At 36.8% G+C, this 68,091-nt stretch overlaps 1 protein-coding gene and 1 non-coding gene across 2 annotated transcripts; one reads left to right on the top strand and one right to left on the bottom strand.

The window, feature by feature from the left end:
• The first annotated feature begins 7,794 nt into the window (after positions 1 to 7,794).
• TASL (TLR adaptor interacting with endolysosomal SLC15A4) lies at positions 7,795 to 19,690 on the top strand. Its single transcript, XM_006209419.3, has 2 exons — positions 7,795 to 7,965; positions 18,508 to 19,690. Exon 2 carries the CDS (start codon positions 18,509 to 18,511, stop codon positions 19,409 to 19,411), a length of 903 nt encoding a protein of 300 aa, XP_006209481.1. The 5' UTR covers positions 7,795 to 7,965; position 18,508; the 3' UTR covers positions 19,412 to 19,690.
• Positions 19,691 to 38,378: 18,688 nt separating this feature from the next.
• LOC116278290 (U1 spliceosomal RNA) lies at positions 38,379 to 38,542 on the bottom strand. The gene has a single exon (XR_004187676.1). It is a non-coding gene; the product is annotated as a U1 spliceosomal RNA (small nuclear RNA).
• Between the last annotated feature and the right edge of the window lie 29,549 nt (positions 38,543 to 68,091).

Below are 68,091 nucleotides of genomic sequence, written 5' to 3'. Positions count from 1 at the left end.
GGGTTGGCCATGTGAGTTGCTTTGATTAACAGGCTGTGCTTTGATCAATGGAATGTGAGCACATGTTACACAAGCAGAATTTTGAAAAACATTGAGTCACTGGGGTCTGCCAGTGTGTTCTTGTCACTTGTCTACCTGTTGATGATGAGAGAAAGGGCCTATTTGTCCTCATTGCCCTAGCCAATCACTGAACATGTTAGCAAGGCCACCTGGGGCCAGTCAGCCCCCATCTATTTCTCCAACCAACCACAGACACATGAGCAATCCCAGATGAGATTAGGTCATCATGGCCCAGACCAGTAGAACCCTCTTAGAGAATGGTGAACTAAATAAATGGTGGTTGTTTTAAACCACAAAGTTTCAGTATGGTTTGTTATGCAGTAACTGATACAATCTCTAAACTAGGAATTTTCTGCTGTAGTCAAATAGGTACATTCAATCTCCACGACAAACCATTCATTGCTCATATGCCTTTGTTCACGCCCTTTCCCTAAACAAACTCTGCTCCTTGCCTTCACTCTGTATTCAAGACCTCTTTTCTTTGATGGTATCCTCGAGTCTTCTACCTCTCCACGACCAAGCGCTTCCTTTCCTAAACTCTTGAAACATGTTTTGTATCTCTTAAGCATGCCAATGTTAGTTTTAAAATTCTGTTGGAAATATTTATGTAGTTGAACACAACAGAGGTTAATGAGATTTAATCCGAAGTAATTTTACAGAAATAAGTTGTTTACTTCTTTCTTTCCAATTTTATTACTATTTAACTCAACAGTTACTACTTAACTAAAGTTACTACTTAACTTCTTTGACAGCTGTACAGCACTTAAAAGCACTTATTTACCTTTGTATGTATATGTCCAATTTCTGTCATAATGTTGACTTCTAAAGGGTAGAAATTTTTCCTCCTCTCTTTCTTAAAGTGTTCTGTACAGGACCTAGTATACAATACAAAAAGAACAGTGCTCTGGCTTTGGAGTCAGAAAAACCTGGGTCCAAATCCCTGGCACCTACTAGCTGTGTGTCCTTGGGTAAAAGAATTAACTTCTCTGAAAGCCAAACTTTTCTTATTTAAAAAATAATTATATTTACTTTACAAGGTTATTTTGAGGATTAAATGGCATAAACCTTCTAGCCAGTACTGAACACTTAGTAGGCATGCTGCAAATAAAAACTTTTACTATGTAGATACACATTACTACATATAAAATAGATAAAAAACAAGGACCTTCTGTACAGCACTGGGAATTATATTAAACTTCTTGTAATGAGTTGTAATGGAAAAGAATCTGAAAAAAATGTATATGTAAAAAAACACTTTTGCTATGAAAATAGCTTCATGTTATGATGCCGAGCACAGGTGCCTCAAAACCTGGCTACTCAAAGTGTGCATACGAGCATCACTGTCATCCCCTAGGAGACTGCTACAACTACAGAACGTCAGACCCCACCTCAGACCTTCTGAGTTTGGTTTCAGTAAGATTCCTTGGTGATTCCTATGTATGTCAAAGTATGAGAAGCACTGCCTTAAGAGACCTTAAAGCCAAGAGATCTGTAAATTGATTTGACATGATGTCTGGGCAATTAAGCACTTAAATCCATTGGGTGAGATTTTCATCTAATCTCATTATTTGATGGGAATTTCTGATCCTGAGCCCCCAAAAGAAAGCTTGCATCAGCATATGCATCATTAGTAATTCCTCCAAGAGAACTGATAAAAAGGATTTCCTTCTTCTCTAAACTTCAAAACTGATTGATTTCTACTAAATGTGAATGCAGAGGGACTTGAAGGTTTAAAATTTATTTTGAAACATTTTTCATTAGCCTCAAACATCTTTCTTTTCAAACCTAGGAATTAAAGAGCAAGGGAAAGAGCTACAAAGAATACTATTTGTTGTTGTAAATGGTACCTGTAAATAGAAGTTGCTTAAACAAACTTAGTTCTTGAATCTATAGTCCAATATACACACTGCTTGAATTTTACTCTATATGAACAGGAACCAAAGGACGGTTTGATGCAGCCAGTAGGAGACAGAGATGGAAAATTTCTACCCCAGAAGACTTTCCACTAAGGGAGGAAATCTGGAGACTCAAGGGCTCAACGGCACTATTTTCACTTCCCTGTTGCTTTGTGAAATAATGTTATTTGGACTGAGGTTCTAGTTTCTCCTCCATAGCCCTCATGTGTCCCTGGCTGCCTTTATAAACATGAGTCAGTATAATGACATGACAAAAATAGAATCAAGGGGAAAAGAAAAACTAAGAAAAAGCATTCCAAAGAGAATGTCATTTTAAAAAAATCTGTAACCTTCTCTGGGTGCTAGGAACTTCTACTTGCCATCAGAGTGTATAGCCCCTTTTCCTTCAGAAATCTACCCATATTACACAATCTGGTGGAGTGAGAGCTCACAAACATTATGCAGGTTTAATTTTTCTAGGTTCTTTTACCTTTGGGCCAGGATCTTAGAGTCATTCAGTTGGCTCTACGAAAGACTTCTATGGACTTCTAATAACAGCTTGGTGACAGAAACTAACATTTTCATTAGAAGCGTGGGTGTAGGGCAATATTCAAACTGCTTGGGACCTTTGCCTTCCAGAGCCACTGTCCTAAATCAGTCAGGCTGGGGGAGAAAGATACATTTGGCAAGTCCAAAATTTCTTCAGATTTAAAGTTTTACTATGTTAATTCTTTGTATTAGGGTTCAGATTACCTAAAAAATGTAGAGACAAGGATGATAGTGAGAATGGAATTCATATCCTACAAAAAATCCAATTTTAACCTATTGGTTTAATAAATCCTTATCATCTAATTCAATCCTTTAGGGAGCCATGAATAAGAGGAAGGAATTCTAACAGATTCAACTTTCCCTTTTCTTTCATTCTTTTAAATATCTTAATGGCAGATACAAAAGGATTATGAGACAGACTTGGGTTTAGGATAAAAATTGATGCATGAAAATTGAGATGCTCCACAAATTTGGTTGAATCTTTTGGCCTCCTGGCCTTAACACAAATAAATTATTAGAAGACTAAAGCAGAGTTTATGACAATACTCATTTGTGTGATCTGCAAAGAATAAACAAACAACATCAGTAAAATGGAAATTCTCAGTTGCTCAACTAAGAAGCAGTATGTTTTTCTCTTCAAGACCGATTTATAGTAGAGGAAGTAAAGCATTATCTTGACTTGAGGAGAAAGTGTCTCTATGTCCCAAGACCTGGATATCATATTGGGAGGAGAGGTACGAAGTAAACAGAGAAAAACCATAGTAACTAGGAAAGAGAGGCATAAGTGTATAAAGACGGGCAGAAAGAAGCAAGAACGTGTAGCAAAATTCTGTCAAGTGTTTCCAGGGATGATTTATTTTAGAGATAATGATAGAAATTTCAGTTTTGGTGTTAGAGATTTCTGTTGGATCTTTAAGGCACAGAATGTCAAGTAATAGCAAAGACTGACAATTAGAAAACAGAAACTAAAATATTTCATGGCATTGCTAATTCGTTAATCATTCAGGTACTTGCCTTGCTACCTCTGATTAATGCCAACTACCAGCTAACAGCCGACAAGGATACACTATTCTATATACTACACATGGCCTTAAAATGAAACATATGGGATTAAATTCAATTTGCCCCTTTAATTTATATCATATTTCAACTTGGAATCATTTTCAACTGAATGAATTTCAAAATGCTTCAGAAACTTTACAAATGCAGTAATCATATTATTTGATACTGAAATGAAAATCTCTCTGAGGTGGAAAATGGGAGTTATTCAAGAGCAAACAGCATCCATTACAATCAATTATATTCTAAATAACAAAATCTCCAGTGCGCAACAAGCCATTACAGTTTCATAGGAATTTAGAATGTTGTACTTAATAAAGCAATTATAATCTGTCATCCTGTCCTCAAAATCAGCAGTACTGCCCCAGAGCTTACCTTATGGATTTCTTTGGTATTAATTAGACCCACTGAAGTATAACCAGGAATTTCTAAATGTCATGTTAATTTGACTCTGTGGAATATATAATATGTTCCTATACTCTAATATGTTCATGTTAATTTTTATAGAATAGCAATTAAAATTAATCTTCTACAGGGGAAATTCATTAAAACTTTATATGTAATTCTGTAATTGCCTCTGCAGGAAATAGTGATTATAAAAGTGCCTAAGGTAAAATGTGAAAAATAAATATAAAAAAATAGAATCACATTTTTAGAGATGTTATAAGTTATACCTTATTATGAAAAAGTTTATTTTTATACCATTATGTACTATCATAATAGCAAGAGGGTTTTTGTTCACTTTTCCTAGAGACATAGACTAAATTCAGTTGTAAATTACTCTGGTATATTGAGTTGCCTTGGCAGGCATTGGTGACTAATTGTAGAGATGGAACAAAGTGGAATTAGAGAGGACTTTGAGGTATTGAGCTTGGGTAATGCAATAAAGATAAGTAAGGATATAGATTTTGGGGTCAAAAGATTAAAACTTTGGCCTTATTTATATGAAGCAAAGATTCACAAATGAAAATCTGGAGGTCATAGGAGAAAGACATCTGGAGGACTGAAGATACAGATTCCCAGGTCATCCAAAGAAGATAATGAAAGCTGTGGCAAGTGAGGAGTTTACCAAGATAGGATACTTAGGAAAAAAAAAAGTAGAAAACCAGTTCTAGGAAATAAATGGTTGATAGGCAACCCATGAAAGAGCTTAGAAAGGAGAAAGTTGGGGGGTAGAATTACTAGTAATACGCAGTAACACCAAATCCACTGGGTGGTAGTAGGGAGACCTTCCCAAAAGAGGGGTGGCATCAATAAAGAACCGAGTAAAAATATTATTATTGGAACAGTCAAGCATTGAAAGTCTATGTAGTTTTTTAAAAGGATGAAGTCAATCTGCATGTACTGACACTGAAAAATTTAAACAAAAAAGATAAGGGACAAAATAGCATACAAAATATCCTATCATTTGTACACAAAAGAGGACATAAGGGATCACTGGACTGATACACAAGAAACTGATGATCATAATTGCCTCTGGGGAGGCTCCTGAGAGCTGGAGATCAGAAGGGGAGAGAGGTTTAATTTTCACTATACATTTTTTGTACCATTTATACTTTTTATCACATGTATTAATTTTTAAAAACTATTTAAAAAGATTATTGAACAGTGTCAAATATTGTAGAAATGTCAAAGAGGATATAGACTGAGATAAGTTCATTAGACTTGATGACTAAGGGATGTTGGGAATTTTGAGAAGGTAGGTTCAGTTGAGTCAATTTGGTATTGAGAGAAAACTGTATTTTAAATGGCTAGAGAGCACACACACTTCAGGAAGACAAAGAATTTACCTTGAAATAATTGAGGTTTGATGGAATAAATTTATGAACTGATAAGTTGTGTGTATGTGCATATATACATACACATATATATTTAACACATATAGATTTCTCTAGTTATGGGAAAGGCAATAATGGGTTTTATCTGGAACTGGCAATTGGCAAGTGAGATGTGACAGAAAGACAAACTGTTGAGGAATTTGAGAGTGCTGGTAAGGGCACTTGGGAAGTGAGTATAGGGTGGACTGGGTAGGGGAAATCGTGAGGATTCAGGGTAAGCTAAGTATGGATGACATTACCATGGAAATAGATTGGAGGAAGTTTTGACACCAGGAGGGTAACTGAATGATAGGAATAATATCCATTTAGAGGCATAAACCATCCATCCAGCAGATTGATACAAAACCGTATTATAAGATTTCAGCTACAAAGGATTATTACAGTCAGCAAAGGGAAAGCAGTTTAAAGCCAATTTCATAAGTTCAGGTCTTATCAAAAGAGCAAACTTGACATAGTGCCAACTTCTTGATTACAGAAAATATTTGCTGCAAAGGATGATTTCCATAAAACGAGTACTTTAAGAGACAAAAATCGAGAGTGAATATAATAAAAATTCTGCATATTGTATTTGAATAAAATAATCAATGTGACTTAATCCAACCTAGAGCAGATGGAATCCCCCCATAGTGGTTATTGTATGGCACTACAGGTGAGCTCTTGGGGACCCCATCAGAAAGTGTTTCTGGAGGTTGGTAAGATCTACACTAGGATCCCTACAACCAGCATATAGCTGGTTGTGGTTGAACTAGAATGGGATAAAACACTATTTGGCCCTGAAATTGCTATGATCTCTTTCTCACAGCTAAGTTCTACAAAAGCGTGGACACATTCCTGGGCCTGATTTTATAGGATTACACTGCATATCAACCTGCCCCTGAGGCAACGAGTTTGGTCCTCCTAGTGGAAGCAGGGCAAGACAGACTTGAGACTAATTGAGAAACTGTCTGTTATGGCTCAAATGTGGGAACCTGCCTTTTCAACTGGATCTAAGTAATGTTCCATGAAATAATGCAGAAAATTAAGAGACTGTAACAGAAATCAAAATGTCATTACACTTTTAAAGATAAAACTTTGGAAGATTAGTCATAGATAAGAAGTGAACATAACAAACTCATTAAGTGGAAATGCTCACAAACTCAGTCTGGAGCTTAGCTTTGCTCAGAATCAGGTAGAAAAAGACAACAGAAGTAGGTATTACTTGGGGCAGGATTATTCTTTGTTGGTTTAATTGAAGCAGTCAGGGTAAACTAGTTATTTTGAGAACTCTAAACATTTTTCTGCTTTTGGGCAAGAATAATTGACTCATTTGTAGACAGACTTCTCTGTCCTCCAGGGAAGATACAGATTATAATTTGTTTGGACTGTAAAATCAAATAAAATTAAGTATGACTTAAAATAATACTTTTAAAAAGAAAAAGTGATACATATACACAGTAAAAATTTCAAAAGGGTATAGTGTGAAAATTCAGACTCACTCTCGAAAGGCAATTGCTTGTTTCTAGTTTCTTGCATATCCCTATAGAAATATTCTACGCATAGGCAAAAAAATAAATTTCTTTAAAAATACAAATTGGAGCATACTATATGTTTTATGTTTTTGCTAAACAATGTTTCCTGGAGCTCTTTTCCTATTATTAGACGTAAAATTACCTCACTCTAACAACTACATAGTTTTCTACAGTAAGGATATACAGACTCTCAGTTTTTTAGTCAGTATTCTATTTATGAATATTTTTTCCTAGTTGTTTCTCAAGCAATGCTGGAACAATTATCTTTTTACCCATCTTCGTACACAGGAGCAAATATATTCTATGAATAAACTTCAGAAATGGAATTATTGGGTCCAAGGATATGAATATTTAAAATTTTGAGGAAAAAACTTTGACAGATACATACTTTTTAAAATGTTTATCATCTCACCAATAGTGTATGAGAGTGCCTGTTTCTTCACAATCTTACCCACTCAAGTGTATTATCACACTTTTTACCTTGGTTAATTTGAGAGAGAAAACTGTTTTCATTTGCATTTTTTAAAGTTATGAGTACAATGGAGAAATAATACTTCTTAAAAATGACAGGTTAATGATACAACTGGAAATTTGCTAAATCATATCTGACTCTGGCTCCCTTTTGGGAGAGGGGCCCCAGAGAATTTGTTGTTATTGGAGTAAATGTATGTTAATAAGTTTCTTACATAATGTGTAGCAATAAACTATTTTAACAAGAGGCAGTTTCATAGATAGGTTTCATTTTTTGAAAAAGGGGAAGAAACAGCATTCTGTGGCTCGCTGTGGGTTTGTCAGTTATTGCCTCCCCCCTTCCTGGGACTTCCCACTGCTCTTTAGCACAAATCAGACTCGAGCACAAACAACTCTTTTTCCATAGGATCAGTTATAAAAAGAATGGCCAGTGCAATGAGCAGCTTACTTTCTTGGTCTCATCAGTGAAAATTAGACTCACCAAAGGCGTGCAACCATTTCTGGAAACAGCACTGGCTGACTCGTTCATCTCTATATGGTCAGTCGTGTTCCTGCAGGACCAAAAGAGCAGACTGGTTAGTGAAGGTAAGGAAAGGAGGCAACAGGCCCTGTGACTGCTAACTTTTTCTGTCATTTCTCTTCTCACACCTTTTTATAGTCTTTTATCATCAGAGCTTCGATCCGATCTCATGACATCTAAAATGCTTCTCTAGTTAACAAATCAGAGGTGAGTGGGCATGTAAGCAAGCATTCAATGGACTTAGACAGTTAAGAGAAATTAAGTCAAACACTCTTCTTATCTCATGTTCACATTTTGGACATTTCCAATTTTTAATTTTTTCCTTAAAATTTGGGGTGGGTCTGATCAAATATCTGTTGCATAATTTATTCAGTCCTCATTCACTAATTGCTACACAGGTTTAGCTTCTGCATTTTTAAAAGAAGGCCTAAAAACCTAAGCAGAGTTTTGCAGGGACAGCACAACTCTTAAATTCGGTTACAGTGAAATAGTTTTTGAAATGAATACAATCATAATAAGTTCCAATTGGATTAGACTTTCAATTATTCATTTGGCGAGCTTGTGGTGAGTGTTTCTGTGCGGCAGGACATACTCAAAGTGAATGTGATCTACAGTGATGATGCTTTTCGAATTGTCATCTGGGTGATTTGGGGAAAGTCTCCCTGTTGGTACTAAAGACAGTACATGCACAGGTGGGCTTTTGTTTGAATTATCTTTAGACCTGCTCAAACATTCTTCTTCTTGTGCATATCTATGTGTGCTTAAATGTAAGACTAGTTTGGCCAGAACATTCATAAGGTTATTTTTAGACCATATCTTGCATAGGTTAATGTAAGAAGATTGTGTTTCTGAGCTTGAGAAGCTTCTAGGAGAATTGGAGAGTATTTGAAATCAGTGTAAAACATTCACATTATAACACTAATTTGTGGGATATATAAATGTAGTGCACTAATTTTATTATCTCAGAGCAAAGTGATGTTTTTGAAAGTTATTTCAAGTTACTGAAACATTTCCAAACACATACCTAACGCTTTTCTTAGATATATAGGATCCTGTCCAAGTTCTTCATAAACAAGGTAGAATGTAAATTTGCCTCTATTAACTAAACATAGTTACTTTCCCCCAATTTTTGTTTTGCAGTTTCAAACCTATATAAAAATGAAAGAACAGAACAATGAACACACGTATTTCCATCATGTAGATGAATCAGTTGCAGCATTTTGCCACATTTATCTTCTCTCTTGCTATGTCTCTCTCTCTCTCTCTCTCTGTATATATATTATTAAACACACATATACACAGGTTTTTTTCCTGAACTGTTGAAAGTATATTGTTGATTTTAAGGCACATTACCTCAAATTCTTGAGCCCCTTTCTCCTAAGAAAAAAGGTAGTCTCCTATATGATTATAATGATAAGGAAATTTAACATTGTTACAACACTATTATCTAATTTACAATTCATATTCAAATTTGTCCAATTCTCTACATGTCCTTTAGAGTGTTTTTATTTCTAAAATTTCAGATGTAATCAAGTATCTTGCATTGCATTTAGTTGATATGCCTACAATTAAGTAAATGTTAATAGGCATAATTAACAATATAATTAAACATGATGAACAATTACAACACCAAGGAATTACGATCAGTCAATACTATTACGATTACTTCTCTTACATTTTTAGTCCTCTCATTTTGGGACAAAATACTTTAAAAGTAATTTGAAAAAGTGATCATAAGTTTAATTTTTCTGTTTGTGAGATATAAAGACAGAGTATGAAGAAAAATCCATATATGAGAAATATATGTTTAATAAGGTATCTGCACCAAAAATTTACATTTTCTGAAATAAGGAAATTCATATCCAGATACAGTCCTTGGAAGTAGCTGTTACCTTTGGTCATAAGGAACTAAGTAGAACTAAACAGAAAATTATTTATTTTATTGCTGATGTTAATGTGGAAAATAGAGGCCTTCTGACTTATGATTATATTATATTAACCATCAAATTAGACTTTGAGAAATTAACTTGGTAAGTAAGAAACACGTTATATTTGAGAGTAGAATTGATAATCCCAAATTATGTGTTTTTTAAAATAAGAACTGAAATATAAACTAAGTGATGTGTCACAGCATCCATCAACAAATGCCACAAAATATGAAATAACAGGGATATAATCCAAGGTATATGATTAAGTAAATGGTTATTTCCAGCTTTAAAGAACATCTACTTTCAAAGATAAGGGTGAGGAAAATGCAGACTTTTTCTATACAGGGATATCCTTTCTAAAGAAACCCCTTGTTTCGGGTAAAGTTCTTGTATCATTCACTGAAAAAAATTTAAAACATGTACTATAAATTTCGTTACATTATCATTATCATAACTAGATTATGAACAAAATAATATTCAAGTTTTTCAATGATAAACTTTCAGTGGTTTATTTACAAGTCCCCAAATAAAGATCTTTAAAAAACAGAGATTGGAATTATGAGATCTAAAATTTAGATTGTAGGAAAAAGAGATGAAAAGAAGAAATAGAGTATTTTGAAGATTGAGAGGGATTAAAAAGAACATTTCTGATGTATCACCTACACATAATCCTGACAAAACAGTTTACTTCACTCTCAAATTTGAGGCAAAAATAAATTTGCTCATCTTATTGGAAAATCAAAAAATAATAATGTGTTGGAAAATGTCAGTGGAAACAGTTAATCTCAGACATGGAGGGTGAGAGACTAAATTGGCCCAAGCTACTTGAAAGGCAATTTGCAATAGATGTGGTCTAGTAATTCGGCTTCTCCCAATCTGGCCTAAGGAGATATTCATGGAGGCATATGCAGTGATTACACATAGTAAGACAGCAAGAAAAACCTCAATGTCTACTATGAGAAATTATTTGCTAATGTAAGATGTGCCTGTAGATGTACCATTTTCTAACTGTTAGAAGGCAGATCTATATAAGCAGACACGCTGACAAGTGGGAACCAAACTGTACCCCAACTAGCTAGGCTTAAGATCTTCTACCAACAGCAGGTCACGTTTTCCTGTTATTATTTCTCTGGGTTACATCTGTGATGCCAAGAGCCAACCCCATCCCACCACCTCCGTTTCTGTGTGGCTGTGGACGTCTTGTTTGCATTGTCTCAACACAGCTTCTCAGAACTCTTGGTTTCATGTGCACGAATTGTCCTTCCAGAGACGGGATCTGTTTTGCTACTTATCACCTCCCCAGTTCCCCACTTCCTACCAATGCTCAATCTTCTTGCTTTTCTTTTGCAATTGCCAGTTACTCCTTCATTTAAAGGATCTTCCCAATGATTTATTTCACCGTTTAACGTAGCAGCTGGATTTTGCTCATGTTCCATGCAATCCTGATACATATACTGGTGTAAGGGAGAGAAGAACTTAGAATTTCTTTCTAATTTAGGGGCAAAGATTCTGAACGGATGGCTGGGGGCTCTGAAATGTTGAGATATGAGACTTGAAGGGTAGGGGTGGTGGCACGGGGGATGGGTAGGGAGACAGGAAGCTCTGAACAGAAGAAAAAAGCAGAAACGCCTGGATGGGCGTGGGGTTTGGGAAAACTGGGAGGAATTCAGCATGGCTGGAGTCCTGGGTTCTGTAGGGAGAGGCAGAGATGAGATGGAGAATGCAGATAAGGACCACATATCATGAGAGCCTAACGTTATCCTGGAGGTAATGGGGAGCTACTGATATTTAAACAGGGCATCTGTAATATAACTCTGTAGTTGTAAGATAAAGGGTGAGATGATACTAGGCTGTAGTACTAGAAATGGTTATGGAAAATGTTCATATGGTTAGATTAAAAGAGCAGAAGATAAATTATTTGTATATCTCTAACACATATGAGCACTGATGCACAATTGGGACGCGTGTGTAGCCCTGTAGGATGGGCACTGGCTGTCTTCTTGGAGCTTTTCTTTCTGTACTTCACTTCCTTCCTTTATTCAGCAAGTGTTGTTTATTAAATGGAGTCAGGGCTGGTACCTGTTTCCTGGAAGGACTAATTGCTTGTCATGACTGTGATATTAACTGCTCTCAACTATGCAGTAGTGTGATATGTTTTAAGAACAGACCATACACTTTGGGGTTAGGAAATTTGGACTTGAATCTTGCCTCTACTGCTTATTTGCTTTGTGACCTAGGGAAGGTCACTTGTCCTATCAATCTTAGCTTTCTCATTTGGATCACCCAGATTATGACAACAAAGAACAGTGCAGTGTTGTCAGAAGATTAGGGGTAATGTCTGGAAAGCACCTGACACAATTGCCTTTATTATTACTATGCCCTATCCAACTTACTGCCTCTGCTTTTTGACTTAGGTCAAGGATGGGCAAGTCATAGCCTATGGGTCAAATTGGCCCTCTGCCTGTTTTTGTAAATAAAGTTTTACTGGAACACAGACATACCCATTTGTTCACATATCGTCTACTATGATGGCAGAGTTGAGTAGTTGTGACAGAAACCTAAAATATTAAATATTTGGTCATTTATAGAAAAAGCCTGCAGATCTCTAACTTAGATTTTTCCAAACATTCCCTTTTATAAAGTTCTTCCCCCTTTAGTTTTTCTCTTTGAATCCATGCTTGTGTTGTTTGCAAATTAAAAGTCTGTCTATGTACAGAGTTATAATAAATTTTCTGAAAAACTATGCCAATGTTAGTGTAGAAGGAAGAATTTATATTACAATTTCTTCGGAAATCCAAGTAAATGATTTAACAAGGTGCTGCACTTTAGCACATATTTCTAAGTTGTGAATTTGCACATAAGGTTAATTTTGGTATTCCCCTGTCTGGTAATGATTAATGTAGGCTATATTTGCCTAGAACATCTCATCTGCAAATGTCCTTGAGAGTCTTTCCCTGCACACTTAATCAGTCATGGAGAATTTCAGATATATCTCTGTCTATATCTCTATCTTCTCTATAATGAGAAACAAAAATTCAAGTGATAACATATCTTTGAACAATTGAAGTAATCCACTGGCTTAAGTTTTATTGTCTCAGATGAAATTTAGCCAAATATGTTAACATTTGTTTGAAGTATATATTTTATAATACTTTTCACAACATTGAGTGATGTCTTGTAAGAATTTTACAGATAATCACAAATTTACTAAGAAAAAATGACAATAATTAATCAAAATAAACCCAAATAACTTTCTCTACCTTAAAGTTTACGACATAATGATATATAGTACTATTTTTATTCTAATCGTACATTAAAGGGTTTTTATAAAGATCAAATGAGTTAATGTATGTATAATTTTTATTTCTCATACAATATTACTCTGCATAGCTTGAGAACAAGCTTTCAAAAGCTGCCTTAGCATGCTCTCTGCTGCCCTCTGCTGCTAATTCCCAGAAACTGATTTTGACTCTAAGCGATGCTCACCTCAATTTCTCTCCTCTTAATATACTCAAAAATCCATGCAATATTAAAGTCTGAGGAGACTCTAAACATAATTTAATCCCACATTCTCAACGTACAGGTACGAATTTGAGTCTCTGAGAAGTTAAGTGACATGTGAGCGTGGGCTGTTTCCTGAATGCCAGCTTTTCAATGCCTGCTGGCTTTGGACACACTAATTTTGACATCTATAAAACGAGCACAACGCCAGTGCCCATACCTTCAAGTCTTTTTGGGGAGCCAATGATTTAGTACATTAAAAGCATGAAGAATCGTGTCTGGGTTGTAGCTAGTACCAATGTTGGCTATTTATAAACTTGCCATTAACTAGGCTAAAACCACAGTTAGTGACAAGGTCAGAACTAGAATTCTGGTTTCTTTACTACCAGTTCAAGAATTTTTTTTTTGCCTTAGTGAGTCTGAATAACAAATTTAACTTCAAATGTAGATTTTTATAACATGACCTGTTCACATGTGAAGCTCTCACTGTCTTGACAAAGCTACTGACACTATAGCTCTTGCAATAGCTCATTCCTCCGTATACTGTTCAAGGCAGGTTCCCCACAGAAATGATAATTAACACTCATGAGCTCAAGCCCCCAAATATAAAATTCTACAGCCCACACTTGGGATATGATTTCACTGTTGACCGTAAGTAACCCCTCAAATGGGTGCCCTGCTTGAATTTCCATGTACAATTAGACACTTCCACTCAGTTTACCTCCTATCAGACTCAAGAGGAACCAAACTAAACCTATCAGCTCTTTTCCTGGCTCCTTCTTCTGATCTCCCCATTTTGGGCAATGCTGGTGCCATATGCCAGCGTGCCCAGACTCAGTTACTTCTGACTTCTCTCTCCTTCACTTCTAAGTCCAGCAGTCTTGGTCTCTCCAGTTCATTCCTTCTCTTCTACCTCCCTCCTGGTTCCTGTCCCAGTCATCTCAGGATGATGAATCCAGCAGCCTCCTAACCTGGGTCCCTAACTCCAGTCTCAGCCTGCTGAAATGCATCTTGTCCTTTACTGGTAGACCACATCATGCCTTAAATGACTTTGGCTGCCTTCCAGAGCTCTGTATTGCCTTTGGGATAAACTGAACATCTTCAGCCTTGCATGTCCCAATTTACCTCTCTGATCGAAATCTTCTCCTTTAGGCACGGGTGTAGCTATCCCTAGACATCAGGACACATTTTCTGCTTTTCCATCATTGGACCTACCACTGTAGTGGTCTACCTTAGGCCCCGCACATCGGAAAGGGAGGGCTCTTACACTACCAGAATTAAAGTATCAACAAAACTCTCAGACCATGATAAATAGGGCAAAGGGCCCATTACTCAAGACAAAATCCCGGACCCGCTTCCTTTACCGTTGTGAAAGAGCAGAGATTACCTGGAGGACCCGTAAATATCATCCACATAAAGTTAAAGATTCCACAAGAAGTTAGAACTTGTTTACTTGATCCCCAACTTTTAAGAAATGTTATGTTATAAATCCTTGAAGTTTAAAATATTTTACTACAGCTGTGTAAAATATTGGCTAAAAAGAACTGATTTTCCCCTTATCTCATGTTGTAAACTAAAAGGATCAATGAAAATTTATCCAATGGGGGGAAAAACCAGTGTTATGCCTTAGTGATCGGTAATGGGAACTACTTCTAGAACATTTTAATAAATTATTTGGAAGGTGGATCAGAGGGCTACCTTAGAGCTTCAGTAAATAGTGGGCTCTACTCAATAGAGAAATATTGGTATTAAAAAAAAGAAAAAATATTCTGAAATTGAATGAGAAAACAGGCAACATATAAGCTGCAAATATACATTTAGGAATAAAACCATAAACGATGCATAAAGAATCCTCTGGGGTGGACCTAAAGGTTATCACACTAAGTTAAGAAAGAGAAAGACAAACATCATATGATAGCACTTACATGTGGAATCTAAAAAAATGGCACAAATGATCTTATTTACACAACAGAAACAGATTCACAGACATAGAAAATAAACTAATGGTTACCGGGGTGTGGGGGATGTGGGGAATGGGGTTAGGGAGAAATAAATTAGGAGTTTAGGATTTGCAGATACAGACTACTATATATAAAATAGAAAAACAACAAGGTTCTATTGTATCTTGTAGTAAACTATAATGAAAAAGAATATACATATATGTGTGTGTATAACTAAGCTACCTTGCTGTATACCAGAGACTAACACAACATTGTAAATCAACTATACTTCAATTTAAAAAAAAGAATCCATTAGGGCTGATAGTTTAATATGAAAAGGAGTATGATAAATAGGAGATCTGCGATATGACTGAATGGGAACAAGGGGTACTCACACGTGATTCTGCATTATCACCTTCACTGTCTTCTAAGTCTGTGCTGCCCAATATCATAGCCATGAGGTATTTTTAAATAATTTAAATTTAAAAAGTTAATTCATTAATTAATACAATTCATTAGCCACATTCCAAATGCTTAAAAGCCACATATGGCTATTTGTTAATATTTTGGACAGCACATATCCAGATCATTCTATCATCCCAGAAAGTTCTGTTGGATCACACTGGTCTAGACTTTTCATTAGCTTCTCTAAGTTATTAACCCCTGGCCTGCTGCTTTCCAGCTTCTAAAACCTAACTGCTCTAGTCTGTGCTCCTGTTCTCCCTTTTCTTGTGTACTATATATTTTTTTAAAAAAAATCACTTACTGTTGTATTAGTGAAGTTGGAGGGAGAAAAAAATACATGTATATACCTAATCTGTTACTTGCCCTGAAAATCTTTGCTGTTTTCTACCTCGGTATGATCTGGCTTTTGAGCTCAGGTTCTGAGGGATCCCTGTCAATCAGGCTTTTCCTCAGTCACTTCAGGGCTTCCTCCTCCTTGGGTTTGCCTCTAAGTTCCAGCTCACTTCCATCAAGCCATACAGTCAGCTGGGGATGGGAGAGGAGAAGTTTTGGCTGTGATCATCTAGTCACATTGGCATCGATGGTAACTTCTCCCCAGTCACCTGGCTCCTGGTTGATAGTCTATAAACATCATGTCTGCAACCTTCCCATCCCAAATTGAGGTGTTCTCCAGATTTTCAGGCTCTCAGCAACATGCTGTGAGCAGACTTCATGGGGCAGCCTGTCCAACCCAGCATTCCACGTGGTTGGCTTTCTTCCTGCTCCCACACCATGCTGGGCAGGAGAGAACTGAGCCTTCCTGCTTCTTCAGGTCCTACTTGGTAGGCAGGGCACAGACCTCTTGTACTCTTGGCTCCCCAAATGTATCTGGAGCCATACTGTTTCCCTCCACACGGAATTCCATCCACTGGGTCTATAGTTGATAAACATTACGCCCTAAGTCATTTAGGGTTCTGGATTCTGACTTTTAAAAGCTCAAGTTATGGTATCTCAAAAGCCATTTCTCTAAAACTATGACTTCTGCCAGAGTTTCTGAAGCCTATTTAGAAACTCGAAAGATGAGAGTTGCATTTTCACTCTGGTTTTTCCACAGTGATATTCTGACGTCTTGAAGGTGGAAGACCCTCACTGCAGCCTGGGTGGGTGGAGTGGGAGGGTTGTGAAGTAACCCCATCACTATTACAACTTTATGATGAGTTTTCTCACTCTATTATCTTCTTATGTATGTAAGATTTGCCTTTTCACCTAGATGTTCACTTTGTTGAGAGAAGAAACATACTTAAGAAGAGTTTTCAGGGAAGAACATTTTCTTATCCTTGTCTGTCCAACATACAAGAATTACTTCATGGATTTGTTGAAGACCTTTAACTTTGTATCTTTATGGTGCATGACTGCCTGGGATATAGTTAGTATTTAAATAATTGGCAAATTTGCTGAACATATCTTGGAATAGTTCCAAAAGAGGAAATAAACATTGACAATACTACCCTTACATAATTAAAACAATTATGCTACTTATATTAACTTTGTACAATAAAATTTTTACTTGGGAAATAATTACATGAATATAAAAAGATGCTAAAATTAAAAAGAAAAGGACCCTTATGATTAATTTTTTTCCCATTTGATTTGCTAATTTCAGGCTCAAGTTGATGGGTCTGTTTTGGAAGCCCAGCCCTTGAGGTCAAAGAGGACCAGTTCTCCTTGCTGTTGTCTGTTGCCTCCTTGCCAGGAACACCAGTGTGTTCCTTTTTTAGAAAATGCAGCTGCTGGTTTCTAGCCTATTCTAGCCACTCCAGAATCCGGTGCTAACTGCTAAGGTGGTGTTGGGTGGGGGATGGGGCTGTTGGAGGAAAACCTCATAGTCAGGAAGGCTCCTTGGTAACTGGGGTAGAGGTAAACACGTCAGTCGGGCACAGAGATATTTCCAGAACGTATTCTAAGTGGGAGGAGAAAGCCATCCTGGGCAGCAAAGGTAGACGAAGATTTCATGGTCCTTAATGATGGGTTGAGAGTCAGTTAAATAATTGACAGCAATGACAAAAATTAATTCAAGTTAAATGTCTTTTGATTGCCTCCTAAGTGCAGACAACTGTGCTAGTTCCCAGGGTTAAAGTTACAAAGATGAGTAAGATACAGCTCTCATTTTCAGCAGAATCTGCCACAAATTTCCTTTTTTCATAACCCACAAGCTGTGCTGCTTCCCCAAATTGCAGCTTCTCCATCACTCTCCATTTCCTCTGGGGCAGAATACAAATGCCTTCGCCCAACTCCCAAGGGCCTTCAGAATCCAATTCCAGCTTATTCCCCCAGTCCTTTCTGCTTACGCTCAGTGTCCTGCACATGCTGAATAGGCCATGCCACCACATCCTCTTGTAACTCTGGGCCTAAGGATGCAACCCCTAGTCTTCAGTTTAACTCAAGTATCATCTCTGTGACTTTCCTCCTGTGACTTCTCCTCCTTTGCCCCAGTTTGTATTAGGGGCTTCACTTCCTTTGTCCCACGGCTATTATAATGTTCAGTAATATTGGAATTGTGTGCAGTTTATTTTCTCCAATAGTAGAAACTTCTTGCAGGAGGGAACTGTGTCCTACTCAGCTTCATACCTCCAGTACATGCCACAGTCCTGGTATATAGCAGGCACAGAATGAAGCATGGCTTGGGGAATGAATGAAATGAACTTACTGCCCGTTACTTTTGATACACCAACTGCCAATTTATAAAATTCCAATCTCCTTCTTCCCTATGGTTACTCACAAATTCTCTTTCCAGAATGCTGTCAGAAGGGTATCTCAGTGGACTTGCCTACCGGAATGAGACCCTCTGGAGTTGTACATCTTATAACGAGCAGGTGGCTGAGGAAAAGGAAGAGGAGACCGAAGCCACAGCTGCACCTGCTCTTTCCTATTCCTCTGTGGATGAAACACAAGTCCAAAGTCTCTATGTGAGCTGCAAATCCTCTGGCAAGTTTATTTCTTCCGTGCGTTCAAGAGAGAGCCAACGCAGTAGAAATCCGAGAATCACAGTGGTGCAGACAAACCCTAATCCTGTCTTTGAAAGCCCAAACTTGGCTGCAGTTGAAATATATAGAGACCCCAGCAGAGAGACCTATTTGGTTCCACCTTCCTGCAAGAGTATTTGCAAGAATTACAATGACTTACATATTGCAGGGGGCCAGGTGATGGCCATTAATTCAGTGACAACAGATTTTCCCTCTGAGAGCAGTTTTGAATGTGGTCCTTTGCTGAAATCGTCTGAGATTCCTTTGCCCATGGAGGATTCCATTTCCACTCAGCCCAGCGACTTTCCACCAAAACCGATCCAGCGGTATTCATCCTACTGGAGAATAACCAGCATCAAAGAGAAAAGCAGTCTGCAAATGCAGAAGCCTATTTCGAATGCAGTGCTGAATGAATACCTGGAGCAGAAGGTGGTGGAGTTATATAACCAATACATCATGGACACTGTGTTTCAGGACAGTTCTCCTACCCAGATTCTGGCATCTGAACTCATCATGACAAGTGTGGACCAAATTAGTATTCAAGTCTCTAGAGAGAAGAACCTGGAGACCTCCAAAGCCAGAGATATAGTCATTAACCGCCTCTTACAGTTGGTGTCAACTGAAATCAGTACTCCTAGTCTCCATATTTCTCAGTATAGCAACGTGAATCCATAGAGAGGATGCTTCTATTCCTCTTTCTCAACTACTCAAATTCTAAGCAACAATTATTCATTTATTCTGAGAATATGTCAGAAAGGGTTATGAAGGGGAGTCAGAGCTCGAGAAATGAAGGTTGGCTGGAGATTCGGTATGGAATAAGAGGAAATCTACTAATATTTCACATGAAGGAATGTGGTAAGAGGAACTACAGTGATTTCAAAGCAAGGGCTATATAGCAACAAAGCAAAACTAAAAATCATCAGAGAAAAGGTATGGTTCATTAAAGGGAATACAGAAATTGAGAAAGACAAGCCAAGTATGAATACACACCACAGCAAAACTAAAAGCCAAAGGTTTCAGGGTATGGAGTTTCGAATAGATTTGTCACCCAAGTAACTTTCTCCAAGTTGTTTCTTCTTGAGGGAAATGTACTGTAGAAGGCTGCTATATTTGGGGAGAAAGACAGGTCCAGTTTTCAAAACATGTTTATTTCTCTTTTCTCTATCCTGTATCTGATCATTTAAAATATATTCTTTATAAATATTAAAACGGTAGCAAATTGCAGTTGTGTTTTTATTTTTAATGATTGCTTAGCTACAACCACAAAACAGCCACTCAGATCTAATTCTGCTTACTGGGGGAGATGAAGAATATGGGGGAATATTCACATAGTGAATATTGTTTTATTTTGCTGTGTTTGGTTTTCTTGGTGGTGCTAAGTGTCAAAAGAAATTTTGAATCTTTTCCCATTTTTTTTCTCTTCCTTTTCTACATGCCCTCTTGACCCTTGTGGAGACAGGAAGGGGTCTTCTGTATCCTCTTACAAGCTCTAGGGTTCCATGATATCAAATTCTGTAGATTCATGCACTAGAACTATAATTTCACGAGAGCCTTACTGCTCTACTCCATTCCTCTAGCTCAGGGATTGGCAAACTAGGGTTCATTGTCCACATCTAGTCTGCCACCTGTTTCTTTTATTGAGATATAATCGACATATAACATGTTAGTTTCACGTGTACATGACTTGCTGTTTGCACATTATGAAACGATCACCATAATAAATCCAATTATATCCTTTTTGAACATCCATGAATTAAGAAATTCGACATCATTCCAGGTGAGTCTTTTCAAATGGTGGATGACAATATCCAGCCTGTGATAAACTCTACTGTCTAGGGTTTCTGCTCACAAACAAGAAGAAATCACAAAACTGAATAGGTCTACTGAAGTTCATGCCACTGCACTTAAGTAGTATATCCTAAATGATTGTTCCCTGGGGGTCTCAAATTCAACATATTTTAAACCTGAACTTTTTCTTGTGTCCTTTTCCACATGTTCTACTTTCTTGGCTTCTAATGTATATTAATGCCACACCATTTTCCCAGGCACACAGACTGCACAGCTAATTCATATCTGTCTATGGGCTAGAGGTGGGTACTTCCCCTCTCCCATGTGGAAGGCTAGAACCAGTTTAAGTTGGGCATTTCACTTTCCCACATCAGTTAAGCTCTAGTAATACCCTAGCAGCTTAGGCTCTGGTTAACCAGTTTGTTTCTACTGAGGGTAGGTCTTGTTAAGACTTAACAAGTGCTCTGGCATATTTCAAAATGGTTCCTTTTCCCTTCCCTCTGCCAGAAGCAGAAGCAGGGTGTGAGTAATTTTTCTCGAATATTTACTGTGTGAACCTGGTCTAGCTCCTGAAGGTAAATCTCACAATTGTGGTGGCCTCCTTATGATTGGGTTCCTCTAGAGTTTTTAACTCTCAGAGTTGCCCACCCTGAGCTTCCATCAGTTCATCAATTTCAGTTCAGGTTTTCCTATCCTGGCACCAGTTTTCAGGGCAGTTTCCACTTGTGAATCTCTGCTCCAATAAGTGTGACTCCCTGAATTCACTTGTCAGTCTCTTCAATCTTGGGGGCAGTGGTTTGACCTGTGTCCTCCTCTCTCTTATTATTCCAAGAATAGTTAATATTTTAGTCTGTTTAGCTTTTCATTTATTGTTAGGATGACTTTCAAGTTCCTTACATGCAGAACTGGAAACTGAAAGTTGTTATGTTTCTTTATATCTTTTAAATTTGGACCCTCCTTTCCATTCCCCTTGTTAGTACCCTGGTCTGAAATTTCATTACTGGGCTATTATCATAGCCATCTTGTTAGTGTCCATCTGAAGTCTCTCTCTCCTTTATTGTAGCCTCACATCACTTCCAAATTAAATGTAACTGATATCATGTAATTTCCCCACTTTGAAGTGTTCTCATTATCTTATAAAATCCAAATTCTTAGCCCTAACACTCAAGGTCACCCATTATTTGTTCTATACTTAGCTTTTCAGACCTTCTCCCACTGCTCTCTCTTCACTCCTAGGAGAACTGGACTCTTTGCCTCTTCTTGAAGACCCCTGGTCCTATGTTTATTCCATCTTCTTTCACTAGAATGCCTTTATATTCCCATTCCCAGTTAGTTCTGAATTTACCCCTTCTTTCCCTGAGCATTGCTGGCAATTCTGACAACTTTCTAAGACAGTTATTGTTCTCTACATTTATATTATTTGTGTACATCTCTTACTGTCCCTGCCAAAATGGCAGTTCTCTGAGGAAAGGGGTTATTTATATTTGTAATCCTCACAAGGGCCTCTTACATTTAGATTATGCTTTTTTAAATGAAAAGTGATTAAATCTTAGGTTTGGATTATTTTGCTTAGGGTGACTGGAAGATCAGAATCGTTGTATGTGTGTTCATTTTGCCCTCTGTTTTGAACCTCTTTCTAAATTCTAACTTAATTTAGGATTGTAGGTAGTTAAGGAATAGGAAAATGTCTGTCTTTGTTCTTTGTGCTATTAAGGCACTGTTGGGAGCTGTTTTTAAAGCATGGAGATAGATAGAAGGCAGAGTTCTCTAATATTTTAAAATTTAGATAGATACAGTATAAATCATTTCTGGAGGTGACATAGTACCCCACTGTAGTACTGTATCTGAGAGGGCTGTTAGGTGAAAGTAATCTTTTCTAAACTCAAACTGACATGGGAACAGTTAAATCTGATTTGTGAGCTACTGAAGTGTCATCTTTTATTCTTCTCAAAGACCTTAACAACTTGAAGGTGAGAACAAAGAGAAGGAAAGAAATGGAGGCTCATTTATTTTTCCTGATGTAGAAACTGATGTTCATCAAAATCTTCTCTTGAATGACTTGCAATGATACAACTGATGGGTCATAAAAGTGTTCACTGAGTTTTGACATATTGGGTCACATTTTAATTTTATTTCTGGTGGATTTTGGAATTCAGCTCTCTTTCTGTGGATGGGATTATGTCCCACTACTTAACAGTGGTCGTATTAATGACCACTAACTTGTACCATGATCTGTCATAATTTCCCAGGTCTTTTTCCCACTTTATTTTATTCTAAGTATATCAATCTAATTCCATATTTATTTATTCATAAAAATATTTTTCTCTACGAAGGGACCAACTCATAGGCTCTTTTAAGAATTGAAACATATTCTTACTTTTAATGGAATTGAATAGTACTCTGAACTGCAGAAAATGAAAATGGGGGGAAAAAAACCTAGAGAATATGACAAGTAAACTATTACGCTTTTTTATTATAACTATATGAGGGAGGTCATTAATATTTCTTGCCATTTCAGAGAATATAATAAGAAAGTCATTTATTTTTTTTAATATCCACTTTTCCTGTTTCTTCATTCATTTATCCATCAAATACTCTCTGAATGCTACTCTATGTCAGGTAGAGTTCTGGGCGCTGGCACTCAGTAGTGGGTTCTTAATTCACAGGGTGACATCCCCACGCCCACTGTTATCTTTATCCACTACATGATACGCAGCACTGATGATGGAGCACTAACATTTAATTTTCTGCCTGTTTAACAGTGTTTTGCATAGTCCACATGTGATAAAGTAATTCTCAGAAATTTATCATGATGTGAAGACATGTAAGCCTGATGCAAATTGAAATTTCTCTTATCCATGCCAGGAGGGCAGCTATTTCAAATAAGCAATTTTTTTTCCATGAAGAATAATACAGAAATTCCGTTTCAATTAAGAATGAGTCGTCCCATAAAAAAACAAACTTACTGTTGCCAAAAGGGAAAGTCAAGGGAGGGATAAATTAGGGATTTGGGATTAACAGATACACATAACAGATACATATAAATAAAGCAGATAAACAACAAGGACCTACCGTATAGCACAAAGAACTATATTCAATACCTTGTAATAACCTATGATGGAAAAGAATCTGAAAAAGAATATATATATATATATATATATGTATATATATGTGTGTGTGTGTGTGTGTGTGTGTGTGTGTGTGTGTGTATACCTGAATCACTTTGCTGAAACATTGTAAATCAACTATACTTCAATAAAAATAAAATAACCAGTTAAAAAAACAATGAGTCTCCCTATGAGAAAACTCATGCTTTGTCCCTAGCAGCTACTTCACTAGTCCTGAGAAAGGAATTCTTGATTAGAGAGAATACTTGTCAGCTTGACAACTATCACGATGCATCTTAGCAACTGGGAAATTTTAGTTTTCTCATCTTTGTGAACAAGTGGTTGTCTTTTATATACCTCTTGTTTGAGTACTGAACTTTCATTATTTCTATCTCCTGAGGTCACCTGGAAGAAATCCGTCCTCTGTCCACAAACTCCACATTTGGTCTTTTAAAATAAATAGCTGTTGACCGATTAACTTTAAGAACCTCAACTAGTTTGTCCCTGCCTGAGTGTTTTTTCAAGAAAGCTGATCTAATCCTGCCTTTCTCCAGCTTTAAGTCTCCAATGGTTTTTCAAGGCCCACCTTAGCTACAGAACCTCCTCTGACCTGCCCTTTTCCCTCCCACTGACAGCCAGAAACTAGATCATTCCTTCCCTGCTTGCTCCCATACCACTCTCTTTATATTTCTAACGTAGCATTTACTACACTATAATATAAGCATTTATATCTTTGTCTTCCTCACTTAGATTTGAGCACGTTGAGGGCAAAGAGAATGTCCTAATTATCTTTGCCTTTCCAGTACCTAGCATGTTCTCTGGCATAAAATAGGCAATAATTAAATTTGCTAAATTGAGTTAAATAAATCCACTGAAAGCTCCCAGTAAAGTCCTGAGGAATTTTCAGGAAACATTAAATTCTTTTTATGTTTTATGAATCTGTACCTTTTCAGCAACCACTTGTTACTTGGTAGTATATTCCTAGTCCAAAGAATAAGTTATCCTATAGCAATTCAACGAGTTCTGCATCTTTTTACTCTTGATGAAGCATAATTGATCATTTACTATATGACAGACTTTACAACATGTAACACAACTATCAGACCCTGCTATGCCCATTTTGTCCTATTTTTCCTTCCCAGCATCTATGAAAAATATGAAATAAATAATTTTGAGGCTACTCTTCCTTGGGCAATTCATTCCAAAAATAATATTGTTTGAAATGGACGTTTTGAGCTCTGGATCAATCAGAATTTTAGCAAATGCCACAATAAGAGTAGAATCCAAAGGAAGTTCACCTACTTGGTTTTCTCCACAGAAGGAGAGGTATAAGTGAACTTATTAAGGGCCCTTTGTTCAGAGAAAATTATCTCCATATGGCTTGCTGGAGCTCACTTTGTGAAAAAGTGTTTCTCAGACAAGGCTTGACTCTGGTTTGAATTCACCTCATCTTTCCACTTCCATCTCCTTTTTTTCCCTGCTCACTTTTTTCAGAGCTTCTTCTTACCCCCTGCACCATGCCCCTTGGACATCTAAGTCTAGCAGCTCTTACCCCACCTGCATGCACTGTTTATAGGCCACTCTCCCCCAACCCTAGTAAAGCTAAGGTATTAATGGGCTGATGGATTATTTATCTAAAGAGATTTTACATTTTTAAAAGGGCTCCTGGACGAGAAAATGCCCTAGACCACAGCAGTGGTGCCTTCAATTGTAGATATTCAGGCACTGTAGCAGACTAAAGGGAAAGAAAATTTCACATCCATCTCAGATCACAACACAGAGGCCCTGGGACCAACACAGCTTTATGCTTTGACAGAGGTTGTGGGAGACTCAGTGTGATTTGAAGATGAGAGGCTATCCCAGACATTTCTAACATAAGAGTTCATGTCATGGGTTTTCAAACTGTTCTTCAGTACCTGAAGATTTTGTGGAAGATCTTCAGAGATCACCAAGGTGATATGAGGGAGAGACCGAGAGAACAAGTGGGACCGAGAGAACAAGTTGAAACTAGCGAACAAGGGAAGAGAGCAAGGCTCTTTCCTGCCCTCCACATGAACTAATAATTGTTGACTATTAATAATTATATTAATGTCATTTGACTAATAATAGGATAATAGTACCACTATCATTTTTTTTCATAATTTGGGTTTTAAATTAAGTTTATTTGAAGATCAAAGAGTTTTATTTCCAAAAAGGGATTTTTCAGCAACTGCTATTTAAGCTCACACACTCTGTGCCCAGGAATCCCCAGTTTAAAATGTAGATGTGTTTAGTAAAAACTTATTCAGCTGTCACTGTTTCAGGGTGTTAGTTATCAGATAGCTAAGCCTTGAAATGCAGCAGGTAGGGTTGAGGGAGAGAGAGTGGGCTACAGGGATAGAACATTTTGTGATGGAGACTGAAGAAATAGATAAGACAGAGTCATGACAGTGGGGATAATGAGAGGTGAGATTAAGGAGTGTCAAAGGCAAATATGCCTGCTTCATGATTTTGCCTATGATGGGCCCTGCCAGTGATGTTAGACTTCAGCTTTTCAGAACTTAGAGATAGATCACCTGTCTTGTTTAATCAAACACATTTGATATTCTTTCAGTACTGAGTGTATCAGAATGATAGCTCATGCCTTGCTTCACTACAAACACATACATCTCAAATTAATTTTTGAAAGATTATAACGCAACAGGAGCCGACTGACACGGTGAGTGGGATATGCTGAATCCTTGTTTTCTATTTTTCACCCTTTCCTGGATCCACACTCTTTGCCACATAACTTTGCGTGTCCTTTTATTGAAAGAGGAATATACTTCCGTGCTCCTTAACTCGGAGCTAGCCACATGACTTACTTTGGTCAGTGGGATGTGGGTGGAAACAACATTGTACCAATTCTGAGTTTAGGCCCCATGAGGCCCCCTGTGTTCTACTTACCCTTTGCACCTCTGTTACCATCATGAGAAGTCCCTGGTCCAGTGAGCCTGTTGATCCAAGGAGATTGAGAGACGCCTGGAGCAGACCTGCATCCAACTTGCAGCTTGGAATCATCTAGTTAAACCCAAATATGCCCAAATAAGATCAGCTGAGCTAGTCCAGCTAATGCACAGACATGTAAGAAATAGTGTTATAGAGTTGTTTGCCATTGAGATACTATGATTGCTTATTATGCAGCAACTGATGGCTGATAACATGGACAAAAACTTGAGTTTTCAGTCAGACAGCTCAGAATTTGGGCAAAAATCCCTAAAGACTCAGTATTCTCATCCATAAAAGGTACATAATTATAATAACATCACAGTACTATAGGCATTAAATAAATAGTATATGCAAAATACTAGGCAGAATGTTTCACTATTAATATTATTGCACTTAAAGATACAATGATACTTTGAGACTCAGAAATGCAAAGAAGCGGGGGACATGCAAGGATTTCAAGCTAGGGATTAGATATGGAAATATGGTGGTTTACAAAAAAAGGCATTTATTTTGAAACTTGGGGCAGATAAATACTTTTTCTTTACTTTAATGACTGTTAAACTTCATAAATTTACTACTTGGGGAGATGAATAATACTTGAAATAGTTTTCTTTTAAAGGGAAATAAAAACATGACTTTACCAACATCACTTGGTGTATAAAGTGCTATTAGTCACATGCTGTAGTTAGTAAGTTTGACTTGTTTGTGACCAAGAATTCAGGTGAGTACATTTGAGATTTATTTTGTAATTTTCAACATGCCAGTATAAAACAGCTTTTTTTTGGCCCCTCCATTGCCATCAGGTCAGAATAAATTGACTCTTGATGCAAAGTTGTAGCCAGGGGTTGAAATTTATGTGTGATTGATGGTCAAAGCAGTGACTAGCTGCAACCCACCCCCTCTTCTTATATATCACGTCCTGGACGGGGACCTGTTTTGTGTAAAATATTGAGATACTCACTGGTCTCTCTGCCCCTCACATGCCCTTGAAAGTGAAGAAAAACACTTGATTAAATTGGTTGTTAAAAAGAACAGAAGACAATTCCTAATGAATAAATATATTTTGTAAAATGTATTTCTACTTCTTGAGTCTTCGAGTATACCTGAATATATTATTTCCCAACCAATTAGTAAGTCAATTGGTTCAGCCAGCTTTTAGCCACCCACTTCCAAGTTTTCTTGCAGGGATTTAGAATGGAAACTAAATTCCTGGAGTAGAGGTGCCCTCCTTCCTTACTGAGGCAGTACCCCTGTGTTGAACTTCCACTCGCACAGAGAGAAAGTTGGCACCGGAGGAGGGTACAGCTCACCCAGTGGCAGAGTGTGTGCCTAGCGTGCACCAGGTCCTGGGTTCAATCCCCAGTATGTGCGTTAAAAAAATAGAAACAAATAAACCTAATTACCTTCCCCACCCTCTCACCAAAAAAAAGTAGAAATTTATGAAAAAAAAAAAAGCTGGCAGGGGAAGGGCAGCAGCCCTGCAAGCAGCTGTGAAAGGCTTTCTGGTTGCAGTAAAACCAAAATGTAGCTAGACTTATGTCTGGTTTTTTTTCATTTTGGTGTTCTGCTAATTAAACAAGTAAAATTGCTTAGGACTCACTCTTTTCCCCTTTGAAACACACGGACATGTGTATGCAGCATGGGTAGATCACTGTATTCGTCTGGATTCCTCCGAAAGCTGTCCCTGAGGCAATGATTTGGATGCATGTCGTTTATTGGATGGTGACCCCTGGAGGCATGGTGAGGAAGTTAGGAAAAGAAAGAAAAGGTACAATCATGAGCAAATTATTGCTGTAGGAAACCGGAGTTCGGTCCTGCTGGGACTCCCACTCCCTGAGAAACCGTGTAGAACACAAGTCAGAATTGTGCCACTGATGGTTCAGAAAGCCCAGGTATTTATTCCTTTGTTCCCTGCCCTCTTGATTGAAAGTAGCTTATGAGGGTGTTAACTTTCAGGCATTTTGAGCCTGTAGGCAGGACTCATTTCTGCAGCCAGAAGTGAATTTCAGTTTGTTTTGTTTTTTTTTAAATTTTTTTAGATTCCACATATAAGTGATATCATATGGTATTTTTCTTTCTCTTTCTCGCTTACTTCACTTAGAATGACATTCTCCAGGTCCATTCATGTTGCTGCAAATGGTATTATTTTTATTCTTTTTTATGGCCTAGTAGTATTCCATTGTATAAACACAACAAACTTATTTACAAAACAAAAACAGACTCACAGACGTAGAAAACAAACTCAAGGTTACCAGGGGGGAAGGGGATGGGAAGGGATAAATTGGGAGTTCAAGATTTGCAGATACTAACTACTATACATAAAATAGATAAACAATAAGTTTATACTGTATAGCACAAGGAACTATATTCAATACCTTGTAACTTATGGTGAAAAAGAATATGAAAACGAATTTATGTATGTTCTTATATGACTGAAGTATTGTGCTGTACACCAGAAATTGACATAACATTGTAAACTGACTATACTTCAATAAAAATATATTAAAAAAAGAAATACATCTTGGGCAGAGAGAAGTGAGGTACTGTATAGCTGTCCACGCAAGCTGCAGGGGACTGCTGATATTAGCATAAGGAACACGGGTGAAATTGCCAAGAGCATCCACTACGGGCACTAAAGGGAAACACTCATTCCCTCTATTTTTATTTAAAGTTGAAAAGAAACAAATCAGAGTTTTTCATGCTACATAAATTTTAAAATGTAAAATATTTTTGTTTTAAACAATGAATTTAAAGAAGGAAATCTTTGCAGTATCCTGGTCTATTTGCCCAAGGGTTTTTTTTTTAACATTTTTTATTGATTTATAATCATTTTACAATGTTGTGTCAAATTCCAGTGTTCAGCACAATTTTTCCAAGGGGTTTTTAATTGTCTAATTTAAACTCTTTTGTCCCTATTGGTATGAGAAATACAGTTATAAGGCAGAAACCCAGAATTTTTTTCTCACAGCCAAAAGTCAAAATGAAAAAAGTTCATTGTATCCTCAAGAAGAAAGATATTTTTCCTTTTACTCATTAAAAAAACTTTCTGGTGTACAACACAATGTTCCAGTCATGCATGTACATACATATATTCATTTTCATATTTTTAAAGGAAGATTTAATAAGGTTTGTTGTTTATTTTTGCCTCTTTCCCCCTCAGTTTACTTGCCTTTCCTGCCTTAACTTTTCCTAACTTTAGAGGTTTTGTTGCTCATTCTTACCACAAGATGTCACTATTTTACCAGTCTTATATCTAAATACGGTCTCTGCAACCATTTAAAACTATCCACTTAGCTGATGTTTCAATAGCTCATTGAAACACATCCACTGAAATTCTCAAAATCTTTCTGGTGCAGAAAGTTAGAACATTTCAACTGAATAAAGATCAAATCACAAACCATCTGGTCATCTCCCACAGAATCTAGACCCTTACAGGGATTTTGAAATAATCACCCCCCTCACCGCCCGCTACTGCAATACATATTAGGCAGATACAATTATCACGGTGAAATAAAACATTTTGCTTTTTCATTATTTGCTTCATTCTATGCTTTTAACATTTATGAAGCCATTTTTATTTTTTAAATACCTTTATTGTGGTGTGGTTCCTGTACAGTAAACTACACATATTTCAGATGCACAATTTGATGAATTTTGGTAGATGTATACACCAATGAAACCACCACCACAATCAAGATAGCTAACATTTTCATCACTCTCCAAGAGGTGCAATTTTTGAACTCCCAATTTATCCCTTCCCACCCTCTTCCCCCCTGGAAACCATAAGTTTGTTCTCTATGTCTGTGAGTTTTTGTTTTGTACATAAGTTCATTTGTGTGCTTTTCTTTACAGTCCACATATAAGTGATATCATATGGCATTTTTCTTTCTTTCTGGCTTATATGAAGCCATCTTTTAATTCAGGACTTCTCAAATATTACAGAATACAACCCCAAATGATGGGTTTCTAGAAAATTCCTTTAGAATTTCAATTTAGCTAGCAAAAGGGGAATTCTTTCTTATCAGCCTAGATGAGGAGCACATCACAAGTTCATTACATAGAAGTTTCATCGAATTACTAAACCTTCAGGCAGAGGCTGGATTCCATCACAAATGAGCAATGACTTCATTGGGGGGAAACTCTTCGGTTTATAATCCATCTCCATGAACTTTTCATGCAGAATCCATTCTTGATAGCTGTTTTGTAACTATATTCCTCATAGCTATACAGACACAGGAGTTTAATTTGGAGTATAAAAGCCCCCTTATGGAAACAGACCAGTGCCTCGCAAACATTTGAACCTCCTGGTTTAGAACAAACACTTTCCCTTTGAAATGCATGTAACGTGGGACACTGATTTGCTTCCTTTTATTTTTGAACAGAGGAAAAAAACTTTTGGGATAAGACATAGTGAAATGTGCCTTGATGGTTCAGATAAGCCAGTATGATCGAGAAGAATGGTCTGGGGGCTTCCAGCCACACTTGGACGCCATGCTTCTCTCTGCTGCTCTCTAGCTATGTACATTTGCCTAGTTATTTTTTTTTAACCAGTCTTTGGGTCTTGTTTTCTTCATTTGATAAGTGTGTATGTGTGTTTAGTAATAATCTTTCCAGAGTAGTTTTGAAATTAGAAATTGTATTAGTATCCTATTGTTGTAATAAATTACCATAAATGTAGTAGCTTAGAACAACACAAATTTATTATCTTACAGTTTTGGAAGCCAGAAGTCCAAAATTGTATTTTCGGGGCTAAGGTCAGAGGGCTGGCAGGCCTGGTTCTTTCTGGAGGTTTGAGGGGAGAACCTGTTCCTTGCCTCTTTCAGCTTCTAGACATGTGCCAGAATTCATCGCTTTCTCTGGTTCATGGATTCTTTCTCCATTTTTGAAGCCCACAGCATAGCATCTTCAAAGCTCTCTCTGATTAAATCTTCACACTGCCTTCTCACAAGGACTCTGGAATTCATTGGACCCATCCAGATAATCCAGGATAATCTCCCCATCTCAGGATCCTAAATTTAATCAAATCTGCAATGTCACCTTTGCCATAAAAGTAGCATTCACAGGTTCCAGGGATTAGGACCTGAGGGAGCCATTATTCAGCCAACCACATAAATGTTGTATGTAAAGGCTCCACCACTGACTAGGTGCTCTAGAAATAGAACTATGTTTATTGTCATTGGACATGAAATGTTAATTTAGCAGTGTGGTGCCTTGTCAGTCAATGACTTAAAGATAAAATGACATTTCTTTCCCCACATTCTGGGCATAGGGAAAGGACACAGGCATTTATTTTTCAATATCCATTCAGGTTAAGAGGTCAATTTATAAGAAAAATAAAGCCATTTAAGGCAGTCTTCAAATACAGCGTATAGAATAAGTTGTGTATTTCCTCTGTTGAATCAGATCATTTTCATTTTGCTATTACAATAGAAGGAAGTCAGTGTATTTTTACAGATCAACATCTAATTTACTGGTCAGCAAAAATATAGTCTTTATAATCTTTACGTGGCCTTTTTAAAACTACTTTCTCTTGTTCTTCAAATCAGGCTGAAAAAATGCTATGCAGGGCAATGGATGTCTATGACATGATTTTGTAAGGAAAAATAGTCTGTGCATCTATGGAGGAAAAATTAGATCATGATATAAAGTTTTAATCTCATTATTTTCATTTCATATTTGTCATATCTTGTTGACAGTTTCTGTGTTATCTAATCTTAAACATACTTTATTTTTTAAATAATGGACAACATTTTGTCAGCACTCCAACTTATGTGGAATAATTATATTGAAGAGACTATCATTTAAATACTTTACTTTTGTACTGAGTTTAAATTACATTTCATCAATATGTAATTAATTGAAGTAGAGACACCTGCAACTAATGTCATCAAATTAAGTGTATAAGTATAATGTACACTTAAGTGAAGTGGCATATCTTCCTACACTCACATATTGTACATTTAAGATGGCAGAAGAATTCAATACTGCTCGATTAAAAACAAGTCATTTAATGGATTGCAGCCTTTGGGAGACACAGGCAACAAAATTTATTCCAGGTGGGTGAGCATGGCCTATTCCTATCTCTTGAATGCCTGCTGCATGTGAATTTGCCAACCACACAGTTCATATTAACTGTGTTTAATAATAACTAGTTGCTCAAACTTCCTAGACCAGCAGTTTTTAATACAGAATTCAGATAAAATGGGATTCAGTGACGACCCATGAATCCCGATTGTGTAAGAAACTGTGTGTGTGCATACACACTTTTTTTGCACTGTGGCTGAACCTACCAATGGATAGGCAATACCCTTTCTCCCTGTTCTTGTTACTATAAATACAGATTTTATTCTGTCTGGAATGTGCTTGGCCAAACAGTGCATGTGTCAATTTTCTCACTTCTTTTCTAGCTAGGATTGTCCAATGAGCATTAAGTGCAAGATCTTGATGCGACTTTAAGTCTCCTTAAGAATGATCAGACAGCAGGCATGTGTTCTTTGTCCTTTTACCTTTCCATCTGTCTTCATTTTCACTACCTGGAATGCAGACGTGATGGTTGGAACTCCAGCAGTCATCTTGGGATTTTTAAAATATCAAGTAATTACATTATTTTTAATATTTTTATACTGAGGTAAAATTTATGTACAATGAAACATTCAGATCTTAAGTATACTGTTCAGTAAGTTTAGGCAAATGCATATCAAGAACCGTAATATTTCCATCACCCCAGAAAGAACCCTCATGCCCTTTCACAGTCTATTCCCACACCCTACTAAGAAACAACCGCTATTTTCTGATTTCTATTTCCATAGGTTAATTTTTATCCATTTAGAATTTCATATAGAGGGATCATATGGTATGTACTCTTTTTTTTTTTGCATCTGGCTTCTTACACTTAGCATATTTTTGACATTCATTCATTTGGCTGCATGTATCAGTAGTTGTCTTAGTCAGTTGAGCTGCTATAACAAAAATATCACAGACTAGGTGGCTTAAACAATGAATATTTCTTTCTCACATATCTGGAGGCTAGGAAGTCCAGTCCAAGATGAAGGTGCCAGCAGATTTGGTATCTGGTGAGAACCCTCTTCCTAGTTTGCAGACGGCTACCTTCTTGCTGTATCTTCACATGGCCAAGAGAGAACATCTCTCTTATGCAACAGAGATCAATAGAGCCTGCCATGTTGAAAGTATTTACTATCTGGCCCTTTACAGAAAATAACTGTCAACCTTTGTACCACTACAACATGGGAGAAGGGGGCCGCAATGAAGTGCTGAGTACTGGATCAATATGGGAGAGAGGTAAGAATTCTGGAGGCTGCATCCACTGGTTCCAAACCCAAGGAAGAACATTTATAGGTTCTGGTTCAGTAGCAAATTATTTGAAGATATATCAAATGATGTGGCCAGGCTATAAGCAGTTATTGAGCTTCTTTTCCTTTTTCTTCTTTCTTTTTGCTACTGTAATTGGCTGTATGCAATAATTTAGATTGACATAGTTCTTACCTCCCTAAGCTAGATGATATTAATGTGAAGAACGTGAGAAAACACATGATCAACAGAATAAGAATGCTAAACAGCTAGTATTGATACCTTTGCAGAGCATCCAAATCCCTTCACTCTGACTTCATGTTAACTAAGCAATTAAAAAATCAATTTCTTGAACTCATTCATGGATCAAAGAGCAAACACAAATGTATGCTCCTTGACTAACTACAGCTCCCTCTACGAAATAAAATAATTGACTTCCTGATTCAGATTGGTTTCATGTGACCTTGGAGGTGTGAGCCTGTTTTCTTTGGGCCTAATCACTCTTAAATAAGCTAAACAGTAAATACTGAAATCTAAGAAAAGCCCTAATGGTTAGCGAAAAGACTATAGCTCTGGGGCCAAATGGGATAGTTTACTGTTTTTGCAATGTTTACTAGTTTTGTGACTTGGAGAAAGAGATTTCACCTCTCTGTGCCTCCCAATGTGGTTTGTTCTTTTAAATGAAATAGTACACTGAAGCCCTTAACCTAAAGCCAGAATAGAATAAGCACTTTATAAACAAAGTTCCCTTCTTTATCTTCTATGTGTAGGGATGAGAGATCAGACTTTGAACAACACTGCTATGGGCTGAAGTGTGTCACCCCCAAATTCATATGCTGGAATCCTTAACCCTAGTGTAATGATACTTATATCTGGGGTCTTTGAGAGGTAATTAGGTTTAGATGAAGTCATGAGTGTGGGGCCCTCATGATGGGATTAGTGCCCTTACAAGAAGAAACACTAGAGAGCTTGTACTCTCTTTCTCAGCAAGCACACAAAGAAGAGGTCATGTGAGCACACAGTGAGACAGCTGCCACGTACAAGTGAAGAGAAGAGATCTCAGAATGAAACCTACCTTGCCAACACCTTGACCTTGGACTCCCCAATCTCCAGAACTGTGAGAAAAATAATGTCTGTTGTTTAAAACACCCAGTCCATGGTTTGTAATGGCAGCCCAAGCTAAGACAAACTAATCGAACGAAGCCCAGTTTTGAAAAACTCTCCCAATTCCCACTTGTGCCCACTCTTAAGGATTTTATGGTAGACATGGTAATTTAAGGAGCAATTTCAATAATTTGTACTTTTATATTGTCTGAAAGAGGGAACACTCACCAGCTATTCATTTTCTTGTCATTCTCTACTGATTCACTGTTTCCTTTATCTTTTGAGCTATTTTAAGCCATTAAGAGATGTTTTAAATTCCAAAGAGTTGAGCTGGGCCTGCTACCTGTGGGTAGTAAGCCTCAAACTGCATTTTATTGGAAGTTCAAATAAAGATGAGAGTGGTGTTTGGGCTAAGGATATAATGGATTGAGAGGGTTATGTGGGCTTTTTAAAAAATAGACTTTATTTTTAGAACAATTTAAGTTCACAGCAGTACTGACGACAAGAGATTTTCCATATACTTTTTGCTGCTGCAAATGCCCGGACTCCTCCATTATCAACATCTTGCACTGCACTGCTACATTTGTTATAATTGATGAATCTACACTGACACATCATTATCACCCAAAGTCCAGAGTTTACATTAAGGTTCCCGCTTGGGGATGTACCTTCTATGAATCTGGACAAATGGATTATGACATGTATCCACCATTATATCACACAGAGTAGTTATACTACCCTAAAAACCATCTGTGCTCTGCCTCTTCATCCGTCTGGGACCTGGTTTTTGGGAAGTTTACAGATTGTGATTCAGAAACAGAATGACAAAATGTCTGATTCAAAAACTCAAAGTCCCTGGTAAAATGTACTGCTGTTTTTCCAATAAATACCATCTTGGTCAGTAGCCAGGTCAAGGCATTTCAGGTATACTTGTTTGAATATGGGCTTTTGAAATTTCAACAGTGTTAGCTGTGAATATTTCTACTTTTGCCATTTAGTGTTTACATTCAATGAAAAAGTTTCATTTAGATCTTTTTGCTCCTTTCCCCCCTTTTAATTGAATCGGGGCTAGACCTAACACTGATGCCTGGTCATGATAGAAGGTGACTGAGATAAGCCTAAAACTTGCCCACAAAACCCTGATTATTTACAGTCAGTGAGTTATGTGGAAACATGTTTTTCCTTCATATCTAAATAATCCACACAAATTATATAGAAGTTTATTCTTGCATTTAAAAAGTTCTATGAGGTACAGGAGGGTTATATGTTACAATGTGGTTTCTCCATTTCGCCCCTACTGTGTACCAAAACAAAATTTTAAATATTTATTTGCTTCTTTAATATAGTGTGTAAAATGTAGTAACACACAGTGGAGGAAAAGGCTGTAAACACTGTCAGTCTCCAGAACTGAAAGTTTCTCTGAAAAATTTGGGAAAGTGATCATAACTCCACTCACTGATTGTAAACTCCACAAAGGCAAGGATTTTGCCCTGTTCTCCTGTTTATGGATCTATCCCAGCGTCTGGAGCAGTGCTTGCAGAGTGGCTACTCAGTAAGTACTTGTAAATGAAGGAAGAGATAATGAAACAAGGCGTATGCATTTGTTTGGAAAGAGACATTTTTTCCTAACATTAAATACAAGAAAAAGTTTTAGGTTTTTTTTTTCTCAAGGAATTAAATGTACAAATTAATGCCTTTCATACAGCAAGAAGGTTCCTTTTGGCCATTTGTCATATAAGCTCTTGCATAACAATAATCCAAGAAAGGATACAACATTAAAATATTTTAATGCATTAAACATAAATCTAGGAAAATGAGCAGGGCTGGCTTCATAGGTATGAGGCTCATACAGCCACACAGAGCCCCCTTTTTCAAAGGGCTTGGTTTAATGCTCTACTGTTGCCATCTTGAAAATGTTAAAAATTTTCGAACAAGAGGTCCAGTACTTTCATTTTGCATTGGGCACTACAAATTATGTAGCTAGTCACAGAACTGAGTTTATATATTACAAGGCCACGACGTGCTAACTTATTTGAAACAGAGTTAGAGGAGCTAAAGAAATGTAAATGAAAATTTTCAATTCTATAATTTGTTAATTAAGACTGTCGTGCCCACATAAGATAGCTCTAGATGGCCTGGAAGTCTCTAGAAATAGGCAAGTTGTTTCACATAATAGGAGAAATGTAACCAAAAAAAAAACGACAAAATTTTGGAAATCATAATATGACATGATGTCTTTCCTGGTGCCAATTTTGCCCTTATTCCCTAACCTTCTTTATTTAGGTTTATAATTTAAAAAATAGAAAAAGTTTTGGGGGGATTTAAAGAGGTACCTCTGATTGTAGATCCTCCTAATGTCTCACAAAAAATATTCTAATGAATATTCACACATTATAACACCTTAAAAACAGCTAAGAATAAAGATGAACAAATATGCTATTGCCAAAATCTGGGAGAAATTTTTCATAATGCTATGACTTATGAAAGTGGATTAAAAAAATTCCTCATCCATGCTTTGGTTCAGTAGGCAGGGCAACCCAGACAGAAGATAGGAAGACATTTTATTCCCCTTCCACTGTAGCCTGAAACCTCAGAGAGTCTACGGTCTATACCAGTAGAAAACTGAGTGGGTATTCATTCATGTACTAAGAGGAAGAAAAAAAGAAATGTAACACATCACTAATGTCCCTTAGACTGAGTTTTTTTTAATAATCAGTTGTCTAAATTGTAAGGCAAGAACAGAAAGTTATCAAGTTTAAAACTGGACTTTGTAAGGAATATGTAAACTTGCTGAATGAAGTTATCAGCTGTGTTAGAAAGTTAACATTCTGCTATGAAAATGAAGGAGCCTGACTTGATTTCTGCCTTAGGTGAAAGGGCCATTTCAGGGTAACTGGGACCACAGCCAGATTCTAAAAAACAAACTGGAGACATGGCAAAAATGGCTTTTTTTGGGGTCACTGTTATCACTGTCATCACCATGATCTCCTTCTCTGTAATATGGGACCACATTTTATGATGGCTTTAGAATTCTGGGCTTCATACAGGCCTTGTGATATATGCCTAATTTCCAGGTTGTCCTGTGTTGGGGGTAAGGCTGCCAGCCCCTGAGACTGAGGTGGGCAACAAACTGTTACCAAGGAGGTCAATGTCTTGTGGAGGGGTGACCTCAATCTCAGCCTCAGTTTCCTCATCTATAAAGTAAGAACAGCAGCACCTGCCACAAATATTTGTTATGAGGATTGTATAAATAAAATATGTATGTAAGTATGTATGTTTGTATCTAAATATTTTTAAGTGAGTAGATGCTCAATAAACACAAATTTCCTTCCCAATCTACCTTTCATTTTTCTTCTTCTTTTTTTTAATAGGGGAAAGTGCGAACGCAGTCCCCCGTTACCAAAAATTTTGCAGTCGAGTTTCCCACACTTGGGAAAATCGCAAGGGTCAGCACATCCAGAGGGCAATGGATAAGCCTCGCCCTGGGAAAACCACCTTCGTGATCATGGTATCTCCCCTGCCAGGTAAGTATCCCAATCTACCTTTTCTAAAGTATAATTTCTCATGGATCTTTTCCCTGCATACCATTATACCTTCCAAATGTATTCTGATAAAATTAAAGCCAATATATTTAATTTTTTCACTTAGCAACTTTATATATTCTGGAAGTTTTAATCAATGTAATTTTCTATTCGAATCACATAACTTTTCCCATGAATCATACTTTTTTTCATTCTTGTATATAAAGTCAATATTGCTCTGTGTTACAAGGATGGGCTCAGGAGTCAGACTTTTTTGGTTCACATCCCAGCCCTACCACTTATTAGTTGTTTGATATTAAGTAAAATCCTGGTGCCAATTCTGACATGTTTTTCCCCCACACCAAGCAGTTCTCTGATACTAGCTGGGTGTCCTACAATTCAACTTAATTCTGACACTATATACCTAGAGATAGCATCGGATCCCACAGGTTAAGGGCTCAGTTCCATAAGACCGCTCTCCCACTCAACTTCAGATGCCAATCGAAAGTCCAGGTTGTCACCTGTGCTTCTGACCTGCCAGCTATAGACTGGAAGTTCCAACAACCCCCTCTCCTTGGTTTTGATTTACTTTCTAGCATGGCTCACAGAACTCAGAGGAAAATTTTACTTAGTAGATTACTGGTTTATTACAAAAGGATATAATTCAGGAACAGTTAGATGGAAGATGCATAGGGCAAGGTATGGGGAAAGGATTCAGAGCTTCCATGCTCTCTCAGCAGTCCACTCTCCCCAACCAGGAAGCTCTCTGAATACCATCCTTTTGGGGTTTCATGGAGGCTTCGTTACATAGGCACAGCTGATTAAATCACTGGCCATTGGCTATTGAACTCAACCTCCAGTTCCTCTCCCCTCTTCGGAGGTCACAGGGCTGGGGTTGAAAGTTCCAACCCTGCAACCACAGGGTTGGTTCCCTTGGCAAACAGTCTCCATTCCTAGGTACTTTCTAAAAGTCACCTCACTTACATTTCCCTGATGGTTAGCAATGTTGAGCATCTTTTCATGTGCCTGTTGGCCACCTCCATTTCCTCTTTGGAAAAATGTCCACTCAGTTATTCTGCCCATTTTTAAATCAGATTATTTGTTTTTCTGATGTTGAGTTGTACGACTTGAGTTTATATATGTTGGATATTAACCCTTTATTAGTCATATCATTTGCAAATATCTTCTCCAATTCAGTAGGATGTCTTTTTGTTTCGCTGATTCTGTGCAAAAGCTTTTAAGTTTAATTAGGTCCCATTTGTTTAGTTTTGCTTTTGTTTGCTTTCGGAGACAGATCCAAAATAATATTGCTGTGATTTATGTCAAAGAGTGTTCTGCCTATGTTTTCCTCTAGGAGTTTTACAGTATTCAGTCTTACATTTAAGTCTTTAATCCATTTTGACTTAATTTTTGTATATGGTGTTAGACAATGTTTTAATTTCATTCTTTTACATGTAACTGTCCAATTTTCCCAGCACCACTTATTGAAGAAACTGTCTTTCTCCATTGAATATTCTTGCTTCCTTTGTCACAGATTAATTGATCATAAGTGCGTGGGTTTATTTTTGGGTTCCCTATTCTGTTTCATTGCTCTATGTGTCTGTTTTTGTGCCAGTATCACAGTGAGGTATCACCTCACACCAGTCATAATGGCTAATATCAAAAAGAACACGTAACAAATGTTGGTGAGCATGTGGAGAAAAGGGAACCCTTGTACACTGCTGGTGGGAATGTAAATTGGTGCAGCCACTGTGAATAACCATATGGAGCTTTCTCAAAAAACTAAAAATAGCACTACCATATGACCCAGCAATTCCACTCCTGGATATATATACCAAAAAACCAAAAACACTAATTCGAAAACATACATTCACCCCAGTGTTCACAGCAGCATTATTTACAACTGCCAAGGCATGGAAACAACCTAAGTGTCCATCAATGGATGAATGGATAAAGAAGAGGTGGTATACATATGATCCAGCAATCCCACTCCTGGGCATATATCTAGAGAAAACTCTAATTTGAAAAGATACATGCACCCCAATGTTCACAGTAGCACTATTTACAATAGCCAAGACATGGAAGCAACATAAATGTCCACTGACAGATGACTGGATAAAGAAATTGTGATACACACACACACACAAACAAATACACAATGGAATACTACTCAGCCATAAAAAAGAATGAAATAATGCCATTTGTAGCAACATGGATGGACCTAGAGATTATCATACTAAGTGAAGTAAGTCAGACAGAGAAAGACAAATATCATATGATATCACTTATATGTGGAATCTAAAAAATGACACAAATGAACTGATTTACAAAACCGAAAAAGACTCACAGACATAGAAAACAAATTTATGGCCACCAAAGGGGAAAGAAGCAGGGAGAGATAAATTAGGAGTTTGGGATTAGCAGATACTAACTACTATATATAAAATAGATAAAGAACAAAGTCCTACTCTTCTTCACAGCAAAGGAAACCAGAAGTAAAAAAAAAAAAGACAATCTACGGAATGGGAGAAAATTTTTGCAAATGAAACCGACAAAGGCTTGATCTCCAGAATACATAAGCAGCTCAAATGACTTAATAAGAAACAACCAAATAACCCAATCCAAAGATGGGCAAAAGACCTAAACAAGCAATTCTCCAAGGAAGACTTACAAATGATCAATAGGCACATGAAAAAATGCTCAGTATCACTAATTATCAGAGAAATGCAAATCAAAACTATGATGAGGTATCACCTCACAACAGTCAGAATGGCCATCGTTCAAAAGTCCACAAATGACAAATGCTGTAGAGGTTGTGGAGAAAAGGGAACCCTCCTACACTGCTGGTGGGAATGCAGTTTGGTGCAGCCACTGTGGAAAACAGTATGGAGATTCCTCAAAAGACTAGGAATACACTTACCATATGACCCAGGAATCCCGCTCCTGGGCTTATATCCAGAAGGAACCGTACTTCAAAAAGACACCTGCACCCTAATGTTCATAGCAGCACTATTTACAATAGCCAAGACATGGAAACAGCCTAAATGTCCATCAACAGATGACTGGATAAAGAAGAGGTGGTATATTTATATAATGGAATACTATTCAGCCCTAAAAACTGACAACATAACGCCATTTGCAGCAACATGGATGCTCCTGGAGAATGTCATTCTCAGTGAAGTAAGCCATAAAGAGAAAGAAAAATACCATATGAGATTGCTCACAAGTGGAATCTAAAAAACAAAAACAAAAACAAAAAAAAACAAAGCATAAATATAAAACAGAAATAGACTCATAGACATAGAATACAAACTTGTGGTTGCCAAGGGGGCGGAGGGTGGGAAGAGACAGACGGGATTTCAAAATTGTAGAATACATAAACAAGATTATACTGTATAGCACAGGGAAATATACACAAGATCTTACGTAGCTCACAGAGAAAAAAATGTGACAATGAATATATATATGTTCATGTATAACTGAAAAATTGTGCTCTACACTGGAATTTGACACAACATTGTAAAATGAATATAAATCAATAAAAAATGTTAAAAAAAGAACAAAGTCCTACTGTATAGCACAGGGAACTATATTCAATAGCCTATAATAACCTATAATGAAAAAGAATATGAAAAAGAATATATATATGTATAACTGAATCATTATGCTGTACACCAGAAACTAACACAACATTGTAAATCAACTATACTTCAATAAAAAAATTTTAAAAGAAAGAAGAGGAACTATATTCAATATCTTGTAATAACTTTGCATGAAAAAGAATATGAAAACAATTATATGTATATACATATACATGCATGACTGGGACATTATTATGTACACCGGAAATTGACACATTGTAACTGGTTATACTTTAATAAAAAAAGAAAGAAAAATGAGGTGATTTTACACACACACACACACACACACACACACACATATACATACATATAAAATAAAATGAAATATTACCCAGCCATAAAAAAGAATGAAATTTTGCCATTTGTGGCAACATAGATGGACCTACAGGGCATTATGCTCAGTGAAATAAGTCAGGGAAAGACAAATACTGTGTTATCACTTACATGTGGAATCTAAAAAATACAAAAAACTAGAGAATATAACAAACAAGAAGCAGACTCAGATATAGGGAACAAAGTAGTGATTACCACTGGGGAGAGGGGATGAGTGAGGGGCAATATTGGGCTAGGGGCAGAAAAGGATTATTACAGGATTATATGAAATCATGTGTGTGAAACTTTGAAAACTGTAAACCACTATAGAGTTTAAGTAATCTTTCATGCAATTAAAAAGGTTACCTCATTAATACAAACCCAGGTGTGCTTGAAACAGGTTTTTTTTTTGAAACAGGTTTATTACGAATATCAACACACCTTTATCACTTTTATCACTTAGGAAATTCCAAGGGTTTTAGGAGCTCTGTGCCAGAAACAGGAAATAAGAATAAATATATATTTCTTATTATGAATCACAGTGTCACATGAGCAACTCACTTAACCTTCCTGTGCCTATATGGATAATGGTCATATCATCTTCACAGGTTTAATTGTGAGGTTATATGAGTTAACTCATGTATATTCTTAAGAGCAATTTTTGGCACAGGGTAAGGTCTCAGTAAACATTGGCTATTATTTTAAATAGTAGTTACTCAATAAGAAAACCCAAGTATAAAAATTTTATTTTCTTATGAATTGTCTCTGTTCCTCATATATTAGTAAATTTGCTAGGTATTTAAATCATTTGGTGTGGGATGGAACCATCAACCTTGGGTCATACGGGGATAGTTTAATAAATGCATTTACAAATGAGTCATCAGAGTATAGGAAATCCACAAAAGATATGGAATAATCCTGGCTGGTAACTCCTGAATGCTGTTACCACCTTAAGCCTTAAGATCTAAGGGGAGAGAACTGTTACTAGGACTTGGAGTCAGAGAAGGTGATGTGGAAAAGGGAGAAGGATCATGTAAGCTGTAGCCTTTGATGGAGGAAAGCAGCCAAGACTAGGTGACCGGGCAGAGAGGGAGCTAGAGAACTAAATTCTTCGAACTTCCACCCCTCCCTCCTCTCTCCTCCCCATACTCCCTAGTGGCCAAACTGAACCCCCAAACTAGAGGGAAGGGAAGTCCACTGATATAGTTCAACTGCAGCAGCCTCCTGGGTCACAGCAGAGTGAGTACCCTGGGCAAACAGAAGATGCCCAGTGCAATAATCATGTTAATTCTTGAACTTAAAAATCTGGCAGTTTCATCCAGTTATATTGGATTCTTTAGCAACAAGCATATTTACTTCTTGTGGAAAGAAAATCTTTTATGTGAGGCTAATAGCTACTGAAATGGGTAATATTTCTATGAGCTCTGTATCTGTAGGACTTGTGTTAACTTTATGATTTCTACTGGGGTCAGTAAGTCTTTTAAATGGAGAAATTAGGTTTCTTCGGAAAAAATACTATTTTAAATCACAGCCAGCCATCCCACATACCTGTTCTTGGCCACGAGACGGATAAGGCTCAAAAGTCGGTTGGGCTCAGTCTAATCCATATCCAAAAATATGAAGACTCCATATACATGTCTTATTGACAAGTAACTTAGTTGCATTGTCTATATGGATGAAGACCTATGAAACAGGCGAAAAAAGATAAATGTACAGTGTATCTCTGAAAACTTTGGTGTGCTTCTAACATCATTTATACCAGAGGACTCCTATTCTTTCTTCTGTTGCTTCTTGTTCCCAAAGACATCCCTCATAGCTTCTCAAGCACATTCTTTTGAACAGAAAAGGCATGATTATCATTTCAAAATGCAGCCTCCCTTTCTCCTTTAGTAGGTTTTGGCACAAATTCAGTTCCCATTAGGGACAGTCTTCATAGATTCCTCCATCTCTTTTGCTAACAAAGATTATCCGGTGGGTTCCTAATCTGAGTTTGCTGGCAGCCCTCTTTCCTGGTGTGGTCCCCTTCTTACAATTGGACCACTAAGGAGCAAGATGGTGTCTCTGGTTTACGGCTGAACTTCCTTTGGATCTCTAGGATTCAGCTTGCAAATTTAGTAAGAAATTTGCTCTCACCCACTCACTCTAACTCTTATTCATCTTCAGATCTACTCAATTATTTTCTAAACTTTTTGGAAATCAATTAAAAAGATTACTCAGTTTCCCTTTCTACATATCTCTGACACAATAATGGAACTCAAAACCTATACAATTCTATTAAAAAGTTCATAAATCCCTCCCCTGCTCCCACTGAAAACAATTTCCCATGTTTCTCTTTATCTGGTGAATTACTGTTGTTTTTTTAAACCAGGCTGTTGGGAGTTTAATGTTAAGTGCATCATTAATAATGCTCTGTGCTTTAGAAAAACTTGAAACAGATAAATCTTGACAGTGAACAGAACTTATTTATTTTATTCTTTGTGCTTAACATTACAGAGAACAGTCTGAAAATAGCTTTGCTTCTACTTCTAGATACAGAAAAGCAGTACTTTACAAACCACAGCCACAGAGATAGAATTAATTACTGGAAGTATAAAAATGGTTTTACAATTTAAAAATAAATATTTGCTTCTAATGGTAATAAAAGGACAAAATCACTACATTGAGAGAAGAGGAAAAAAGAAAAAAGAATCATGTATTTTCCTGGAACGATAGGGCAAACTCATGGGTGTGCTAAGCACAGAATTTGTACAGAAAATAATTAAAATAGAAAATTTCCAGTTTTACTTTATTTGAAGTGAATCTGTGACTCTCATTTTGACAATATTTGTCAGTAATTCAGTTTCCATTAGAAAACAACCTTGTTAGTTTTCTATTCAATTTGGTACCCTGCAACATTATTATTCTAATCAATTCATATACCAGTGAAAATAGTGAGTCTCTTTTAATAATCCCAGCAGCCCTGCCTTCCCAAATCTTCCCTTTCCTCAATACACACAAAGCACTAGATGCAACCTTGAATCTGGTAGGAAACTTATGTGGCATTAGATCAACCTTATTCCAAATTAAAAAAAAATATTTTGGCAATATTTCTGAGAGATGGACAAATGATGTCTGCCTAAATACTTTCAGGGAGGGGAGCTCGTTCGTTACTAGATGTTCCATTTTATTTGTGTCTAATTGTTAGGTCTTGTATTGAGCAAAAATCTGCCTCCCTGTAACTTTCTAGCTACCGGTTCTAGGAAACTGTTACAACATCACAGGTTGATTGTTTTTTCTTCCACATGCGATACCTCTTCAGACTCTGAAGATCAATAGCATGTTTCTCCAAGTTTCTACGCTTTAGGATAAAAACCTGTACTTCTCTCAACTTCTCTTCATGTAAAATGATTTCTACATCATTCACTGTCTCGGTGGCTTTCCTTGACATTTGTTCCAATATGTGAAAGTTCTTTAGATAGAACATCTAGAAATGCATGAAAGGTTTGGGTTATGTTCTTTTTTTTCCCCTCATTATTGCTCCATTCTTTTTTTTTTTAACATTTTTTAAATTGAGTTTAGTCATTTTACAATGTTGTGTCAAATTCCAGTGTAGAGCACAATTTTTCAGTTATACATGAACATACATATATTCATTGTCACATTCTTTTTTGCTGTGAGCTACAAGATCTTGTATATATTTCCCTGTGCTATACAGTATAACCTTGTTTATCTATTCTACATATGTCTGTCAGTATGTACAAATTTTGAACTCCCAGTCTGTCCCTTCCCACCCTCCCACCCCCTTGGCAACCACAAGTTTGTATGCTATGTCTGAGTCTATTTCTGTTTTGTATTTGTCCTTTTTTTTTTTAGATTCCACATGTAAGTGATCTCATATGGTATTTTTCTTTCTCTTTCTGGCTTACTTCACTGAGAATGACGTTCTCCAGGAACATCCATGTTGCTGCAAATGGCGTTATGTTGTCGGTTTTTAGGGCTGAATAGTATTCCATTGTATACATATACCACCTCTTCTTTATCTAGTCATCTGTTATGGACATTTAGGCTGTTTCCATGTCTTGGCTATTGTAAATAGTGCTGCTATGAACATTGGGGTGCAGGTGTCTTTTTGAAGTACGGTTCCTTCTGGATATAAGCCCAGGAGCGGGATTCCTGGGTCATATGGTAAGTGTATTCCTAGTCTTTTGAGGAATCTCCATACTGTTTTCCACAGTGGCTGCACCAAACTGCATTCCCGCCAGCAGTGTAGGAGGGTTCCCTTTCCTCCACAACCTCTACAGCATTTGTCATTTGTGGACTTTTGAACGATGGCCATTCTGACTGTTGTGAGGTGATACCTCATCATAGTTTTGATTTGCATTTCTCTGATAATTAGTGATACTGAGCATTTTTTCATGTGCCTATTGATCATTTGTAAGTCTTCCTTGGAGAATTGCTTGTTTAGGTCTTTTGCCCATTTTTGATTGGGTTATGTTCTTACTAGTACTATTAGGATTCATGATGATGATACTAAATATCCATGTAGGCTAAAGCTTGCATTTTTATTTTTTACTGGACATTATTATATTATATTGTGAGCTTCATCTGAACTCAGGATTATCTAAAAGCTAACATCTTTTCAAATGAACAGAGGCCAAATGTGGCCTTCTAAACTTTAAAAATAAAATTTTTACATGCATTTTTTTATTGAAGTATATAGTCAATTTACAATGTTGTGTTAATTTCTGGTGTACAGCATAGTGATTCATTTATACACATGTATATTCTTTTTCATATTCTTTTCCATTATAGGCCATTACAAGGTATTGAATATAGTTCCTGTGCTATACAGTTGGACCTTGTTGCTTATTTTATATATAGTAGTTAGTATCTACAAATCTCGAATTCCCAATTTATCACTCCTCACTCCTTTTCCCCCTAGTAACTTTAAGTTTGTTTATTATATCTGTGAGTCTGTCTCTGTTTTGTAAATAAGTTCATTTGTGTCCTTTTGTAAAAACACATTTTTGGTATCTAAATGCAGGAATTACTAATTATCTTTTTTAAAGTACTATATTTATTCCAACCCAATATTTTGGATGTTAATTATAACAATGTATTAGTTTCAAACATTATGGCATCTGAAAATTTGAAAAGCATGCCTTTGATAGCCCCTTAATGTGGGAAGCATATCACTAGAGACTTTACTCTGGTAGAAATCAATATATTAGTCGTGTGTCAATAGTAACTTGGAAGATTTTAAACATATATAACTCATAACAAAAATATAATAGGCAAATCATCAGTATTCAATTATTCAACTGATACTTTTGAGTGCCTGTGATATGTAGGAACAGTGCCAGGTATGGAGGGTTATTGGAGTAATAGATCACAATTTGTTGACACTCTCCCTATCTATGCCTTTGTGTATTCTGAATCTGGGCGTGGCTCTATGACTTCCTTCAGCCAATGAGATAATATAAAATGTGACACAAGCAGAAGCTTTAAAAACATCTGTGCATGATAGCTTGCTGGTCCTAGAAACCTTCAATCTCCAGCATGTGAATAAACCCACACTAGACTGCTGGAGCCACATGGCCCTGTCACCGTTACTGCTCCAGCCAGCAGTCCAGCACCAACTACCAGGCATGTGGGTGAGGCCATCCAAGACCATTTGGCTTCGAGAAAAACTGCCATCTGATTCTGATAACTCTGTGAGCCCAGATGTGACCAGCAGAAAAACTGCTCAGCTAAGCCCAGCCCAAATTTCAGACAATGTAATTATAAGCTAATAAGTGACTGTTGCTTAAACCCACTAAGTTTTGGGCAGAATTTTTACACAGCAAAAGCCACAGTGGAAAATATATCAGACATAATCTCTGGCCTCATGAAAAAAATTTTCTAGTGAGACTCTTATGGATGTGGTAAAGTTTTCAATTTGTCATAACTACTCATATCCGTTTCCTTTTCCATATGACTTTTCAGTTATCCCCATGAGATGCAGAGCACTCTTTCTGGGTTTGGCCATGTAATTTGCCTTGGCCTATGAAGAAGTGACAATATGCCAGTTTTGAGCTAAATCCTTAAGAGACATCTGTGTTTCTACCCACCCTCTTGTGCTTCTGTGCCATGAGAAGGAGGAGATGAAGGCCACCTGGAGCTCACCTGAACCCAATTTGCAGTGTGGCACTCAGCCCATCAGAGGCCAACCCCGATCAGCTTGCGCGCAGCCAAACTGCAGAGGTGTGAGCAAGGAGAAACCACTGTCGTTTTCCGGCACTGAATTTCAGGGTGCTTTGTTATGCTGGATTTTGGTGGCAATATCTAACTGATAGAGTGGAGCTATTTAAAAATCTTACTAAGTCAACAGTACCCTTTAAAGAAACAAAGTCACATACAGTAAATTACTGGTTGCATTTTATCTAGTAATGAATTCTTACATTGCAAGAAGCTAAAATAATAGGTATTCAACTACCACGCAGTTAGAAATCATGGATCATTGCACCATCTGGGGGCTGAGCAGCAGCAGGAACTTTTAATTTTGCAGTTGCCGTATTTCTAGGACTAAAGCCGTTTGGTCTCACCCCTGGAGACCACTATTGCTTGTATCCTGCTACTCAAGATTGTTCCTAGGCACCTTCAGTGCCAGTTGACTTGTCCTTTTTCCCCTTTATTATGCCAAGGTAGGAGCTGATGATTAAAGTGTTAAGGGTAGATGTAAACAAGATTTCTATTAGAGATATTTGCACTCACTTAGCAGGGGGTTTCTCAAATACCACAAGACTTTCAGTACTCAAAGGAGTTATGCTATAATAGTGGTCTGGCATGGAGTGTGGGTTACTCTTTGGGATGGATAACCTTCTTTCCACGCAAGTCACAAAAATACAGATTGCTCCCATCCAGCCTGTATTTAACATTGGCCCAGCTGGTATGCAAGAACCAGTAAGAGACTGTTTTTGTTTTAAATTTCGAACTCACCAAGGTGTGATATTTTTGTAAATCATAATAAAAACAAATTCCTAGATGTTGCAGCAATGTAAAATTGCTATAAAGGTTTTTATCGGCTTACTCTTCAGTTTTTGTAGTTAATCTTGTGAACAGGAAACAAAAAATTCACAGCCTGGGACCAGCCTGGGGTCCACACTGTGAGGAGCACTGCAGTGGGAAATTATGGACAGGAGGGGATGTTAGACACAAGCTCTGTTTAACTGTTTCCTTGGCAATACCACAGCCATCTTGCTGTCTCAGACAAGCAGAAAGTGGTAAGCATGAAGGTATCATTGTTTAGAGGGTATCACTATTCTGCATAATCATATTTGGTAATAAGAAATAATGAAATGATACAATTAACATCACCTTCTGGCAACCAATATGATTATAATTTTTTCATATGGTAATACATGAGAAGAATTAATTGAGTCATGAAATATAAACTGAGGATCTACTATGTGCAACACTGTGTCCTAAGAGCTAGGGATACATCACTGTATAAAACAGATGAGCCTTGGCCCTTACAAAGCTTAGGTTGTAATAGGAAGTCTCCAAGATATAGAATCAGTTTTGAATGGACCCTGCATTTTACCCTGCTGTTGTTAGCACAAATGTTTGATAAAGCTCATTAGCTTTATTAGAATTAATTCTTCTTTCTTTCTTTCATGACAATTTTTAAACTGCTTGGATGATTTATATTTATTTGCTGATCTGAGGGTATATAATTCTGGAGAAGTCATTTGCCCTTCTCCAAGCAAATTTTTTTAAAAAATTAAAGTTCCACTGTGAAGGCGTCTCTGATCACTTCTTTCATTTGTATTAACACGACCATGTCCCCCAAGTAAACATGAGGGACAGGAAGAGGAAAAAGACTACTGATTTTCAGAAATACATACTTGAAAATGAAAATTACAAAACAGGAAGTTTAGTTTACCATTTTCAACATGCAAACATTTACCACAATGATTATTCTTAAGTATCTGCATCATGGATTCTGGAGAATAAATTTATGAAATGAATTCTCCTGAAAGCTGTTAGTGGATAATAAATTGCAATAGAAATGTAAATGACCTGTTTTAACCATCAACAGCATGGCAAACACCTGCAAACTCCAGATTTGTCATTTACAAGCAAATTGGTGTGCTTGGGTATTAATGCTGTGTGACTTGGAACAAGTTACTCAAGTGCTCTGGGTATAAGTTTTCTTATCTGTAAAATGGCGCTTAAATAATACCTTTCACGTGGGTTGCTATGTGGATTACATGACTTTCTATGTAAAGTGCTTAGCATAGTGCCAGGTACAATTTAAATGCTCAATAAGTGTTAGTGACTGCGGAGGGGATTGAGGCTATTGTGTGGACCTAAATTTTTACATTTGATTTCTGAACAAATTTAAAAACAGCTATCAGAAATAAGTTCCTCTGCTGGTTGCCGGTACCAAGTGAACCAGGGTGACAATTTTTAGATTCCTAAGGGAATGTCTATTTGGGTTTCTTAATATAATTATTTCAACATAGAAGCATTTAAAAATTCTAATTTCAGCCTTCTACCAAATATCAATAATAATCTTTTCAGAAGTTAAAAAAATGAAGAGTGGGCTCAAAGCACACAATGGAAGATCAGCCAAGTTCCAAGAAGCATATTCTAAAGGTCATGAGTTATTGGTCAGAAAAAGTAGACTCCTTTGCTTATTTCAAGAGCGGAACGTTCTCTGAAGACATTTTCTCCTAACCTGTTCAGCTACTTCCTGCCCCTTTACTGCAACAATCTACCACTTCAAACACGGCTTAGCAGGGTCACCCTGGTACCCAAACCTGTCATCTGAAGAGCTCACATCCTAGAAGAGACTGTTCCTTCTTGGCACTGACTAAAATAACTTGATGAGATTCTGCCTCTCTTTCAAAACGTCACAGTCAATCTTTACTTCTGTAGAGCTTGGAACTCTAAAAGCCCCACCTTCTGGAACCCTGCTCTGAACACAAAATTATACTTAAAAAATTTGTACAGCTTCCACTAGCTACACATTTAGAAATGAAGCTATTACATCATTCTTAGAAACAAATCTATCCTGGAGAATATCATAGCATGTAGAGTGTCAGTTACTTGATAGCAAGCATTATCAATTTGAAAATGAATGCACAAGCTTTTTTTTTAAATAGTAGGAAGTTTTACTGTTTCCTTTTTCCCCTTGAACTTTTATTCCACTTCTATCACACAGTTATTCTATATCTCTCCACTGCAAAAATATGTATATAAATCAAAATTTATTTTTAAAATTCCCATGATCTTTGGGTTAAAAAAATCTTTATTGGATTATCTGTTAGTTATTATCAGAACACAATTAACCCAAACACTAGAAATATAGTACACAATTTGATAAATAGTTATTAAATATTAAAAGTAAACATTTATTACAAGTGTACTTCTTCAACAAATGGCTAGGGATTTTTTTTCTAATTCATTTATATTTCTGGATGAAAATGAATTCCACAAAGAGATAGAATTCAACATCAAGTCTATTCCCATTGTTTGCTCTTATAGATGTAAGTAATGATAAACATTCACATAAACAAGTACATGGGAATAGAAGGAGTTTAAAGGTATAACACTCAATTCCTTTAACTCCTTCTGAATTATGTGCCAAATATAAAGTAGTCATACATCATCAAAAATAAATTTTAATGATCTATTAGCTGACAACTCAATTAGGTACTCTTATTTTGTTAAAAGCAAAACACTGGAATTCACCTGTCACACTAAAGGATTGGTTACCTAGTCATTAGATGCATTTACTTTCCCAAGAGCAATGGTAATATTTCTATATTTTTAATTATTCTTTTGCACCCCAGATATTTTAATACTCTGGGGGAAATGTACAATAGTCAAATTTAGAATGTGGGAGAACTACAGTGACACAATTGCAATTCTGCAAAGGCAGCCTGAAAAGGGGTCCAGTATCATCAGTTTTAGGTAAGGGTGCATACGGAAGTTAGGATCTGGAAATTGACTTTCTTAAAGTTCTTGGCGCCCACATACCCGTGGAAAGGCTCTATGTATTTCTAGTATAACTGAAGACTGTTATGCAAACAAAATGGCAGGGACACCTCCCCCTTTAAAACTACACCTGTAATGTCTGAATTCATTTTCACTATACAAAATTCAGATGATAAAGATGCATGCAGAGTAAAAAGTAAAAATCTTCCTTCATCTTTCCTCAACCCTAATTCCCAGGCATTACCAGTTTTCAATGTAACTTTACATTTTTGGTCATTTTCCTATGTACACAGGGGAGTGCTACATTTAACAGGGAGATCTTGTGCTGGTTCTGTTCAGTAGCCCCTAAGGATAAATGAAAAGATTTCCCTTCCATTCCCCTCTACTCCTGTAAGAGTCTATCTTTGGCTGATTGGCCTAGAAACAGACCTTGAAATGAAGATTCATGTGCAAGTGATTTATTAAGGAACTGTTCCGGGGGAAACTGATAAGCTACTGAGGGAAGCAGGGCAGGGAAGGGTAAGAAACTAAGTATAATCTTTTTTTGTTTTTGTAAACTGTCTCTTGGAGCTATTTTCACTCTATTACATATATGTCTATTGCACTCTTTTAAATAATTACAGTTTTCCAGTATTCCATGATATAGATGTGCCATCACTTATTTAATCTTTATTGATGTTCCTAAGTAAGCAGGTTCCAAAATTTTCACTTTTGAAAGCAATTCACAAAAGATCTACACTTCTTTGGGCACATATAAGATTATTCTGTAGGAAAAATTATTAGCAATGGAATTTGCTGGGATCGATTTATTTAAAATCTTGTTAAGTGCTACCAAATTGCCCCTTTAAAAGGCTGTAACAACATCATTCCACTGACAACATGTAAGAAACTGCTCTCCCCCCCATACTTTTGCAAATTCTAAAATGATTAGTATTTACAATATATTAGGGAAAGCAACACTATAACAATAGTCAAAGTTACTTGTGAGGTTATCCTTTTCTTCATATACTATCTGGCCATTTCGATTTCTTTTATAAGCCATCTGTTTATGTTCTTTGCTGACTGTTGTTTACATGTTTGTCATTTTCTTACAGTTTTTAGTACTTTTAAGGTATTATGGATGGCAATTCTTTGCCATTTAAAAAATATTTGGTACTACTCAGCCATAAAGAATGAAATAATGCCATTTGCAGCAACATGCATGGACCTAGTGATTGTCATACTAAGTGAAGTAAATCAGACAAAGACAAATATCATATTGATATCACTTATCTGAGGAATCTAAAAAAAATGATACAAATGAACTTACTTACAAAACAGAAAGAGACTCACAGACACAGAAAACAAACTTATGGTTACCAAAGGGGAAAGGTGGGGAGGGATAAATTAGGAGTTTGGGATTAGCAGATATAAACCACTATATAAAAAATAGGTAAATAACATTCTCCTGTATAGCACAAGGAACATAATAACCTCTAAGGAAAAAGAAAAAAAAATATATATATAACATATATATATAACTGAATCACTATGCTGCACACCAGAAACTAACACAACATTGTAAATTAGCTATATACTTCAATTTTAAAAATTTTAAAAATATTTGAAAATATTTCCCCTAGTCTTTCGTTTACCTTTTAAACTAGCTTATACTCTCTTTTGTGATATGAAACTTTTCCAATCTTTATGTGGCAAGTTTCAGCAACCTTTTTTCGGTGGTTTCTGTGTTCCTTGTATTATAGATTTAGGAAAGTCTTGTATTTCTAGATAGCTAATTTAAATCTTTTCTAAAAACAAGAATGGTTGTTGAATTTTATCACATTTTAAACATCTATTAAGGATGATTATATGCCTTTCCTACTTTTTTCTTTTAATGTACTATATTTCATTCTTACACTTTCTAATGTTGAATCATTTTTGTTCTTGGGGTAAACTTTGTAGATTCTAAACATATTGCTCTTTTAATACATTGATTTGATAATAACACAGTTGATTTGATAATTTGTTTTATTTACATTTTTGCACCCCTATTGATATCAGTTCTCTCTCTTTCCTTCTGCGTGTGTGTGTGTGTGTGTGTGTGTGTGTGTGTGTAGTATCTTGTCTGAATTTGATACCTAGCTTATATTAAGCTCTTAGAATGAGTTGGAAGCTTTCCATGCACTAAATATTATTACATTGCTTTGTTGAAGACATTCTTAACCTCTTCCTGAAAGCCATGTTGGTTATTATTTAGCTCACTTATAATAATACGGTTTAGAGTGTTTCTCAGTCTACAGTTGATTAACCAACTCCAAATTAAAGCATGAAGTGTAGTGAATAAAGACTGCTGAGTGAGGGCAAGGCAAGAGACAAATAGATAGAGAAATATTTGTAACAACAAGAAATGATCCTCGAATGTCATGATTTCCTGGACTTGCTAGAGGTATCCAAAAACAAAGAGAAAATCAGCATTGACTCTTAGTCCTGGGCCATCAGGCATGAGTTGAGCACCCCAACCACTGCAATAATGCCTAATAGCAGTTTCATAACTGCATATTAATATTTTCAAAGGTTTATCATTATGGATCTGAACCACAAAAGAACATTTACATTATATTCACTATGAAGAGAAGTACACAAAAATTTACTTCAAAATATTTAAAATTTAACAAAAGGTATGACGTTTGCAGAAGCTTGTTAATCTATCTGGTTTTTAAAATTTAAATTGCAATGCTACCTGTATCAGCAGCTCTCTCTTGAGCTTAGCTGCACATCAGAATTTATTTCAGAAATAGCCTTGCCTAGGTCTTACCCACTGAAATTCTTATCTAATGGGTAGTGGACATCAGTGTGTTTTAAAAGCTTCCTAGGTGATTCTCATATAGAGCCAAGGCCAGAGAACACTGTCATTTGAATAGACAAGTGGTTCTCAATCAGAGGTGGTTTTGCTCCTCCAGGGGACACTGATAATGTTTGGAGACACTTTTGATTATCACAGCTAAGGGGAGAGGGCTTCTGTTATTTAGTTGGGAGAGACTTGGGATGCTACTAAACCTACTACAAAGTACCGGACACTCCCCAACAATAATGATCTGGTCCAAAATATCAACAGTGTCAAAGTTGAAATATCCTGGCATAGACCTATCTCATTCTTGCTTTCCATGTACAACCAATCACCAATCTTGCTGATTCCACTGACTAAACACCACTCCAATCATACTACTGGTTTTCTAGTCCCACTGCCACCATCTTAGTTTAGATCAGCATCCCCTCATGCTTTGATACCATAAGGGTCTTATCTCCTTCCTTCTGAGACAGAAGGAAAGGGGGCAGGGCACAACCACTGAAGGAATGACACAGCCACTGAGGATGGGATAAACTGGTTAGAATCAAGAGGGTGGGAGTTTTGACCTCCAGTAGACCTTGAGCCTTATGGTGCACCCACAGGCGCCATGACAGTTCCTTTTATGGCTGACCATAAAAGGTCCAAGAGTGGGCGGGGGCTCAATTCCTGGAAATCCCCGCCCCTTCCCCAAAATAGTTGGAATAATCCTCATATATATTAGCATATTAAATTACCAAGCCCATAAAAACTAACAACCCCGCACCTCATAGTCACTCTCTCTCTTGCCTTCTGAGATGGCCCTCACTCTGTCTATGGAGTCTGTAACTACTTTTACTTTAAACTAAACACTCCCTCACACGCCTCATGGCCTCTCTCCCTCTCGCCTTTTGAGATGGCCCACATTCTAACTATGGAGTGTGTATCTCTCTAAATAAACTTCTTCTCACTTTATTATGCCTTGCTCTTGAATTCTTTCCTGCGCAATACAAGAACCTATTCTCCGGCAACACTTCCAGTCTTCCTGTCCTACATTCATTCTCAACCTCATGGGCAGAGTGACCATTTTAAGACACAATCTTATCCTAATCCCTTCCTGAAGCACTTCAATGGCTCGGGGGTGCCCTCCGGGTGAAGCCCTAGCCCTTAACAGGGCACACAGAGCTGTATTGAGGTTGCCCCAGCTCACCTTTTGGAATCTTCTCTCTCACCATTTTTTTCTAAAATGCTAAACTCAAAACACAACTAAACAGATCTGAATCCCTTCAAGGTCTTTTTCTACTCCTGAATAGTTATTCTTTCTGTTACTTGGAAAATCACTATTTTCTTCAGCCTGGCTAAGCTGTTTCTCTTCTTTGGGTTTCGGTTTAGAGGCTACCTTCTGTGGAGAAGCCTGACTGAACTCCCAATTCTGGGATGAGTGGCCTTCCTAAATCTTTCCACAGCAGGTAGTTATCATTTCTGTCAGAAAAGTGATCGAGCTCCCTTACTAGACTGAAAACTCCATGAGTGCAGAAATGGTTGACATTTTGATCATTCCTGTATTTTTTGAGCTTTATACAATTCCTAGTTCATACTGAGTTTTCAACGTTTAAGTGTTAAATGTTTAATGGTTTATGTAATGAAGGAATAAATTATATACAATATTTGATTTCTTAACATTCTGAAATAATGGAATATTATTCTACTCACATCTTTTTAAATTAGAAGAGTCTGCTTTCTTATAGGAGCATGGTGCTACTCAAGCTGTGGTATATTTATACAATGGAATACTAGTCAGCCATACAGAAGAATAAAATAATGCCATTTGCAGCAACATGGATGGACCTGGAGAATGTCATTATAAGTGAAGCCAGAAAGAGAAAGAAAAATACTATATGATATCATTTACATGGGGAATGTAAAAAAAAAAAGACAAACTTATTTACAAAACAGAAACAGACTCACAGACATAGAAAACTAACTTATGGTTACCAGTGAGGGAAGTGGGGTAAGGGATAAACTGGGAGTTCAAGATTTGCAGATACTAACTAATAAATATAAAAAAGGATAAACAACAAGTTTCTGCTGTATAGCACAGGGAACTATATTCAATATCTTGTAGTAACTTATGGTGAAAAAGTATATGAAAATGAATATATGTATGTTCATGTATGACTGAAGCATTGTGCTGTACACCAGAAATTGACACAGCATTGTAAACTGACTATACTTCAATAAAATAAAGAAAGAAAAATACCATATGATATCACTCTTACGTGGAATCCAAAAAAAAAAAAAAAAAGAAAGAGGACACTAAGGAACTTATCTACAAAACAGAAGCAGACTCACAGACATAGTAAACAAACTTACAGTTCCTAGGGGGAAAAGGGGTAGGGAGGGATAAATTGGGAGTTCAAGATTTGCAAATACTAGCTACTATATATAAAATAGATAAAAAACAAACCTCCTCTGTACAGCACAGGGAAGTATATTCAATATCTTATAGTAACCTATAATCAAAAAGCATATGAAAATGAATATATGTATGTATATGTTTGACTGAAACATTATGCTGTACACCAGAAATTGACACACTGTAACTGATTATACTTCAATTAAAAGAAATAGAATTTCCTCGTGAAAACAATTTCTCAATTTCCATTTAAAGCAAACATATTTAAGGTAACAGAAAAGTCAATCAAATTTTCAAACTAGCAATTAACAAAAAGTGTTCATTGTGAACCCACTGTGAATAAGCTCTTCACTATGTTAGGTATTTCAGAAGAATATCTGAAATACACTTTTTGCCTGTAGTAAAGTCATTTCAGAACACTTGACACATAATAGGTGCTCACTAAAGGTTTGCCGAAGACTAGTCAGAATGAGTAAACTGTATGAAATGAATTAATTTTCATATACAAGTTTTGAATTTAAACACTTATTTTCAGAAATGTTTCACATGTGAATTCTTTTGGTGGTGTTTTATTTTGTAAATGAAGATAACCATGCTATCAACAGCATTCTTTGTCTTAAGTTACTTATGAGATATCAGAATCCAGTGAAACACATTGGCAATAAAGATTCAGATTTTAATTGAGACAGTTAATTTTGAAACTTTGGACTTCTTGGAGGGCGGCCTTGACTACATAGTAATTTGGAAAGCTACTGCAATATAGACTACTTCATATTTGCCCCTAAACTTACCTAGCTACAGCAGATATATTTTAATGTACCTTAAACTATGTTTCTATACCTATTATTACAAGCATAAGATCACAAAGTAAATTTTCTGTTAGCTGTTGACAAGCAAAATTTTATTTGTATATATCTATTTTCCTATTTCTATTTTTCTAGAAGTGATTAATTAGTGCTCCAGCTATAAAGCTTCTATTTTCCTTGTCAATGACAATCTCAAGGCCTCTGAGCTGCCTCTTGCTTGACCTTGGTTTAAAAGCACAAAGAATAGCAACCTTGAAACTGGCATCAACAAGATTCATTCTACAGAAACCAGATGCAGCACAATAGGGAAAAGCCACACATTTAATTTTAAGGTTTTACAGAAATTGCTCTCAATATTTCTTCTCCTTAAAGACTTTTAAGTGCAAACGTCCTTCATTTCACAAAAGGAAACGTTGCCATTCTGCCACTTAATACTGGCCAAAGGGGTCATTTGGAGATCCTTCTGCATTCTTCCCTTTGAAGGACACGTGGCAGCAGGGTCCACATAACCCTGGGAGAATAACACAGCCGGATGCGATGTTTAGTGGTGAAGCTTTCATTGAGCAGAGCCTGACTATTAAAGCATGCTGAAAAGCATTTCATTAACATTTGAACAAGAAGGTTATGAAGCTGTAAAAGAATCATGCAGTTCAAATGGACATGCATATATTCTTCTCTATTTGAGGGGACTTGTTTTCCATTGTCTTACGCCAGTGTTCATTTGAAGGCACGGTGCCATGGCTGTCCTTTGCCTACAGAATTAAATGACTCACTGTTTCTCTGTTCTGAGGTGAGAATTCTTGTATTAATGATGGAAGTTGTCTAGTGGAGTAGGGTGGAAGGGGCAGTGGATGAAGACTGACTTGGGAACTTGCCTCTGGTTGTTAACCTGTTTTTTTTCCACATCATTATCACCTAATTAATTTCCTAAAATTAAATCACACTTTATTAAATTATCATTTGATTATCATTTTAAGATATGCTGTAAGTATTTTAAAAATGAAACTAAAAGGTCTTCTTATCAAATACATGAATATAGAAATTGTCCACCCTTTCATACATTCTCATAGTTTCCCTACAGGTAAATAAAATTATTCATATTTAGACAGCCACACCAGGAAGAGTTCTATTAAAAACATGGAGAACATGTGCAAAAGGGTTCAAATTGCTGAATATTAATTTCAAAAATGAAAGAAGTACAGTCTTTATTTTCCCTTAGTGCAATGGTATCCTGGTAAATGTTTAACAACTGGCTCCCTGGAGAAGAAAAAAATCCCGGATTTGTAGTGTTTGCAGAATTCTGCAGAATAAATATTCCCACCATGGCCTATTCCAAGCTATTAGTGAGATGTCACTAAAGGCTAGGTTTTGGAACAGCTGGGAAAACACGTGCACAGTGGGATCTCCCGCGTGGGTGCTGGCAGCTCCAGCGCTCAGCTGTCTTAATGTCTTGAATCTGTCTCTTCCCTTCCACTTCAACACACAGTTCAGACCTTTATCACTGCTTGCCTACAACATTATTAGAATGTCATCATCTTTTTGCCCCTTCCACTTCTCTGCACTCACTCACTCACTGCTTTTATCAGTCAATTAATAAAAATCACACTGAGCCTCTATGAGCAATTCCCAGGGATAAGCACTTTGGATACGCGGAAACATAATTCATGGTCGCTGCCCCTACACTAGTTACAAGCTAGCTAGTGATGCAAAACACATGCATTCCGGAAATTCAAAGTTGCATGAGACAAATATCTAAGGCATAGTTCCAATACAAATTGCTCTAGGATTTCAGAGGAAGAAAGTGTGAAGTTGGTATGCTAACAGTTGGGAAAAAAAAGACACGGAGATGTCTTTCGACATAGAGGTCCAGAGAATATTTCTGTTTTGAATGTCAGCTTCTGATCCACTTCCTGCTTTTGAAGACTTTTCTGCTATACAAGTGGGAATCAGAGCTTATCTCCCTGTTTAACACTGAAAATGCTAAATACGTAATTTCCCAGCATTCTCTGTAGCTAGGATATGGAGAGGTGATGGCTGCTCAACCAATTAGGTACACCTATCCCAAAGCCCAGAGGAGGTACAGGACAGCAAGCATTGCTTAGACTGTATCCTGTAGATGAGCAGCAGAAGCAGCATCGCAGCAGCAGCCTTGTTGAGGAGCCGCAGAGACAGCAAAGCTGATGGTGAGGCTTGAGGCCTATGTCTCAGTGTGCTGCAGTGCCGATGGTGTGAATTCTGAACCCATTTTTTAACAGGACACATATTGCTCTTGCTAGACTTTAGGGAAATGATGTGACTGTCGCCGTGGCTCCCACATAGTCTCCATTTTCCTATCCAGGTTTACTCAACTCCGTTGTTATTCTATTATGCTAAGAGCTAGTCTCTGTTGCTTACAGCTAAGGAATTCTGACTGACCATTAGGAGCAGGAAGGCTGTGCTGGCAAAATGAGCAAAGATGTAGAGTCAGGAGTCACATGACCTAATTGCTCCAAATACCTCAATAGCTAAACAGGTGCTGAAGGATAAATTCTAAGTTCTGTGGTTGACCCTTCTGGTGCCCTTTCAACTACTCAGTTGATCTTAAACACACTGTGAATTCTACTATGGCTATCCCATTTCCCTACTCTGCTCATTCCGTTCCACCTTCTGGAAGGTTCCCTTGTCCCCACTGAGCCTAATTAAATCTTATCTATTTTAAAGGCCCAACTGAAATGCTGTTTTATTTGTCAAATCTTCCTAGGCTACCTTGACCCATTAAAATCTCTCCCTTTTCTGTACATTCCCAGAGCACTTAGTGGCATTACCAAGGATTTAGAATGAATACTCTGATGCTTTGCACAATAATTTGATTTATCATTCAGCAAATATTCACTCCTCACCTCTCCAACTTTGAGTAGAGGATGCTTCCTTCCCCAAGGATGCTGTCCTTGGCCATGTTACTTGCCTTGGCCAACAGAATTTAAGCAGAAGCCTAAGTGTGCCCTGGTGGTCTGGCTTGCCTGTTGTGCACCAGGGATTCATCATGAGGAGGTCATGCCTTTGCTAGCTGCTGGGAGGGCAGATCTGAATCCAGTTTGGAACCCATCCTGAATCTGACCAGCAGAACAACATGCCTTTAAATGAAAAAAAAAAATGCTTGCTGGTTTATCTCACTGAGATTGTGAGCTTATTATGTAGCCTTATTGCAGCAATTGCTGATATACTATCTTTCACTTCTATATTTTCAGTGTCTGTGCCTTCTTGTTTTAACTAGATTATATACATTCTTGACAGCATCAGTCACGCTTTATCTTCTTCAGTATGCACACATCTAGAACAATAGAGGAATGGTGTTTTGGGTAGATATATGTTTACTCATTCATTCATGAATGTTTATTAAACTTCTACTCTGTTCCATGAAGCCATTCTTCCAGATGCAAGGAATAAAGGTAAAAGTTACAGTTCTTGCACTGAAACAATACATAGGCTGACGATAGAAAAAGACAAGAAAATGGTATGATGATAGTGGATAAAGCAATAACAGAGGAGAACAAAGAGACCCAGGGAAAGAACAGTGATGGGTAGCTCACTCAATTTGGTACCCAGTAGAGATGATGTGTGGGAGCATGTTAGCAAAGGTTTCTTGGAGGAGGCAAAGTTTATACTGTATCTTAAGGGGTAAATAGGAGTTATCCAGATGCACAAGAATGAAGGACATCCCAGACAGAGGAACAGTGCCTGTAAAGCTACAGAACAGTGAGCCTGACATGTTTGGGAAACTGCATGTAATTCAGTGAGACTTCAACATTCATTTTGTATGGGGAAATGATCCAATTTTCAAAGTGTTTCCCAAACACTTTCTGCTTAAGAGGGTCACAAGATATATCAGAAATCAGCAAGTGTGATGTCCTCTGCTTTGTTCTTCCTTCTCAAGATTGCTTAGGCTGTCCAGGTCGTCTTTGGCTCCATATAAATTTTAGGATTGTTCTGTCTACTGTAAAAAATGCCATTGGAATCTCCATAGGAATTGCATTAAATCTACTGATGGCTTTGGGTTTCATGGACATTTTAACAATATTAATTTTTTCAATCCATGAACACGGGATACCTTTCCATTTATTTATGTCTTCTTCAATTTCTTTCATCAATGTCTTGTAGTTTTCAGTGCAGAGATCTTTCACCTCTTTGGTTAAAATTATTCCTAAGTATTTTATTGTTTTCAAGGCTGTTGTAAATGAGATTGTTTTCTTTACTTCTTTTTCAGATAAAACAATGACTTCTGGCCATCAGTGTGTGAGTCGACCAACCAAGTACACAAATCTCACACCGTGATGCACAGAGAGATTCTTAGGGCCACTGTCACTATATGGAGTAAGAAAGCTTCACATAGAAGTTAACAGCAGTTCTGATTAGGCCCATGGGAGAAATATGTCATTAAATAATAATAATTGCTAACACTACTAAGGTCCTACTACGTGTCTGGCACTTATCTCAGTACTATATGTTTGCTATTTTATTTAATCATCGCAACAATCCTATAAGATAGGTACCATTATTATTTTCATCTACACAGGTGAACAGACTGAGACACAGAAAGATTAAGGAACTTGCTCAAGGTCACAAAGCTAGTAGTGGGTAAGCCAGACTCAAACCCAGTCTGATGCCATCTACTGTGTGCTTAATCTCTATTCCCTACTGCCTTCAGAATAAGGGTAAAAAAAACCTATTTAAGTTAACATAAGGAGGAGACATACTCAAAACATGATTAATATAAACATAACAGTATTTAAATCACGTATATCCACTTGAAAGGGGAAAAAAAGAAAGCAAGCTTTACTCTATACTGCCTCCCCGAAGCTTGAAGGAGGGCAATACAGACCTGAAAACGACTGATTAAATTCCTATCATCCTATAATGAGTGAAGAATCCATTCTATTATTAGTGAAATGGCTGACACCAAGGATAGTGGCTGAGAAGACATGAATGCTTACACAATACAGTGAAAAGTTGCTCTGAAGTATGTAGAAGGAATCAATTTCAGTGTTAGTATAATCAAGAAACTAAATTAAGATTAATGTGAAGCCACACATTTTGACAGAATCTCAAATGATCTCATTTCCAAGACCTGAAATATTCTTCTAGGGATGATTAAACAAAGCTTGCACTTTCATCTTTAAAGTTCAATTATTATCTTTTACTTTATTTGGTTAGCATATATCAAGGACATGATGCTTCTCATGTTGCTATGGAGCTGGGGCAGAAAACTTGAAGACGTGTTTCTAGGTTCTCCAGTCCAATTGTTCTCAACATTTTTTTTTTCTGTCTCAGCAATGATCTCATGAGTAAACATTCTCCGATGTGAGTTCTTGGCTCACTCGCTATAACATCACACTATTCTTTCCCTTCTCAGGGAAGTCTGGCATGCAAATGCAGGAGAATGTGCTTACTATAGGAATAATAAATCCCATCTTCTGTTTCCAAGGAAATGCGTCTCTCATGGGCAATACTTTTTGTTGGTGTATACACTATGCCCTTGAAAACTCTCTCTCTTATCCCAAGGGTGGAATCTTGGAAACTACATTTCTCACACTCTTATGAACAGAGTTTCAATTAGACTTCATCAATGAGAAGCATCTGCATGATATTTGGAAACTGGGAGAGAAGGGGAAGCAGTCCACTGCCATCTTGCCATCCCAGATCATCATAACAGAAGGTGAGAATGCTGAGGTTCCCAGAGCAAGTCTTCAATGTCTCAGTCCACAAATAACCATTTCGGCTCACAGTCCACTGCCCAGATCAGTTGGTTGTGGCTCTGCTCAATTGCAAAGTGGCCAGGAAATATAGGTGAAAACATGAATATTTGGTAAGAATTACATGTCTGTGCCACAGGGATGGTAATTAATATATTTGATATATTTAAATTCATGTCATTTGGGTCCATAAAGAAGTAGAAATGTGTGGGTTGGAATGCATATGAACTCTTGAATCAAGCCAGTCAGGTACAGACAGTGGGTGAAAGGAACAGTAGGTGACTTAGTGGGTAAGCAACAACAGGAAGTAGGGTATGGTGGAGGGGAGGGCATGAGCCAGGATGGTGTCATAGCACTCCAGAAGGATCCAAGAAGTCAGTGATAGTTGACTGGGGAGAAGCCAAAATGGGAGGAATGAACCTTGTGAATAAATCTGAGTTGATGATGTGGACCGAGGAGAATATCTGTCAGTGTTCCAGATTTATGTATGGTTGTAAAAAAAGATTTGTTTTCAAATGGCCATGACAAATTGAAACAGTGATCCTTAATGTAATTTTTTTCCAAAAGGAGAGGCTTCCTTTGAACATTATAGAAGTTCTGTGACCTTTTTATTAAATATTCAAGCAACATATAAGCGTATGAAGTAGAAAGTGACAATCTACTTAGCCCAAGTAGAGCTATTGATAATGGATGCTATCAATTGAACATATAAGTAAATACATGGATATGAAGATATTTGTCTAAATATAGACCACATATGCTATCTTGTAATCTATTTTAAAATATTACATCATGACTTCTATTCCTTGCCATTACATATGGCTTTACCTCATGCTTTTCAAAGATGACAGGATATCATACTCTAAGGATTACCATAATTGATTCAGCCAATCCTCTGAAAATAGACACATATCTTGTTTTGTTCTCCTGCTATTATAGAGATGCTGCAAGAATATTTTTGAACACACATCCTTGTGCACATATGAGAGTGCATATTATCTCTAGGATAAATATCTAAAACTAGAATTTTGGGGTCAAAGAGTATGTGCACTTAAATTTATATATATATATAAATATATATAAAATTGTTCTTCAGGAATATTGCACCAATTTGTGTTTCCACTAACAGTATACGAAAGTGAGTTGCATTGTCTAGGAATATATTCTACAAGGTTCTCACACAAGGATGCAGGCAATCAACAAAATCAACCCTTGTGGAGGTACTGAGCAATTAATAGAGAACAAAAAGTGGGAACTCAGCAACATTTATTATATATCACAGTAACATCTTCCACAGCTCACATACACCATGTGCAGTGGACTATGATTGGTATAGAAAATTCCAGGACTCTGAGGGATTGCTAAAGGTATTTTTGGATCTGTGCTTTGCTGCAGTTCTTTCCTCCTCAAATGAAGGAAGCACCACCTTCAGAATTTCCATTTAAATCACTAAAGGTAGGGACTGGGGGTCCTGAACTTTAGCAACACATCAGTGGCTTTTATTTGCTAAATATGTAAGATATTGGTATGACCTTGTGCATAAGGACAAGAGTAGTTGAATCAATTAAAAAGTAACAACTTTTTCAGGTACTATGCCTGTTTTAGAGACAACACAGGGTACACTTAGGCAGATCAAGTTTCTTAACAGTGATCTCACAAGTTGGTAGTGTTAGAAGAACAATCCAACCTAAAGACTTCTGATGATAAATCCTATGCTCTTTCTGGGCTGTCTAAATCTGATTTTTAATTTACTCTAAATTTTGGGTTAGACCCTAAATATATTCTATTGAGATCCTTTGTCTCAAGCATGAAATCCACATATTTATGGATTAATTTGGATTTAAAAAATTATACTTTATCCAAGTGTTACACGAGATTTATAAGTTACTCAGAATTCTGCACTTTTCAGAGAGACCTCAACAGGTTTTCTCTCTCTGTAAAGATCAGGAACTTGAAACTAGAATTATAAACAATTCTGATGATTACATAAAAATGTCCAAACTCATGATATTCAGATAGGTTCTTAACTGAGCACACATAACCGTCCTATACTCTCTCTTTGACATATGTTTATTATCATGGGAGTATTTTTCTCATTTTTCTTATATCTCATCTGGTGACAAAGGTAATTAATAGTATATTCCTGTTATTTTCAAATGCTCATCTTGAAAAATATTTTTTCAAAATAACATTCGCTTTCTCTTCTGTCTCATTTTCCTTTCTTATATTCCTTGTTTCTTTGTTTCTCTCACAGTTTTTCTCTGCTATATTACATTTCCCTAAGAACTAACCCTGGTATTATGATTTCATTTCTTTGTGTCACATCACTGACTCATTTTAAATCATTAGTAACTTTGTAAAGGCAACTTGTTATTACACCTATAGACAGTATAATAAACAGGTTAGAAAGTATGTGACTGGAGTCACACAGAGTGTGTACTGACTAGTATTTCTTAGTGGGGAAGTTACAAAGGCTCTTTAGAGAAAGAGCCCTGTGCTGGGCTATAAGCAAGTTAACACAATGGACTGCATTTTAGTTATCATTGAATCCCCAGTCTAAAACAATACCAAGAACTTAATAGGAAATCTATAAATATTTGTTGAATGAATGTAGTTATTAGGCAAGTTACTTAACCTCCATGGCCAGAAACGCTGCACAGCTTCTCCAAGACATGTAGATAACTGATTATACATGCCCAGAGATAGATGTGCTTGACAATTCTATCTGTTGTGATCTTAGTCATTATTCTATAATACTTTTAGTGCACTTACTGAAATCTTACAAGTTTTCCTTTTTGTTCTATTGACTCAGAATTTCCATTTGTGGGCATTATTGAAAAGAAACATGTACCTATGCACACCAAGAGACAAGTATGAGAATGCTCATAACATTATTCTTATTCATCCCCAACTGGAAACTACCAATACGTCATCAACATGGTAGATTACAATGGAATACTGCACAGCAATGTAAATGAATAGCGATATACAGTACCATGGATACTTACTCATATTGACAGAGAAACCAACACAAAAGATTAAGTACTACGGTGTGCATATAAGTTTTTCAAAAAAGGTAAAACTAAGCTATAGTGTTAGAAAACAGGATACTAGATACTTGGGGAAAAAGTTTAGGTTAAGGACTGTGAGGAGGCATGGAGGGGGCTTCTGATGTGCTAGTAATGGTCTATTTCTTGATTTGGGTGACAGTTACATGAGTGTTTTCTTTGTGACTATCAACTTGTATAATTATACTTTTTCTGCATATATGTCAACACTCCATAAAAACTTATTTAAAAATTAAATACATTTGTATACAAGTACAAAGGCATAATAAGAATCTGGAATGATTGATAGACATCTTGGAAGTCTTTAGGCTGGACTGAAAAGGAAGAAATGAAAGTGCCATTCACAAATGATATCATTGTATATACACAGAAAATCCAAAATTATCAACAGAAACATTAGTAGCATTTAACAAGATTGTGATATGAAATCAATATTGAAACTCAATTGCACTGAATATATAACCAGCTGATTCTCTGTACTAGCAACTAAAAGAAAAGGAAATAAAAAGATATAATTTGTAATTAAAAATTATGTAGCAGCTAGGAATACATCTAAACCTCCACTCCTTAATTCTAAAGAGAAAAAATAAAGATGATCCAAATAAATGAAATTTTATATACATACACATACACACACACACCCCCCCCCATATACACATACCATTCATGGATTAGGTGGCTCACCAAACTGTGTGTGTGTGCATGTAAATACATATAGAGAGGAATATTTTAAAAATATAACCACATAAAAATTATCCCAAATTGATCAACAGATTCAATGCCAATCAAAACTCAATAAATTTTCTTGTGGAATGTTCAAAC

The sequence above is a fragment of the Vicugna pacos genome, chromosome X (assembly GCF_048564905.1).
Source record: "Vicugna pacos chromosome X, VicPac4, whole genome shotgun sequence".
NCBI lineage: Eukaryota > Metazoa > Chordata > Mammalia > Artiodactyla > Camelidae > Vicugna > Vicugna pacos.
The sequence above is the reverse complement of the archived record's forward strand: the minus strand, read 5'-3'. Positions and strand labels throughout refer to the sequence as shown.

What these genes read in the sequence shown, in the direction of transcription:
- TASL (XM_006209419.3), top strand. Translation starts at nt 18,509, where the DNA reads ATGCTGTCAGAAGGGTATCTCAGTGGACTTGCCTACCGGAATGAGACC.